This window comes from Mustelus asterias, chromosome 11 (genome assembly GCF_964213995.1).
Source record: "Mustelus asterias chromosome 11, sMusAst1.hap1.1, whole genome shotgun sequence".
NCBI classification, from domain to species: Eukaryota; Metazoa; Chordata; class Chondrichthyes; order Carcharhiniformes; family Triakidae; genus Mustelus; species Mustelus asterias.
Window position 1 is genome coordinate 80,139,682 of NC_135811.1, and position 72,089 is coordinate 80,211,770.

Consider the following 72,089-nt stretch of genomic DNA (forward strand, 5'->3'; position numbering starts at 1 on the left):
TTTTAGATATCGATAGGTGTGGTGAACCATCGTTGGTTCCCACTGGATAGTGCTGAGCCAGGGGCTGGCTAGGACTACAAGGATATACATATGTTACTGTTGGATTGTGCTATTGTTGCTGTTGGGTTAGGGTGGGGTTGTTACACCTGTGTATGATACTGTTGTGGCACATCCCAGTCGGGCTCCGCCTCCTGGGAGAGGTATAAGACTCCCTGCTCTGGCCGGGACCCCTTCAGTCTGGGATAGTGTATATAAGTTCTGATAGCTTCATTAATAGTAAATAAAAGCCTTCATTTACTGAGCTTCGAGCCTCGTGTCTAAATTGATGTGCATCAATAGGGAACTGACGGTTTTAGATATCGATAGGGAACTGACGGTTTTAGATATCGATAGGGAACTGATGATTTTAGATATCGACAGGGAATTGACGGTTTTAGATATCGATCGGGAACTGACAGTTTTAGATATCGATAGGGAACTGACAGTTTTAGATCGATAGGGAAATGACAGTTTTAGATATCGATCGGGAACTGACGGTTTTGGATATCGATAGGGAACTGAGGGTTTTAGATATCGATAGGGAACTGACGGTTTTGGATATTGACAGGGAACTGACGTTTTTAGATATCGATAGGGAACTGACGGTTTTGGATATCGATAGGGAACTGACTGTTTAAAGGTTTCTGAGGACATGCTGTATCCTGGAGTTTAAAAGCTTTAACTCACCCCTGTTAGCTCTGCTCTTTGAGAATTGAAGCTAAACTTCCAAGAGATTCCCTGGACTCTTCTGCTGCAGGGAACTGACGGTTTTAGATATCGATCGGGAACTGACGATTTTAGGTATCAATAGAAAACTGACAGTTTTAGATATCGATTGGGAACTGACGGTTTTGGATATCGATAGTGAACTGACGGTTTTAGATATCGACAGGGAACTGACGGTTTTAGATATCGACAGGGAACTGACGGCTTTAGACATCGATAGGGAACTGACGGTTTTGGATATCGATAGGGAACTGACGGTTTTGGATATCGACAGGGAACTGACAGTTTTAGATATCGACAGGGAACTGACGGCTTTAGATATCGATAGGGAACTGACGGTTTTAGATATCGATAGGGAACTGACGGTTTTAGATATCGATCGGGATCTGACAGTTTTAAATATCGATAGGGAACTGACGGTTTTAGATATCGATAGGGAACTGACGGTTTTAGATATCGATAGGGAACTGACGGTTTTGGATATCGATAGGGAACTGACGGTTTTAGATATCGACAGGGAACTGACGGTTTTAGATCGATAGGGAAATGACAGTTTTAGATATCGATCGGGAACTGACGGTTTTGGATATCGATAGGGAACTGAGGGTTTTAGATATCGATAGGGAACTGACGGTTTTGGATATTGACAGGGAACTGACGTTTTTAGATATCGATAGGGAACTGACGGTTTTGGATATCGATAGGGAACTGACTGTTTAAAGGTTTCTGAGGACATGCTGTATCCTGGAGTTTAAAAGCTTTAACTCACCCCTGTTAGCTCTGCTCTTTGAGAATTGAAGCTAAACTTCCAAGAGATTCCCTGGACTCTTCTGCTGCAGGGAACTGACGGTTTTAGATATCGATCGGGAACTGACGATTTTAGGTATCAATAGAAAACTGACAGTTTTAGATATCGATTGGGAACTGACGGTTTTGGATATCGATAGTGAACTGACGGTTTTAGATATCGACAGGGAACTGACGGTTTTAGATATCGACAGGGAACTGACGGCTTTAGACATCGATAGGGAACTGACGGTTTTGGATATCGATAGGGAACTGACGGTTTTGGATATCGACAGGGAACTGACAGTTTTAGATATCGACAGGGAACTGACGGCTTTAGATATCGATAGGGAACTGACGGTTTTGGATATCGATAGGGAACTGACGGTTTTGGATATCGACAGGGAACTGACAGTTTTAGATATCGACAGGGAACTGACGGCTTTAGATATCGATAGGGAACTGACGGTTTTAGATATCGATAGGGAACTGACGGTTTTAGATATCGATCGGGATCTGACAGTTTTAGATATCGATAGGGAACTGACGGTTTTAGATATCGATAGGGAACTGACGGTTTTAGATATCGATAGGGAACTGACGGTTTTGGATATCGATAGGGAACTAACGGTTTTAGATATCGACAGGGAACTGACGGTTTTGGATATCGATAGGGAACTGACAGTTTTAGATATCGATCGGGAATTGACGGTTTTAGATATCGATTGGGAACTGACAGTTTTAGATATCGATCGGGAACTGACGGTTTTAGATATCGACAGGGAACTGACGGTTTTAGATATCGATTGGGAACTGACGGTTTTGGATATCGACAGGGAACTGACAGTTTTAGATATCGATCGGGAACTGACGGTTTTGGATATCAATCGGGATCTGCGGGTTTTAGATATCGACAGGGAACTGACAGTTTTAGATATCGATCGGGAACTGACGGTTTTAGATATCGACAGGGAACTGACAGTTTTAGATATCGACAGGGAACTGACGGTTTTAGATATCGATTGGGAACTGACGGTTTTAGATATCGATCGGGAACTGATGGTTTTAGATATCGACAGTGAACTGACGGTTTTAGATATCGATCGGGATCTGACGGTTTTAGATATCGATCGGGATCTGACGGTTTTAGATATCGAAACGGAACTGAGGGTTTTAGATATCGACAGGGAACTGAGGGTTTTAGATATCGACAGGGAACTGACGGTTTTAGATATCGAAACGGAACTGAGGGTTTTAGATATCGATCGGGAACTGACGGTTTTAGATATCGAAACGGAACTGAGGGTTTTAGATATCGACAGGGAACTGACGGTTTTAGATATCGATCGGGAACTGACGGTTTTAGATATTGAAACGGAACTGAGGGTTTTAGATATCGACAGGGAACTGACGGTTTTAGATATTGAAACGGAACTGAGGATTTTAGATATCGATAGTGAACTGACGGTTTTAGATATCAATAGGGAACTGACGGTTTTAGATATCGATAGGGAACTGACGGTTTTAGATATCGATAGGGAACTGACGGTTTTAGATATCGATCGGGAACTGATGGTTTCTCACTGTCTGCCTGATGTTTCCATTCATTTTGAATTGATTTTAAAAACGGAAAGTTGATGATGAAAAGTGCCCTCGAACATGTAATAACCTGGGATGTGGGTTTCCTAATTCAAAAATTCTCCTTTCCCATCCTCCAATCCTATTGGCTACCATCCAATAGTTCTTCAAAGCAGGCATTTACTGTGTTCTCAATTGGCCGTCGCGATCACAATATTTCCCCATGACAGACTTGCCTGGGCTTCAAAAGTCACACAGATTTAATGATTTATTTTTAGGACCAACAACATACCAACAGGAACTAAACAGCACCATACGCACAGCCTTGTTCTACGGTGTTGCATTAGACAATCCTTTCAGTTTGCCTTGAGGTTAATCCGAGTAATTAGGGCCATTGAGCACAACCTGGGTGGCACAGTGGCTAGAATCACAGAATGATAGAATCATACAGCGCAGAAGAGGCCCTTTGGCCCTTCAGGTCTGTACCGACACATTAGAAACACCCGAACTCCCACCTAATCCCATCTGCCAGCATTTGGCCCCTAGCCCTGGATGTTATTTTTGATTTGATTTGATCTGATTTATTATTCTCACATGTATTAATATACAGCGAAAAGTATTGTTTGTTGTGCACCATTCAGACAAAGCATACCATTCATAGAGAAGGAAAGGAGAGAGCACAGAGTGTAGTGTTACAGTCATAGCTAGGGTGTAGAGAAAGATCAACTTAATGCAAGGTAAGTCCACTCAAAAGTCTGATGGCAGCAGGGAAGAAGCTGTTCTTGACTCAGTTTACGTATCCTCAGACTTTTGTATCTTTTTCCCGACGGAAGAATGTGGAAGAGAGTATGTCCGGTGTGTGTGGGATCCTATAAGGACAGGCACCATAGAAAGCATTCTTTCTGGTTGTATCCCAGCGTGGTGTGGCTCCTGCTCTGTCTAGGACTGCAAGAACTTATAAAGTGTCATGAATGTAGCCCCGTCCATCACTCAAACCAGCCTCCCATCTATTGACTCTGTCTACACTTCCCGCTGCCTTGGCAAAGCAGCCAGCATAATCAAGGATCTTGAATATTTGGCAAATACCAGCAATTATCACCTTCTGGGTTGAAGTGGTGAAATATTCTCGATAGATATAAACCTATTGTCTCATTTCATTAAGATTGAATGCGAGAGTCAGAAACTGCAGATGCTGGAAATCTGAAATAAATACAGAAAATGCTGGAAATACTCAGCAGATCAGGCAGTATCTGTGGAGAGAGAAGCAGAGTTAACGTTTCAAGTCTAGGCTCAGTGGCTTACTAACAGGAAATAGAGAGTTTTCTAAGTTTATTTATTAGTGTCACAAGTAGGCTTACATTAACGCTGCAATGAAGTTACTGTGAAAATCCCCGAGTCGCCACACTTGGGCGTCTGTTCATGTACACTGAGGGAGAATTTAACACGGCCAATGCTCTTAACTAGCACATCTTTTCGGACTGTGGGAGGAAACCGGAGCACTCGCGGAATCCCACGCGGACATGGGGAGAACTGACGGTTTTAGATATCGATAGGGCACTGATGGTAACAGTGCCCCTTCTGTGCTGTATGATTCTATTATTCTATGATTCTAATCACTGTGCCACTGTGCCAATTTACCCGGGCAGCACGGTGGCACAGTGATTAGCACCACTGCCTCACAGCAGTTTGAGGTCATGTTGCAGCTGTACAAAACTCTGGTGCGGCCGCACTTGGAGTATTGCGTACAGTTCTGGTCGCCGCATTATAGGAAGGATGTGGAAGCATTGGAAAGGGTGCAGAGGAGATTTACCAGGATGTTGCCAGGTATGGTGGGAAGGTCTGATGAGGAAAGGCTGGGGGACTTGAGGCTGTTCTCGTTAGAGAGAAGAAGGTTAAGAGGTGACTTAATAGAGGCACATAAGATGATCAGAGGATTAGATAGGGTGGACAGTGAGAGCCTTTTTCCTCGGGTGGTGATGCTAGCACGAGGGGACATAGCTTTAAATTGAGGGGTGATAGATATAGGACAGATGTCAGAGGTAGGTTCTTTACTCAGAGAGTAGTAAGGGCGTGGAATGCCCTGCCTGCAACAGTAGTGGACTCGCCAACATTAAGGGAATTTAAATAGCCATTGGATAAACATATGGATGATATTGGAATAGTGTAGGTTAGATGGGCTTTAGATTGGTTTCACAGGTCAGCGCAACATCGAGGGCCGAAGGGCCTGTACTGCGCTGTAATGTTTTATGTTCTATGTTCCACACAGACAGTGACCCAAGCCAGGAATCGAACCTGGTTCCCTGGCGCTGTGAGGCAGTGGTGCTAATCACTGTGCCACCGTGCTGCCCGGGTAAATTGGCACAGTGGCCCAGTGGTTAGAATCATAGAATAATAGAATCATACAGCACAGAAGAGGCGCTGTTACTGTCTGTGCAGAGTCTGCATGTTCGTCTTGTGTCTGCATGGGTTTCCTCCAGGTGCTCCGGTTTCCATCTGTGGACCAAATATGTGCAGATTAAGTTGATTGGCCACGGCAAATTGACCCTTAGTGTCAGGGGAATTAGCAGAGTAAATACATGGGGTTGCGGGGATAGGACCTGGGTGGGATTGCTGTTAGTGCAGACTCGATGGGCTGAATGGCCTCATCCTGCACTGTAGGGATTCTATGATTGTATTCTGTAAGAGGTTGGGAAGTGCTGGTATCCAAAGAGACTTTGGTGGCCTTGTTCATGAGTCACTAAAAGTTAGCATGCAGATGCAGCAAGTAATTAGGAAGGCAAATGATATGTTGGCCTTCATTGCAAATGAAATCGAGTACAGGAGTAAAGTTGTCTTGCTGCAGTTAGATAGAGCCTTGATGAGATCTCAGCTGGAGTATTGTGTACAGTGTTGGTCCCCTTACCTAAGGAGGGATAGACTTGCCAGAGTGAGTACAATGGAGATTCGTTAGATTAATCCCTGGGATAGCAGGATTGTTTAACGAAGAGAGCTTGGGAAAGCTGATTTTGTATTTGCGAGTTTTGAAGAATGAGGGGCCTCACTGAAACTTATAAAATTCTGACAGGGTGGATGTAGATATTTCCCCTGGCTGATGTGTCTAAAACCAGGGGACATAATCTCAGGATAAGCAGTGGGCCGTTTACACTGAGATGAGGAGGAAATTCTTCACTCAGAGCTTGGTAAATCTTTGGAATTCTCTAACCCAGAGGCTCAATCGTTGAACATGTTCCAGACAGCAATTGATAGATTTGTGGATACCAATGAGACTAAGCCATATGGAGACAGTGTGGGAAAGTGGTGTGAAGGTAGATGATCAGCCGTGATCTAATTGAATGGCAGAGCGAGCTCAACAGGCTGAATGGCCTACTCCTGTTCCTATATCCCGACGTTCCTATTCCCTGCAACACTTTAAAGATCAAGATCATCCCTACCCACAAAAAATGCTGGAAAACCTCAACAGCTCTGACAGCATCAGTGGCGAGAGAGAATGGAGCTAACATTTCGAGTCTGGATGAACCTTCAACAAAGTTGACAAAGAAGCTCTGATGAAGAGTCATCCAGACTCGAAACGTTGGCTCTATTCTGTCTCCACAGATGCTGTCAGATCTCCTGAGATTTTCCAGCATTTTGTGTGTTTGTTTCAGATTCCAGCATCCGCATTAATTTGCTTTTATCCATCCACACAGTGTCATTTTCTCTACAGTAGACATGTTTAACTCTGTAAAAATCTGCTAATACAGATTTGAGATCCTTCACATCGCTGCTCTCCGATGAATCACTGCTCTTTTGGAGGTTACACACAATATTCAAAATGTGACTCCACATGACTGCAGGATAGGTTCCAGCACTTGAATCATTATTTTAATGGATAACAACTTCAAAATGGCTAAAAGCCTGCAGTTATTGGTCAATAGAAATACCTAAATCCTTGTACATTTTCCTCTTTCATGTAATCATTTGCTTTTTTTCTACAAGAACAATCGCTAACACCTCTACTTTCTCAGAAGACTAAGGAAATTTGGCATGTCCACTATGACTCTCACCACCTTTTACAGATGCACCAGAGAAAACATTCTTTCTGGTTGTATCACAGCTTGGTCTGGCTCCTGCTCTGCCCAAGATCACAAGAAACTACAAAGGGTCATGAATGTAGCCCAGTCCATCACTCAAATCAGTCTCCCACCCATTGACATTATCTACACTTTCCGCTGCCTCGGAAAAGTTGCCAGCAGAATCAAGGACCCCACGCAACCCAGACATACTCTCTTCCACCTTCTTCTGCCAGGAAAAAGATACAAAAATCTGAGGACACATACCAACCGGCTCAAGAACAGCTTCTTCCCTGCTGTCATCAGACATTTGAATGGACCTACTTTGCACTAAGTTGATTTTTCTCTACACCCTAGCTATGACTGTAACACTACATTCTCCAATTTATCCATTCCTTCTCTATGTACGGTATGCTTTGTCTGTATAGCATGCAAGAAACAATACTTTTCACTGTATATCAAAACATGTGACATAAATCAAATCAAAATTGTGGACAGGTCAAATCTGCCATTAAAAGCTATTTTAAACTGGTCCAATAATATTAACAGTAAAGTTCAAATATAGGAATTACCTCATGGATATCTCAGCTAAAATCCGGTGGCTACATATTCCCATCTGTGTATTATGCTTTAATACCATTGATTCAGCTTAACTGGAACACAGCTGACGTAACCTGTCTACAACTGATCAAATTATTTCTGAAGCTGCAAGAACCTTGGCTTGCAAAGAATTTCTCACAACTTAATTTTAAATTCCCTCCCTACTCCCATATATAATCTAGATAAACAATACTTGGGTTTATAAAACACCTACCACGTTATAATATCTCAGCAAAAAATGCTGGAAAATCTCAACAAGTCTGACAGCATCTGTGGAGAGAAAATAGGGCCAATGTTTCGAGTCAGGATGATCCAGAATGCGGAGCTCTCCCTGTGTCTGGGTGGGTTTCCTCCGGGTGCTCTAGTTTCCTCCCGCAGTCCAAAAGACGTGCTGGTTAGGTGAATTGGCCAGGCTAAATTCTCCTTCAGTGTACCCGAACAGGCACCAGAGTGTGGCAACTAGGGGATTTTCACAGTAACTTCATTGCAGTGTTAATGTAAGCCTAATCGTGACACGAATAAATAAACTTTAAAGCTTTTATTACAATATCTCAAAATCCCTTACATTGTGAGTTACATTTGGAGTGACTTGACTGACACCTGTTACTACCCTCTGCCAACATCTCGGAAAAGGAGTGACAGGTTAGCTGATTTTTTTTGTGATAACTGGTTAAGAGAGAAGTGTTGGCCAGAGTACTAATAACAAGTCCCTTGTTCTTCTTCAGTTAGTGCCATGGGATCTTTAACCTTCACCTGAACAGCGGTGAAGAAGGTGGGAGCCCTGATTTAATGTCAATTCTGAAAGAGATCTTATAATAGCTCCAGGAGTCAGCTGTAAAGGAACAGAGCTTTATTGCACAAATTATAGTCAGGCAAAACCATAAGCCTGTGGGTGAACACAAACAGGTCCCAATCAGGACAATACATCAATGGACCCACCCAGGGACCTGTTTTATAAAGGGATTGGTATACGAGCTCCACCTGGTAAGGTAATTACCAATCACCAGATAGCTTGTATTCCACAAGTCCAACAGGGAGTTCAATCAATGATTCCTCATGCAAGTCCTGAGGGTTATCAGAGCTCTCCAATAATGCAGCACTGGAGAATCAGCCCAATATAAACCAGAGAAATTGGCGGCAAGGTATAATTTAGTGAAAACAACTCATTACATTGATTAAAGTTTATTTGTTAGTCACAAGTATTCTTACAATAACACTGTAGTGAAGTTACTGTGAAAATCCCCTAGTCTCTACACTCCGGCACCTTTTCAGATACACTGAGGGAGAATTTAGCACGGCCAACGCACCTAACCAGCACGTCTTCGGACTGTGGGAGGAAACTGGAGCACCCGGAGGAAACCCACACAGACACAGGGAGAACGTGCAGACTCTGCACAGACAGCGACCCAAGCCAGGAATCGAACCTGAGTCCCTTGCAAGTGGAAGAGAATCCATAAGCACCAAATAAGTAACTGCGGAGTTGAGGTACATGCATTCTGATTTTACTCACTCAGTGGTTTATTTCTGGTAAACCACCATTCTATTATTTATCCTCCCTGGATTAAAGCCAGGCCCTTGGGGGGTTTCTTTTACACAAGGTCCCAAATAGTTTTTCGTTTTAGATTAAATTGGTGTCATCGGGATTACACAACGTTGTGAAGGGATTAGGGCCTTGTTATCTCTTAATGTTTTTGGCACAGCTTCACAGTCTCTGTATAATGAATTTAAGCAATACAAATGTATTACGTTATGTGTGAGGTGAAATAGGATTGCATAGGGTATATAGGGTGGAATATTACAACCCTCACGTAGCCAGGATGGGGCAATAAAATGCTGCAAACCATTCCAAACTCTATTGACTTTGGTGGGAACAGAAGATCCCATTGGCAGGAGGGACCATAAAATTCCACTCTTCTAATGTTGCTGTGGAACTTATCATTTATTTGCTTGATTCAATGGTAACCTACACTTTACATTGTATGTCATTTTCTCCTCCTCAAGTGTGCTGTCAAGCCAGGCACCATACGAAGATGAAAGGTGTCTGACCTGATCCCCACCAACTTTCATCTTCAACCAGTCACTAAGTGGTTGAGAAGAGTGATGCAGAGTTGATTTGCACCGTGTTAACGCTGTGGCATGGATTGACTGAGATGGGAAAGGTGAGATGTGTGCGTGCATCATGGATCTGAGGTTTGGCAGAAAGGTTATTTGTTCTCAAGGACCGAGAGTTTAATATCCCTATGCTTTGATACAACTCAAGGGAAGTCTTAAATTCGTGTTTCAATGTGTGATGTGAACTGTTACATTATTCCATTCGTCCAATTGTTGTAAAGTGAAAGTTGGCTAAATGGTACTGTGACTAACCTTGATTAGTTTGCAATAACCCTTTTTAACTCAGGTGTGTTACGTAGTGAGAGAGACAAAGGGGACAAGAGTAGGGTGAAGGTTCGACACCACTTTATTGAACACTTTATCAAGGAAGAACAATATCCAATCTCTTCACAGGACTCTTCAGTAAACAGTCTAAATCTACAGTAGCACCTACTTCTGACAGGAGCATCTGAGGATTCACTCCACCCTATCCTCTGGTCCCTATCGCTGTATTTGAACTGTTTGTCTGAAAAGACTGGTAATAACCATTCATTAAGGCTGCGACAGGCTGTTTCTCGCTCTTTGAGGGTTGGCTGATGTTTCAGGATCTACAGTCGTCGTTTTGGGTTTCCCCTCTCGTTTAGGGCTGGTTTTGGTCTTTGGGTCGCCTCACTGGGTTTCTTCTGGGTCAGGTCAGTCTGATGATGCTCACCACGAGGTACAAGGCACTGGAGATGTTGTGGTGCTTGTCTGCCAATCAAAGGTGCTCTCTGGAGATGCTGTTGAAAGAGGTGTAAAAGCAGAGAGAGCTGGGGGTTCCACGGTGGCACAGTGGTTAGCACTGCTGCCTCACAGCGCCAGGGACCCGGGTTCAATTCCAGCCTTGGGTCACTGTCTGAGTGGAGTTTGCACGTTCTCCCTGTGACTCCGTGGGTTTCCTCCAGTTTCCTCCCACATTCCAAAGATGTGCTGGTTAGGTGGATTGGCCATGTTAAATTGCCCCTTAGTGTCCAAACATGTGTAGGATTAGCATGGTAAATACATAGGGTTATGGGAATAGGGCCTGGGTGGTCTGCTCTGTCGGAGATTCAATGTAGACTTGGTGGGCCGAATGGCCTCCTTCTGCACTGTCGGAAATTCTATGATTCTTTGATTCAGGTTGTTTCTTTTATGTTCTTTTTGAAGATTCTGTGGCCTGTGTCCAATACCAGCATCAAGTTGGGACAGGAAAACCCAATGAGGTGACGACTTCCATATTTTGGAGCTGCAGAACATGCTTAGAAGCTTCACCCACCAAGTGTTATCCTTGTCCTTGAGCGGTACTGTGACACAGTCATTAGCACTGTTGCCTCACAGTGCCAGGGACCCTTCCCTCATTGCCAATTGTTCCTCTGCCAGTCTCTTCCCCCCATCCCTCCCACCAATCAATCCCTGTATCAGTCTCCCCCACCCCTCATCTTCCACTTGCATACTCCCCCTGCTGATCAACTCCCCTGCAGAATAACCCCCCTGCAGAACTCCACCCTTGCCCCTTCCCCCCCTTGCGGACCTCCCTCCCTCCCTTGCGGAGCTCCCTCCCCTCCTTGCGGAGCTCCCTCCCACCCTTGTGGAGCTCCCTCCATCCCCCTGCAAAGCTCCTCCCTGCACTGGCAGAGCTCACCCTTGCCTCCCCCTTATCATAACTCCAGCCCCACTCAAGCTCAAACCGCATGCAGCCACACCCGCTTAGCACTGTCTCTGGCTCAGTTATAGTGTCTAGTGGCCAGTGCCAGGGTGCCCTGTGGGCTTTGCCAGGCTGACACTGCCCCATGGGCACTCTCTGACCATGCCCCCAACCACCTGAAGCCTTCAATGGCCTCCGATGCCCCCCCCCCCCCCCCCGCCACCCCCACCCCGAGCCATCATGTCTGGTCTCCGCTGGTGGAGACCAGCTGTGATTTGACTCGGTGTGAGTGCCGACTGGCATGGAGGTAAGTATAAGTGAGCCCGATGATGCCATCTGGGCCTCACTAATGACATGGTAATCATGTAGAAAGGGCGCAAAGCCAATCTCGCCGATTGCATGAGGTGAGAAACCAGGTGCGAACAAGCCTGTAAGACCTGTGCCCAAATCAAGTGTCTGGGACTGAGGTGAGTGTACGATTGCATGGCATTGTTCTGACATTGGTATTTAGTTTTCATGGATCCGCAGTTCCCTGAGGCAGCTCCGCAGAGGCTGCCCCCTCAGGGGGCACATCAGAAATGTCAGAACGTACCCACCCCTTTTCCTGTAACCTGCCCTGTCTCCGCCCTCCCTGGCAGCGCTCAGCCTTCCATGCTGATGGTCGTTGGTTGGCCAGACAGTGTGAAACTGCGCTCTGCAGCCAGGAGACTGTTTCACGTCCACTTCCAGGCCAGCCGTGAGTGCTCATCCGGCGGGCAACAAATTCAAGCCGCTGTGTCCATCAGTCAAGGTGAACATTCTAGTCAGATCATGGCATTAATTCCCTCATAATGGAGGGGCAGCACGGTAGCACAGTGGTTAGCACTGCTGCCTCACAGCACTAGGGACCCGGACTCGATTCCTGGCTTGGGTCACTGTCTGTGTGGAGTTTGCATGTTCTCCCCCGTGGGTTTCCTCCGGGTGCTCCAGTTTCCTCCCACAGTCCAAAGGTGTGTGGGTTAGGTTGATTGGCCATGCTAAATTGCCCCTTAGTGTCAGGGGGATTAGTAGGGTAATTGCATGGGGTTACATGGATAGGGCCTGGGTGGGATTGTTGTTGGTGCAGGCTCGATGGGCCGAATGGCCTCCTTCTGCACTGTAGGGATTCTATGATTCCGTGATAATCTCATTAACCCATCTTCAAGTCTTTTTTCAATATCAATTTCTGCGCAGAGGGATTCAAACAAGTGCCATGATGGTTCATGATTTATTATTGGTTTCTTTATGGTCGCGCCATGTATCCTATTCAAGATCCATTGTAACAATTGAAAGGTAAGATAAGAATGTGATTCTTGCAGCAATTGTTAGGGGAACCCTACAGCAGTCACCATCTCTGTCCTGAAAAAGTGCTGTCGCTCTCCATTGTACACTGGAGGTTGGGAGAACAATGCTATACATTTTTCCAATCAAAACATCACCCTGATTCAATTAATGTCAAGCTTAGAGCTGAATCCCAGCCAAGCCTATCATCTTTACAGAAGCATCCAGCTGTTTTATGTATGCTTCGCAGAGTGGGACATGAAGTCAGGATGCAATTTTTGTTTTATTATTATTTTCTAACTGTGAGTAAGTGCAATGTGAAGGAAATTTAGCATTGTGTGACTCTAGTCTCCTGAGAGCTACCTTGGGGCAAATCAGATTCACAGCTACGGCCATTGCAGAGAGGATTGACTCTGGGCCCAAACTTCTCGATAAACCACGGGAATTTTGACATTCGCGAACTTTCTGCCGACAATTGATGTCGTTGTTGATTGACATTTTTCCTTCTTCCCTTTGACTTGAATACAAATTCCCACCACAGATTGTTCTCTTGTATTCCTGTTGTCTCTGACTTTGGAAGACTCAAGTGGTCCCCTGCTTATGAAACAAAAGGAAAAGACTTAAAATGTGACTGGTACACGATCGTCTACAGACTGAGGAGAAAGGTGGGGTTTACTCTGGGGGCCCGGAGTGAGTGGGAGGGATTGCGGGGTAGCAAGTGAGAGTGGGGAGTGAGCAGCAAGCAAGGACTAGAACCAATCAAATAGCACAAGATCTCAGAGAGAAGGTAGAAAGAAAGGCTCAGGCGGGGTGGGGAGCTTATCTGGAATGGTCATGGATTAGGAGACATAATGGCTATGTACCAGAGAGTCTGCTGGCAAGCTTTGGATGTTAAGTTTGGACTTCTTTGTTCTTGTGGCTTTGATGAACCAATTGAGGAGGATCACATGTTCACAGCAGCTGCATTTTAAGAAAATGACTGCTTAACCAATCATAGTAAGAAGTCTCACAACACCAGGTTAAAGTCCAACAGATTTATTTGGTAGCAAATACCATAAGCTTTCGGAGCAATGCTGATATCCACTCCATCTGACGAAGGAGCATTGCTCCGAAAGCTTATGGTATTTGCTACCAAATAAATGTGTTGGACTTTAACCTGGTGTTGTGAGACTTCTTACTGTGCTTACCCCAGTCCAACGCCGGCATCTCCACATCATGACAATCAATCATAAACATAGAATTTCACAAAACCTACAGCACAGGAACAGGCCATTGTATCCAATGTGAAGATACCAGTGTTTATACTGTGCACAAGGCTCCACCCATTTCATTTCATTTTACCCAGGGGCACAGTGGCTAGCATTGCTGCCACACAGCACCAGGGACCCGGGCTGAATTCCCGACTTGGGTCACTGTCTGTGCGGAGTTTGCACGTTCTCCCCGTGTCTGCATGGGTTTCCTCCCACAGTCCGAAAGGAGGAATGAGAGACGGTTTGAATAAAACTCTAAAGGGATTCTTGGTTAGGTGAATTGGCCATGCTAAATTCTCCTTCAGTGTATCCGAACAGGCGCCAGAGTGTGGCGACTAGGGGATTTTCACAGTAAAACTTCATTGCAGTGTTAATGTAAGCCTACTTGTGACACTAATAAATAAACTTTAAAAAAATCACCATCTTGTTCTATTCCTTTTTCCCTCACAGACTTATCCAGCATCCCCTGAATTGTATTTATGCTATTCTCCTCAACCATTCCATGTGGCAGTGAACTCTACATTCCATCTGAGTAAAGAAGTTTCTCCTGAATATAAGAATATAAGAAATAGGAGAAAGAGCACTGTGATATATATAAATCTATTGTCTGTTGGGGTTTGGACTGCACTTTTAAGACTGCGGATCAGGTGAATCCTGGGTAATTAGTTCCTCCCAGTGTGGGAGCCTGTTGTCAGTCTTAGACCTGACTGTGAATCAGTGCACACCTTCAATAAACAGCTCCCAGTGTTCAGGTTATCAAGCCTATCTCGTGATTCTTTGTGCACCCTTAGTCCATATGTGCATGCATAATAAGTATCATATAGCCCTTCTATCCTATGCAGCTGTTTGATAAAATTATGGGCCGTATTCTCTGACCTCGCCCGCAGCTGGGATTCTCCAGTCCTGCTGAAGTGAACAGAGATTTGGCTGAGCACCAAATTCTTCGTTCCCGCTGGTAGTGGTGACGGGGCTTGAATGGCCGGAGAATTCTGGCCTCTAGCTCACCTTCACCTCAATCTCACAGCCCGCCCTATCCCCATATCCCTTAATTTCATCAGTACCCAAAATACCAATCAATCTCTGGTATGAATATATTTAATGATTGAGCATTCATCATTATCTGGGGTAGGCAACACTCCCAACCCTTTGAAGGAAGAAATCTTTCCTCCTCCCAGTCTTAAATGCCCAATCCCTTAATCTGAAGTGGTGTCCCCCAGGTTTAGGCTGTCCAGTCAGGGAAAATATCCTCCATTAAGAATCCCTGTAGAGTTTTATGTATTTCGTTCAAACCATCTCTCATTCCTCTAAATTAGGATCATAGAACTCCCTACAGTGCAGAAAGAAGCCATTTGGCCCATCGAGTCTGCACCGACTGCAATCCCACCCAGGTCCTATCCCCATAACCCCACATATTTACTCTAGTTTCCCTTGACACTAAGGGGCAATTTAACATAGCCAATCAATCTAACCCCCACATCTTTGGGCTGTGGGAGGAAACTGGAGCACCCGGAGGAAACCCACGCAGACACAGGGAGAACGTGCAAGCTCCATACACACAGTGACCCGAGGCCGGAATTGAACCTGGGACCCTGGTGCTGTGAGGCAGCAGTGCTAACCACTGTGCCGCCGTGCTGCCCCTATTCTAGAGAATAGGGAGCTTAGGCCCAGTCTACCTGGTTTCTCCTCATATGGAAACCTTCTCAACCAGGGGGGAACCAGTACAAGGAGCGATAGGCTACGAGTTCCCATGTCTGTGGGGGATGGTGGGGGGGGGGGGGGGGGGGGGGAGCAAGAGATCTCCCAGTACACTGGGAGATGGGGGCACCTGCACAATGGCGCCCTAAGAGCTCAGCAGCTGGCTTCACCACTGAGATTAGGCTCCACCCCCTCTACTGGCGATAATCGCATGGCAGCTCCTGTTTTGCAGAGTGCCGAAAATTCACATTCTTTACCTCACTGAAAAAGTTGGTGAGAAAGCCCACCATTTTCTCACCTGTTCGACACTTCGAATATTTGGTGGAAAATTGCACCCCAGGGGTCTCCATGCACTGGGACTGTCTGGAGTGGGTTTTAACCCCAGCACCTCTTGCATAGAAACAGGAATGCTATTGCTTGCCACAAATATCTTCATTGTCAACAGTTTGGTCAACAAGAAGGTGCGCTGTGATAGGCCAGCAATAGAGAGTGCAGTGCCTCAAATCCACTGTCCAAAAAACCATGTTATCCGGAAGCGGAATATTTTTAGAATGCACCGTGCACCAATTTTAATTGAGAAATTTTTTTAAAATCTACCTCACCAATTTGGCTAAGCATTGCATTGGTATGGCGCCAGGCTTGTTACCCCCTTCACCGCTTGCATGCTGGTCTAGTTCCACATTCCAAACAACTCTTGACTCCATCCAACCCAAACTGTCCATGGCCCAAGCTGCCCAAACCTAAATCTGGGACGGCCTCAGTTCTGAGGCAGCCAGTTTTAACGCAATGTGCCTTTGTCACTTGTGGCAGACACAAAATGATTTTGTGGGTGGGAAGGAATTAAATCCATATTCAATCTTAAAATTCCGGTTTGGAATTCTATAACTGACAGCATCATCTTCCCGGTAGTGGGGGAGGAACAGGGTGACCAACAGTCCTGTATCTTATGGAATTGCCTCTTGATTTTCTTTATTGTCCCATGTCCCCGTGCGAAGGCTTCCTGGGACACTATTTGTCCAAGGTTTCTCTGAGCAGCAACTTGAAAGGCTGTTAGGGCGTCCTCTTGCCATTGTCTATGATCTTTGATGTCTGAGCATGCACAGCCCAGAATCCACACTCAGCCCACAGGGGAGCAGGAGGACTGGCCACCACTTAGACTTGCTCACTGGCTCTGAAATTTCTTTGTCAGGTGGGTGGTTGGGGTGAGATGAGGGGTCTGGCGGCAAAGCCCAGATCAGGGAGGAGAAAGGGGCAGAGGAGCTTCTGAAATGAGCAGTGGGAAGGGGTGTTGGGGGAGTGGGAAAGGGGGCGAGGAGTTGGGCAGAGGGGCTTCTGGGTATGTTGTTGAGGGAGGGCAGTTGAGCAGATGTGTGTGTGCGTGTGTGTTGAGGAGCAGTGTTGAACAGTTGGAGGCAGCACAGAGTGCTGAGGAGGCAGTGCACAAAGTGTCGACGCGGCTGTGAAGGAAGACTGTGTGTGAAACATTTTGGGGTTGATTTTCCCAAAAAAATTCGAAGTGCTGAATTGGTGGGGAAAATGGTGTAAATCATAATTGTTTTTTTCAGTGGGAGTTCAGACTCGAATCTCCCACACTCTGCGCAATGCAGAGCTCACAATCGTGAATATCATTAAAAGCTCGGGGGGTGGAGCCTATTCACACCAAAGTCTCACAGTTCCGGAACTCTGCGCATGCGCAGTTTGTGGATTAATAGTCTAGCGATAAAACCACTAGACCATCGCCTCCCCTACAGGAGCACTAAATCAAGGCTGCCATTTCAGTGCAATACTGAGAGAGTGCTGTTCTGTCAGAAGTGCTGTATTTTGAATTAGGGATTAAACCTTGTCTGCTGATTGTATACTATTTGTATTTGAATGTATGCAGATGATGGACATTAACTGAGCCTTCACTTGTGCTCCGATACAGATAACTGTGGTTGCTGGACTCAGAATTGTATGTTTGCATCTCAGTGAATAAATGCTTATAGAACCTCTGGCGAATGCAGAGAGCTTAACAATAATTATCCTTAAGAAATCAAATGCTTAATGCTTACAAAGAATTACGGTGATGGCTTCGAGCAGCCTTCTGTTTCCCTGCACCTCTTCCAGTTGATTTTTTGTAGCATCTCTGTAAATAATGAGCTTTCGTGACACCGGGAAGAACTTCTCTGCAATTTACTCCGAGTTGGATGGTGGGGGAGAGATGGAATTCTACCAATTATTGTCAGCGAGTGTGGAGGAGCGAGTGATCCTGACAACCTGACAACGTGAGGGAGCTAAATTAATATCAACAGAGCTGTGGTTATTAACCCAGGCTGCTTCAGCAATCGTGTCATTTAAATTTTTCTGCATTTTAATTAAATCCATCACAGACTTGGGCTCAATAACAGTCACAATGCTCAGCACAGTGAGAGATTTTTTTAAATTAACATGACTAACTCCTCTAGGCCAGTTAGTCTGCCACGGCTTCAACAGAAAGATTCAAGAAAATCAACACAGTGACAGGAACAAAAAGGTCGAAGCTAACGCCACTTCCTTCTAATTGATGAATTTAAGAAATGGCAGCTTGGTGAACGATGCTTCTTCGCGGAGCGTCACATAGCTGTAGAGAGTCATTTGCATAGCTTTCAAATTGTGCTTTTTAGATACGCAATATGGCCACACTATTCTTGCCATTGCAAAAATATTGGGCAAAATTTTCCAATTGCACCCGCCCCAAGTTCGGAAATTCACACCCGAGGACGGCACAATGGTCGGCACAGCTGCCTCTCATCGCCAGGGACACGGGTTCGATTCCAGCCTTGGGTGACTGTCTGTGAGGAGTTTGCACGTTCTCCCCGTGTCTGCGTGGGTTTCCTTCGAGTGCTGCGGTTTCCTCCCACAGTCCAAAGATGTGTAGGTTAGGTGGATTGGCCATGCTAAATTGTCCCTTAGTGTCCAATGATGTGCAGGTTTGGTGAATTGGCCATGATAAATTGCCCCTTAGTGTCCAAATAATGTATAGGTTAGGTGGATTGGCCATGATAAATTGCCCCTTAGTGTCCAAATGATGTGCAGGTTAGGTGGATTAGCCATGCTAAATTTCCCCTTAGTTTCCAATGATGCATAAGTTAGGTAAATTGGCTATGGTAAATGTGTGGGGTTACAAGGATAAGACGGGGGCTGGGCCTGGGTAAGATGTCGTTCTGGAGAGTCAATGCATACTAGCTGGGCCAAATTGCCGCCTCTGCACTGTAGGAGTTCTATGGTTCTAATGGACCTTTAAATGATCCATCATTCTACAGGAATCCATCATCCATCAGTCTACAGAAACAGTGCCAGAAGACTGGAGGATAGCAAATGTTGTCCCCTTGTTCAAGAAGGGGAGTAGGGAGAACCCTGGTAATTATAGGCTGGTGAGCCTTACTTCTGTTGTGGGCAAAGTATTGGAAAGGATTAAAGAGATAGGATTTATAATCACCTAGAAAGGAATAATTTGATTAGGGATAGTCAGCACGGTTTTGTGAAGGGTAGGTCGTGCCTCACAAACCTTATTGAGTTCTTTGAGAAGGTGACCAAAGAGGTGGATGAGGGTAAAGCGGTTGATGTGGTGTATATGGATTTCAGCAAAGCGTTTGATAAGGTTCCCCATGGTAAGCTTTTGCAGAAAATACAGACACATGGGATTGAGGGTGATTTAGTGGTTTGGATCAGGAATTAGCTAGCTGTAAGAAAACAGAGGGTGGTGGTTGATGGGAAATATTCATCCTGGAGTTCAGTTACTAGTGGTGTACTGCAAGGATCTGTTTTGGGGCCACTGCTGTTTGTCATTTTTATTAATGACCTGGATGAGGGCGTAGAAGGATGGATTAGTAAATTTGCGGATGACACTAAAGTCAGTGGAGTTGTAGACAGTGCGGAGGGAAGTGGCAGGTTACAGAGGGATATAGATAAGCTGCAGAGCTGGGCTGAGAGGTGGCAAATGGAGTTTAATGCGGAAAAGTGTGAGGTGATTCACTTTGGAAGGAGTAACAGGAATACAGAGTACTGGGCTAATGGTAAGATACTTGGTAGTGTGGATGAGCAGAGAGATCTCAGTGTCCATGTGCATAGATCCCTGAAAGTTGGCACCCAGGTTGATAGGGTTGTTAAGAAGGCGTACGGTGTGTTAGATTTTATTGGTAGAGGGATTGAGTTTCGGAGCCAGGAGGTCATGCTGCAACTGTACAAAACTCTAGTGCGGCCGCACTTGGAGTATTGCGTACAGTTCTGGTCACCGCATTATAGGAAGGATGTGGAAGCATTGGAAAGGGTGCAGAGGAGATTTACCAGGATGTTGCCTGGTATGGTGGGAAGATCGTATGAGGAAAGGCTGAGGGACTTGAGGTTGTTTTCGTTAGAGAGAAGAAGGTTAAGAGATGACTTAATAGAGGCATACAAGATGATCAGAGGATTAGATAGGGTGGATAGTGAGAGCCTTTTTCCTCGGATGGTGATGGCTAACACGAGGGGACATAGCTTTAAATTGAGGGGTGAGAGATATAGGACAGATGTTAGAGGTAGGTTCTTTACTCAGAGAGTAGTAAGGGCTGCAGCAGTAGTGGACTCGTCAACATTAAGAGCATTCAAATGGTTATTGGATAAACAGATGGATAATATTGGAATAGTGTAGAGTAGGGGGGCTTTAGATTGGTTCCACTGGTCGACGCAACATCGAGGGCCGAAGGGCCTGTACTGCGCTGTAATGTTCTATGTTCTATCAGAATTTATGTCGCACCCATGACAATTGCCCTGGTGTAAAGGACTGGAAAATTTATCCCACTGAGTGGCTGGTGTATTATCTCATTGGGACATCACAGTGTAGACCTGCCACTCAGGTAGGTAACTGCCCTCTCTGCCAATTGCACACGTTGTCTGGCTTGGAACAAGCTCTCCCCTCAGCTGATCACGCTTACTGGTTATGCTAATGTGTAGCTTTCTATTTTCAGTCTTTTGGCACTGAATCACTGCAGCCGCGCAAACAATCACAGGGTCTTTAATAAACTGAGTACAGCTTTATCCTTTGCCGAACTGTTTTAAAAATAATTCTTGCCGGCAGGCTCAACATTTCAAGTTGCTCAGCTATCCCAGAAATCAGGTTGAATCCTTGGCCTTTCATTCATTAATGTAGCGAAAGTGGTTCTGTAAGTGTATAAATAAATGAATTGTTTTTAATTTGCTAATTGTGGCCTCTGGCCTGCGTTCTGAAGGGGGAGCTGGCTGTTCCTGCCATTCTGCTGCCTCTCGCGTGTTTTCAGGTGCTTCTATTAACACAGAGCCATTTCCTTTTCTGTCAAATCAATAACTTGAAAGGAGTTTCGCCTCGAGCCAACAGGAACCATAGACGTGTGGTCACATTTTCAGTCATTATTCCTGGGCTTTGTGTTGTAGCCACCAGCAGGAAATCATTAACTCTCAGGCATCTCGCAGCAGCTGCAGAACATTAACCCTTTCACGGACATAAAGTGCAGTCCGCAGAAAACAGGCACTTTTCTATGGAAAGGAGTTTCGCAATGGGGCACCTGACTCTTCACTAGTCTGCTAGGGTACACGATAACTAGACAGTCCAAAGATGTGCAGGTTAGGTGGATTGGCCATGCTAAATTGCCCCTTAGTGTCCCAAGATGTGCAGGTTAGGTGGATTGGCCATGCTAAATTGCTCCTTCATGCCCCAAGGTTTGGAGGATTAATGGGGTAAACATGTGGGTTTACAGGGATAGGGCAAGGGAGAGGGCCTGGAGAAGATGCTATGTCAGAGAGTTGGTGCAGAGTCGATGGCCATCATTTTACCGCCCCACCCACCACGGAATTGGAGCAGGCGAGGGGCGGACAATGGAAAGATCCATCGGCCTCGGGTGGGATTATATGCTTTTGGGTCTGGCGATCCGTAAAATCCCACCCGATGGGCCGAATGGCCTCTTCTGCACTGTCGGGATTCTACGATTCTATGAATATTTCCACCACGGTAAGAGATGAATCTGGGTTTTGGTCTCTGGGTGGAATTTTCCTGTCCCACCCTCCACGGGAATTGTAGCCGGCGGGGGGGAGTGGAAGGGGGTGGGGGGAGGTGGTGCGGACCATGCAAAGGTCTGTTGACCTCAGGCGGGATTTTCCAGTTTTGGGGCGAGCGCGGCCAGAAAGTCCCACCCTCTGACTTCTCTCGGCACAATGGAAAGTTTGATATAATTTACCATCTTGAAGGAAGGGAGAATTCATTGTAGGTTATTACCACAGTTGAAGTGTGTGCCTCTATGCCCCAGTTTATGTCCTGTGATAAACAGAGCATCCCCTGTTTGCCTGCTTCCATTACCACGTGCAAATTCTTCAGGGTGTTTACACTGTCCTAAATCACAAGATAGCAAAGCAAAATATTCGGACAAAATTTACAGTTAGCTCCAAAGGGAAGACTGAAGTGGGAATGCCGTTCCCTGCATTTAATCTCCAGTGTAGCAAGAAATTGATTTATAACCTTTCGATATAAGTAACTGCTCTCATGGTGTTATCCATGAACATAAATTCTCAAAGTGTAATTATAGCAGAGGAAAGAATATCTACCATGCAGCCATATATTAATAAAGAAAGAGCTTGCATTTATATAGCAACTCCCAGAATGCCAGGATATTCCAAAGTGCTTTATAGCCAATTAAGTACTTTTTGGAGTGTAGCCATTTTTTGTAATGTAGAGAAATGCTGCAGTGAATTTTGCTCACAGCAACCTCCCACAAACAGCAATGTCATTGTGGCTTTCTAAAGTGTAGATAGACAAATTGGCCAGGACTCCAGGGAGAATTCCTCTGCTCTTCTCTAAAATAGTGCCAGAAGATGTTTTTCATCCACCCAAGTGTTACATCTCATCTACAAACACCGAGTGGGATTTTATGGCCTCGCTCGTCCCAAAACCGGAAATTCCCACCCAAGGTCAAGGGACCTTTCCATGTTCCGTCCCTCGCCCGCTCCGATTCCCATGGCGGGTGGGACGGTAAAATTCCGGCCACCATTTCTGACAATGCAGCACTCTCTCATTACTGCAATGAAGTGTCAACCTAGATCCTTAGCTCAAGTATCTGGAGTTGGCCTTGAACTCACAACCATCTGACAAAGAGGTGAAAGTGCGACTTATTTGCGGAAGGATATATTGGCCTTGGAGGGAGTGCAGAGAAGGTTCACCAGGTTGATACCAGAGATGAGGGGTGTTGATTATGAGGAGAGACTGAACAGATTGGGTTTGTATTCGTTGGAATTTAGAAGGCTGAGGGGGGATCTTATAGAGACCTATAAGATAATGAAGGGGCTGGATAGGGTAGAGATGGAGAGATTCTTTCCACTTAGAAAGGAAACTAGAACTAGAGGGCACAGCCTAAAAATAAAGGGGGGTCAGTTTAGGACAGAGTTGAGGAGGAACTTCTTCTCTCAGAGGGTGGTGAATCTCTGGAATTCTCTGCCCACTGAAGTGGTGGAGGCTACCTCGTTGAATATGTTTAAATCACAGATAGATGGATTCCTGATCGGTAAGGGAATTAGGGGTTATGGGGATCAGGCGGGTAAGTGGAACTGATCCACTTCAGATCTGCCATGATCTTATTGAATGGCGGGGCAGGCTCGAGGGGCTAGATGGCCTACTCCTGCTCCTATTTCTTATGTTCTTATGTTCTTATAAGGCAAGGCTGACATTATATAAAATCAGGCATATACAGTGTAATTCTTGCAGTTAATATAATCCCTGGCCAAAGATGTGCAAGTTAGGTTGGTTGGCCAAGCTAAATTGCCCCTTGGTGTCAGGGCTTTGGAGGGTAAATACGTGGGGTTATGGGGATAGGGCCTGGGTGGGATTGTTGTTGGTGCAGGTTCAATGGGCCAAATGGCCTCCATCTGCACTGTAGGGTTCTATGAATCTATGATAGTGCACTTCCAAACACCAACAATATGAAATCTTGTTATAAAGGAACCAATGAATGAATCCCAATGTTACTGCTGAATATTAGGAAAATAATCACTTTATGCATTAGTGGAAAACATTTACAGAATGATAGCTGAGTGTGAAATTCCTCACCAGTTAATAAAGTATTTAGACAGGATACCTTAAGGCACTGACAAGATCAGCAGTAAAGAGCTAACTGAAACAAGTTAATAAGCTAACAAGAGAATAGTTTACACACATGTGAATGCAGTAAGAGAATTAAACAAGCAATTATGATTTTAAAATATCTATGGTAATATTTTTAAAGTATTTTAAGTATTGTGTGAATCATTGTTCACTTCAGTCAAAAGCAGGTTACCGCAAGGCGTGATGGTAAATGTGAATAGTTCAGAACCAATGGCCTGGGAACCCCGGTAGTTAGCGAAATTCATATCAGAAAGTTTCTTATGTGGGAACACTGATTGCAACATTAATTAATCGGAGCATTCATTGTGTAGACTTAGGATAAAGACATGCCTGGATGTGGGATCACGTGTCTATCCAGTTGGCAATGATCTGGTGGGGACGTCCACTTTGACTCCTATAGTAGGTCTAGGGTAACCAGGCAACAAGGAAGTGACTTTAGCCAAATGGTCAAATGAGATCATAGAAATCATAGAAACCCTACAGTGCAGAAGGAGGCCATTCGGCCCATCGAGTCTGCACCGACCACAATCCCACCCAGGCCCTACCCCCACATATTTACCCGCTAATCCCTCTAACCTACACATCCCAGGACTCTAAGGGGCAATTTTTAACCTAGCCAATCAACCTAACCCGCACATCTTTGGACTGTGGGAGGAAACCGGAGCACCCGGAGGAAACCCACGCAGACACGAGGAGAATGTGCAAACTCCACACAGACAGTGACCCGAGCCGGGAATCGAACCCGGGACCCTGGAGCTGTGAAGCAGCAGTGCTAACCACTGTGCTACGTATGCTGGATGGTAAAATGCAATTGACTGAGATGAGTGTCAGGGATTATTATTGATGTGCGTATATTAAATGTCATTGATTTTAAACTAATATAAGGTGGGAATGATTGATAAGGAAAACTACAATTGATCTGTTTTTGATTGTATACGTCAGATTCATCGGAGAGGTTCTGTTGCTCTATCTCAGAGCTACTTGATCCTTTTGATGATCTCCTTGCAGCTGCTTGTTAAAGTCATAGAGTCACAGAGTCATGGAGGTTTCCAGCATGGAAACAGGCCCTTCAGCCCAACTTGTCCATGCCGGCCTTTTTTTTTAACCACTGAGCTAGTCCCAATTGCTTGCATTTGACCCATATCCCTCTATACTGATCTTACCTATGTAACTGGCTAAATGTTTTTTAAAAGACAAAATTGTACCCGCCTCTATTACTGCCTCTGGCAGCTTGTTCCGGACACTCACCACCCTCTGTGTGAAAAAATTGTCCCTCTGGACCTTTTTGTATCTCTCACCTTAAACCTATGCCCTCTAGTTTCAGACTCCCCTACCTTTGGTAAAAGTAGTTGTTTTCTCTGAATAAATGTTACGTCTTTATACAGAGATATCTGCCTCATGAGTTTTGTATTGTCTAAAGTTAAAACAGCATCGGTCATCTCGATTTACTCCACAACAGATAGCTAAACCACACTTGTACCACTTGTTTTTATACATGATGAATATCCCCAGGCTCTTCACAGAGACAAAACATTTGTTCTTTATTCTTTATTGAGATGTGAGCATCGCTGGTTGGGTCAGCATTTATTGCCCATCCCTAATTGCCTTGAACTGAGTCGCTAACTAGAACATTTTAGAGGGCAGGTAAGAATCAACCACATTGCTGTGGCTCTGGAGTCACGTGTAGGCCAGACTGGGTAAGGACGGCAGATTTCCTTCCCTAAAGGAGATTAGTGAACCAGATGGGTTTTTCAAACAATCATTGATTGTTGCTGAGACTAGCTTTCGCTTCCAGGTGTTTAAAAATTAATTGACTTTAAATTCCATCCTGGTGGGATTTAAACTCACATCCCCAGAGGATTAACCTGGGCTTCTGGATTACTATCAATTGACGTTACCACGACACCACCATCTACCCCCATTGTTAGAAGCGCTCAGACAGCTGAGTGAAAACATGGGGTATAATTTTACAGCCCCTCCGCCCTAGCGGGATTTTCCAGTTCCACCGTAGTCAGTGGACTTTTGAATGCTGGCCGTCTTTTACAACTCCATCTCTACTACGACAGGGCTGTAAAATTCCACCCATGGATGAAAAGAGGAAGAATTTAATGATGGGAAAAGCAGTCGTAAGATGTTGGGAGAGAGTAGCATGGGGAGGAGCTGAGATGATTGAAAGCTCTGCCTCTGACGGATGGCGGGGGGTGGGGGCGGTGGGGGTGTTGGGGGATTGCACAGAAATTGGAAGTCAGAGGATCGACAGAGATGTATGGTTGAAGGAAAGTAGACAGCAGGGTAGGGAGGAACCATGGAGCGGCTTGTAAAAGATGAATTTTGTGCAAGTCAATAGGGAACATTGACAATTAGGGGCAGGTTAATTGTGGTGCGGTTTGGATACATTACTAATTTTGTAATTACTAATAGAAGATTTTCTGCATGGCTTTTCAGACAAAACTTACCATTCATAGAGTACATACGGGAGAAGGAAAGGAGAGAGTGCAGAATGTAGTGTTACAGTCATAGCTAGGATGTAGAGAAAGATAAACTTATTATCAGGTAGGTCCACTCAAAAGTCTGTCAGCAGCAGGGAAGAAGCTGTTCTTGAGTCAGTTGGTACGTGAGCTCAGACTTTTGTTTCTTATTTCCAACAGAAGAAAGTGGAAGAGAGAATGTCCGTGGGGTCCTTGAGTATGTTGGCTGCTTTTCCGAGGCAGCGGGAAGTGTAGACGTAGTCCATGGGTGGGCGGCTGGTTGTGTGATGGACTGGGCTATACCAGGAGCCATACCAGTTGTATGTTTTCCATTTACTAACCACAGTGCTGTGCCACAAATGGAGGAATTAGCACCTATCAATTGGGACAAGTGACATTCAGCACTGGCCAGACAGCTTTAATGTTGCAATGGCATCAGCAGCAAAGAGACAGGGATATTATTCACTTAATCCTGGAGAAGCAATCGAATCAGTGGAGGAAAGTCAAGTTCGGAGTCACATGGTGACCACACGCACCTATCAAACTGCTGTGAAAGAATAGGGCTGAGAGGGCCAATCGACACTATGGAACTGGCCCCAAGTCATATTAAACAGAACTAAGCAAGATAAGCAAAATGCCATAGATATTGGAAATCTGAAATAAAAACAGAAAATGCTGGATGGACTCAACAGGTCTGGCAGCATCTGTCGACAGAGAAAAAGAGTTAACATTTCAAGTCCATATGACCCTTCGACACTCTGTACAGGGATATATTACTAGAGGGATAAGGAGAAAGATAGATGTTGGGGACCTCCAAAGGAGGCTGAGGTGGATCATGCATTCACCACTTTTGACTGCAAATTGTTGACGATTTATGCTTAATTAACTTATTCAGCCCTATATTTGTAGGACACGATTTTCCTGGCCCGCTGCGTTGCTCAGGCAGCACTGCAGGAGCCGGGAAATGTCAGTGAGTGGCAAAAACGGGAATTGCAACCAGCGTCTGGCTGGTTCCAATCCTCGGGCCATTTTTTTCCACGTAATCAGCCTCGCGCCAGGGAACGGTGCGTGGCTGATTACAATATGGAAATGCTTATTTGAATCTCTTTAGTGAGCCCAGGATGGCATCGTCTGGGCTTGCTAATGTTTCTGGTCACACCAGTGGAGGTCCACACTAGCGGAGATCGTGTGTCGTCGCAAGAAATGGTGACCAGGCGTGATGGCCTCGCTGGTGGGGGAGTGCCCTTGGGCAGTGCCAGCCTGGAACCCTGGCATGGCACACTGGCAGTGCCCAGCAGGCACCAGGCAGTGCCAATGGGGTGGGACCAGATGAGGCAGAGCCAGACTGGGGGTGTTGGGGGGAGGTTGGAGGGGAGGTATGGGGTAGATCTGCATGGGGTTTAGGACTGGTAGTGGGTCCAGCAATGAGAGGACGGCTCTGGCCATTAGGAGGCTGGCCATCATGGGGAATTGTTCGGGGCTAGCAATCGTGGAGGGGGTTCGGGGGCAGCGATGTTGGGGAGGGCGGGAGTTGGGGCAGGGGATGTCGCAGGGGTGGGGGGGGAGCGTCTGTATACAAGGAGATTGGCGCATGTGCACTGGCTGCCTCAGCAGTCCGATGCCAGTCTCTTGGGTGACATGAGGTTCCCCCCCCCCCCCACGACCTAAACTCCCTGCCGGCCTCTGTGCTGCGCAGAGTGCCGGAAATTCGTTTTACTAAGTTCACCCAAATAACGGGCGGAAAAAACTCCCGTTTTCTGTCCGGTGGACACTTAGTTTTTTTTCAGGAAAATCGCAGTCCGTATCTCTCAACACACAGTCTCTGCTCCTCGGACACGTTTCACGTTTTCCATTCCCACCCTCTATCCTTAACAACAACTCCTTCTCCCCAATTAGGAGAATCTTTGGAATTCCATCCCAAAAGTCAGTCTGCCTCGCCAACTTCCTTTGCGCTCCACAGAGTACTTGATCTGGTAATCTCTGTACTTATGCCTTAATCATTCTGGTTTCTTTCATAACCAGTTAATCGTCCAACTTCAAACCGGACACTTGAAATTTGAAACAAATGAGAAAATTCTGGAAAAATCCAGCTCAGGCAGAGTCTGTGGAAATAATAATGGTTAATGTTTGGCTGCGGACCCTGGGTCCGTTTTTTAAAAAATTCTCTCATGAGAGGTGGAAATATTACCAAGGCAAGGACTTATTGCTTATTCCTAATTGCCCTTAGAATCCCTACAGTGCAGAAGGAGGCCATTCAGCCCATCGTGCCTGCACCGACTCTCCGACAGAGAGCATCCTACCCAGGCCCAATCCTTGTAACCCCAAATATTTACCCCACTAATCCCCCTAACCTCCACATCCTTGGACACCTGGAGAGGTGATGGTCCAGTGGTATTATTGCTGGAGATATTACTCCAGAAACTCAACTCATGTTCTGGGGACCCAGGTTCGAATTCCACTACGGCAGCTGGTGGAATTCGAATTCAGTCAAAAAAAATCTGGAATTAAGAACCTACTGATGACCATGAAACCATTGTCAATTGTTGGAAAAATCCATCCATGGTTCTCTAATGTCCTTTAGGGAAGGAAATCTGCCATCCTTACCTGGTCTGGCCTACATGTGACTCCAGAGCCACAGCAATGTTGGTTGACTCTCAACTGCCCTCCAAGGGCTACGAGAGATGAGCAAGAAATATTGGCCAGCCAGCAACGCCCATGTCCCACAAATGAATTTAAAAAAACACAAAAGGGCAATTTATCATGGCCAATCCACCTAACTTGAACATCTTTGGACTGGGGGAGGAAACCAGAGCATCCGGAGGAAACCCACGCAGACATGGGAAGATTGTGCAGACTCCACACAGACAGTCACCCAAGGCTGGAGTTGAACCTGCGTCCCCAGTGCTGTGAGGCAGCAGTGCTAACCACTGTGCCACCATGCCGCCCAACCTTGAGATGATTGTGATGAGCTGTCTTCTTGAATACAACTGAGTGCCATCCTAGGACATAGAGGGCAGGATCACCCACGTTGCTTTGAGTCTGGATTCGCATTTGGCCAGACCGGATAAGGATGACAGATTTCCTTCCCTCTCGGGCATTCGTGACTGAGATGATTTTTTTAAGGCAATCAGTAGTTTCAGCAACATAACGATTATACTATTGTACCCGGAATTTGCATTGAGTTTGAAACATTTTAACCTGCCAGTTTTCTCCATTTTGTTTCATTTTGTATGCAGTTCTACCACAATTTTAAAGCATACACATAGTTGTTTTGTTGTACAGAATTTGAGTATTGCTGAAAAAGGAGACACGCTGTCAAAGCTTTTTGTCTTGCACTCATCAGGACAGAGTGGGAAGAACACCAAATCTCAAAGGGAACAACAATTGATAATGCATGAGAAGAATGCGCTGATTGGTTGGCAAGTAGACATTGACTGGTAGAGGCATTGCCATGGAGATTGCAACAGGGAATAATTAACTGCCAAGCTTTTGTTCAAAGTCACAATGGGCAGGTTAACTCTAACTGTTGATGCATTGCCATGGGGAATGGACCAGGGAATAGCTATGCCCAGGCTTTTGTTTAGTTGAAAAGGGTGGAATGTGTGGACATGTTCGTTTGATTGTAAAGGACCGGTCCCAGTTTGTGAATACATGTAACTCTTAGCGTGCCCATGTGAGTCACTGATAATCTTAATTCGATTGTTAGTGTTGCTCTGAGCACAATTAAGATTATTTATTCAGTGTTGTCCAATTGTAGAATCACATCTAATGTTCTGAGTTTTCCAAGCACAGGCTGGTTGTGTATGGTTAGAGTCAACTTAGCAACCAACCAGCATCCTCTTCTCATACGGTATACATTTTTGTTCCCTTTGAGATTTTGGTGGGAGCGTGGCTCATTTAATGGGTGACCCCCAGAGGACCACATGATCGAGCCAGACCCTATGGAGAGGCAGCACGGGAAGCCAAGCCAATCAGGTGCAAGGGTGTGGGTACTGGGTTGGAGAGGAATCTCAGTTGGAACCAGGGGGGAATGGAGAGTTGACGTGTATTCAGTTCTGTCAGCATATTTTTATTTATTTATTTATTTATTTTATTTATTATTAGGCACAAGTAGGCTTACATTAACACTGCAATGAAGCTACTGTGAAAATCTCCTAGTCGTCACACTCCGGTGCCTGTTCGGGTACACTGAGGGAGAATTTAGCATGGCCAATGCACCTAACCAGCATGTCCTTTGGGCTGTGGGAAGAAACCAGAGCACTTGAAGGAAACCCATGCAAACACGGGGAGAACGTGCAGACTCCGCACAGACACTGGCCCAAGCCAGGAATCGAACCCGGGTCCCTAGCGCTGTGAGGCAGCAGTGCTAACCACTGTGCCACCATGCCGCCCATATATATGTGTATTTATCATTGGTAATAAACCCTTTATAACATTAAGCCACAACGAGTCACTTTTGAAGTTATTACAATTTTTTTATTCTTATGAATTTGTCCTGATGAGTGCAAGATGAAAAGCTTCGACAGCATGTCTCTTTTTTCAGCAATACTCAATTTTAAAAGGGGAATAGGAACTGAGAGATCCGGGCGAATATGTATAAAAATGCTGAAAGGTGGGAGGACAAATTGATAAGGCTAGTTAAAAAGTATGGGGCTTTTTGCTGTATAAATAAAGGCATAGAGTACAAAAGCAAGGAGATTGTGCTGAACCATTATAAATCACTGGTTATTCCAAAACTGGAGTATTGTGGCCAATTCTTGGCACCAGATGTTAGAAATGATATGGAGACTTCAGAAAGGGTGGAGAAGATTTCCTAGAATGAGCAGGGAAAGATAAGGGGAGATTTAATAGGAGTGTTCAAAATTATGAAGTGATTTGCTAACATAAATCGGAAGAAATTGTTCCCAGTTGCCGAAGCGTTATTAACCAGAGGACTAGATTAAAGGTTGGCAAACGGACAAAATGGCAGCTGAGAACTATTTTTTGTTTATGCAGTCAGTTTTTACAATCTGGAATGCAATGTCTGAAAGGACAGAAGCAGGTTTAGTAATGACCTGCAAAAAAGAATAGGGCAAATCCTCGATCGGTGGGGGAGGGGGGTGGAATTTGCAGGCGGGACAGCAGGAGAGAGGGGCTAACTGGACAGTTCTGTCAAAGAGCATGTGCAGGCACAATTGGCTGGATTCCTTTGGCGCTATGTCATTCTCAGATTCCAAATTAAGCTGCCTCGATTGCGAACTTATGAAGCATATATCATCCTGAAGTGCGAAAATTTGGATTTTCTCCAACCTTACATTACAACCGCCATTATATTTCAAAACTACTTAATTGATTCCAGAGGACATGAAAGATGCCATGTAAATGCAAATTCTTTTCCACTGACTTACTGTGTTCCTCTGATTTTTCAATATATACACATTATTTAATATATACACATTATTTAATATATATACATATATAATGGAGAGAGGGGAAAGTTTAAGGGAGATGTGCAGGGGAAGTTTTTCACCCAGAGAGTGGTGGGGTGTCTGGAAGGTGCTGCCAGAGGATGCGATGGGAGCAGGCACATTAGCAACATTTAAGAGTCATCAGGATGGGTACATGAATAGGGAGGGAATAGAGGGATACGGACCGAATAAGGGCAGATGGGTTCTTTTAGTTTAATTAGGATACCATGATTGGCTCGGGCCTGTCCCTGTGCTGTACTTTTCTTTGTCCTTTGTTCATTCTCCAGATCTGGGTACCTTTAGCAATGTTAGCTGTTACTGCCCATCCTGTACTATTCTGAGAAAGTGATGGTGAGCCATCTTCTTGAACTGCTGCCATCCATGTAGTGAAGGTATTCTCATAATGCTGTTAGGTAGGAAGTTCTAGGAATCTGAACTTGCATCCATGAAGGAACGGTTGAAATTAAATATGGACAATTTAGGGTGAATACTTAAGTGTGAACTTCCGACAGGAATTCCCCAGTGTATCATTGGGGTAGTCCCCCAAATTGGATGCTGGAGAGTAAGGAAGTTATGGCCCATCATTTCCATCAACACTCAACAGGAGACAACGAGATAAAGGCCACAATGACGCCCATATATAAACTTGCTGCCGAACATTAAGACTTATTACAGCAGGCTTTATGTCAGCCCCATTGTCCACAGATAGACTTTGGAAGATTTCCGTTAATTGGTAATTGTACTCGCTATATTTTACTGGCAAGTTCCGAGCCTCAAAGAGTTGCTGCCATTATACCGTGGGGAATTTCAAAGATGTGGAGATGCCAGCGTTGGACTGAGGTGGGCACAGTAAGAAGTCTCACAACACCAGGTTAAAGTCCAACAGGTTTATTTGGTAGCACAAGCTTTCTGAGCGTGGCTCCTTCATCAGGTGAGTGGGACTCACCTGATGAAGGAGCAGCGCTCCGAAAGCTCGTGATTCCAAATAAACCTGTTGGACTTTAACCTGGTGTTGTGAGGCTTCTTACTGGGAATTTCGAAAGGATACATTCAGTTAAAGTTACAGCCAGGATTTTCCAATCTCATCCACCCCGTCACTGCTGCCAGCGAGAACGGAGAATTTGGCACTCAGCCAAATCTCCATTCACTGCGGTGAAACCGGAGAACCCAGCCACGGGCGAGGTTGGAGGATTCCGTCCTATATTTATGGTGACAGAGATAAGTTTGTACAAAATGAATGGGACACTTTGCATGAAAGGGTGTTTCGAAGCTGTCAACTATCTTAAAGGGTCAATCATTTTAGATAAAGCTTTTAATCAAGGCTGCTGGGGATGAAATGTAGGCTGCAATATAGGCTGCTAAACAGCAGCGTCAGACAATCGCACGTGGAGATAGGGACTGAACCTTCGACTCCTGTGTGGCAGCTTCGAAACACTCTATTTGATGTCCATTTTTTTAATGTAAGGTGGGACATGAACAGAATGTTTGGCCCTTGTCCTAGGGGATTACACTGCAACTAAGGGGAGGTGATGGCCTAGTGGTATTATCGCCAGATTATTAATCCAGGAGCTCAACTAATATTCTGGGGACCTGGGTTCGAATCCCACTACGGCAGGTGGTGGAATTTGAATTCAATTTTAAAAATCAGGAATTAAGAATCAACTGATGACCATGAAAGCTTTGTCGATTGTTGGGAAAAACCCATCTGGTTCACTAATGTCCTTTAGGAAAGGAAATCTGCCACCCTTACCTGGTCTGGCCTACATGTGACTCCAGAGCCACAGCAATGTGGTTGACTCACAACTGCCCTTTGAACAAGGGCAACTAGGGATGGACAATAAATGCTGGCCAACCAGTGACGCCCATGACCCATGAATGAATAAAAAAAAACACAGCTAGAATGATGGGCTTAACGTTTACAGCACTACCCACAAGACCTGGGATACAGACAAAGGCAGCAAAGCTTAAAGAAGCTTCCAAAAGCCTAACAGAGACTGTGGCCGGAACTCTACCTCGTCCACCCAGAATTGGAGCGGGCGAGGGTCCGACAACAGAAATCTCCATTGACCTCTGGTGGAAATTTCTGGTCTTGCCCAAGCAAGGCCGTAAAATCCCGCCCTACAAATCACCAGTCACACTCCCTGAAGTACATGTGCCACAACCTGTTACTTGGCAACCTGCAGCCCATTTAATGGCAGCCCCTCCTCCTCTCATACTTCGCAAAGTTGAGCGGGGACGTTGGACAGATCATGTTTGTCGGCAGCAATGCAGCTGGTAATTCTGATCAACGTTTTGTTCCATATGTTGTCTGATACAGCAGATGATCCCTACACTGGAAGAAGACAGAGGGAAAGAATTTGAGTAGCTTCACTTGCAGCAATGATTGTTATCTCCATGGGTCGGTACGGTTGCATATGTCCTTGCAGCTGACGGAACAAGTGGCTTTGAGAGCCCGAGGATCAATTCAACAATGGCCACTGTGAAGCAGGTGTATCTGGGCCTGTAGACATGGCCGATGTATCACTGTTGGTGTGTCTAAGCTCCTGCTGGTGGCTGTTGATCTCCCTAACCTACCTTGTTTCCTCCAATTCTCATGTCGCTGAGTGCTTTCACAACAACTCCCAGTCTGACGGTAATAATGACTTGGCAAAGAACATGTACCTGCTATATTATCCATTTTGCTAGAAACATAGAAACTAGGAGCAGGAGTAGGCCATTCAGCCCTTCAAACCTGCTCTGCCATTCATTATGATCATGGCTGTTCATCAAATTCAATATCCTGATCCCGCCTTCCTCTTGATCCCTATAGGCCCAAGAGATATATCTAAATCCTTTTTGAAATCACACAACATTTTGGCCTCAACTACTTCCTGTGGTAGTGAATTCCATCCATTCTGGGTGAAGAGATTTCTCCTCACCTGAGTTCTAAAAGGTTTACCCCTTATCCTCAAACTATGAGCCCTAGTTCTGGACTCCCCCACCATCGGGAACATTCTTTCTGAATCTACCCTCTCGAACCCTGTTAGAATTTTATACATTTTTATCTGTCACTCATGGTGACACAATGGTTAGCACTGCTGCCTCACAGCACCAGGGAACCAGGTTCAATTCCGACCTTCGGTCACTGTGCGGAGTTTTCGCATTCTTCACATGTCTGCGTGGGTTTCCTCCGGGTGCTCCGGTTCCCTCCCACAATCCAAAGATGTGCAGGTTAGGTTGATTAACCATGTGTAGGGTTATGGGAATAGGGCCTGGGTGGGATTGTGGTTGGTGCAGGCTTGATGGGCTGAATGGCCTCTTTCTTCACTGTAGGGATTCTATGATTCTAAACTCCAGTGAATATAATCCCAACCTCATATGACAGACCTGCCATCCCAACTGCTTTGGTACACCCAGGTTGGCGTGAATGTTGGTGTCAAAACCAACACTCTAATGCTTTTACCTTCTTTCCTGATCCTTTTTTTAATTCATCCGTGGGACACGGGCATCGCTGGCTTTATTGCCCATCCCTATGTGCCCTTAAGAAGGTGGTGGTGAGCTGCCTTCTTGAATCGCTGCAGTCCATGTGCTGTGGTTTGACCCACGATGATGTTAGGGAGGGAATTCCAGGATTTTGACCCAGCGACTGCGAAGGAACGGCGATATATTTCCAAGTCAGGATGGTGTCGATTCTGTCGAACTGTTGGAAAGCATTTCTAAGCAGTCAGTTTCTCTGTGATATTTTTATTCTGCTCTTTTCATTACAGAAAGACTCAATAGTCTGATCCAACAAACACAGGAAAAATGCATGAAACCTTAGCCGGCACAAAGAAAACCAATTAATCATGAGCTTGCTTAATGCACGCAAAATTTAGATGGACTGCGACACTGTTCAGGTCCTTAGTGCATGATTTCCCCAGCCCCCAAATCCTGCCAAGTGTTCCCAATCCTGATGGACAGACACTCAGACAGTCTCTTCCATTTGTTATCGCCTTCTGTTTTGCATTACTAAGCAGTAATTGAATTATCTTTATGGCCACTTTGTTCTGCAGATGAAGTTTGATAGGATCCTGTAATATGCTTTTGTCAAATTTTCCCATAACAAGCGTCAGATCAGAAAACCAATGTGTGTGCCAAATGTTAGATGAAAATAAATAATTTGGAGTAAAAATATTTTGCAAATTTTTTCACTTGCCAACACAATCCTTATCACTCGTATCCAACAGTTGTATGCTTCACCTCATTCTCACACTGTGGCAAAACTCACAGCCACATTACCTAGGATTACATTGGATATACAGCATAGAGAGAGACAATTCAGCCCAGTCAGCCCATGCTGACGTTTATAGAATCATAAAATCCCTACAGTGCAGAAGGAAGCTATTCAGCCCATCGAGTCTGCACCAACCACAATCCCAGGCCCTATCCCCATAACCCCATGCACTTACCCTAGCTAGTCCCCCTGACACTAAGGGGCAATTTAGCATGACTAATCCACCCAACCTACACATCTTTGGATTGTGGGAGGGAACTGGAGCACCCGGAAGAAACCCACGCAGACACGAGGGGAACGTGCAAACTCCACACAGACAGTGACCCAAGCTGGGAATCAAACCCGGGTCCCTGGTGCTGTGAGGGAGCAGTGCTAATCGCTGTGCCACCGTGCCGCCCCACTGTTCCACCGTGCTGTTTGTGCCCAACTCGAGCCTCCTTCCATCTCTCATCTTCCAAATTGATCATCGTAACTCTCTATAATCATAGAATCCCTACAGTGCAGAAAGTGGCCATTCGGCCCATTGAGTCTGCCCCGACAACAATCCCACCCAGGCCCAATCCCTGTAACTCTGCATATTTACCCTGCTAATCCGTCTGACACTAAGAGGCCATTTAGCATGGCCAATCAACCTAACCTGCACATCTTTGGACTGTGGGAGGAAACTGGAGCACCCGGAGGAAACCCACGCAGACACGGGGAGACACACAGACAGTGGCCCAAGGCCGGAATCGAACCCGGGTCCCTGGCGCTGTGAGACAGCGGTGCTAACCACTGTGCCACCGTGCCACACCATGCCACCTCTATTCCATTCTCCCCCATTTACTTGTCTATTGTCTTCTTAAATACACCGACACCCATGTCTGCGTGGATTTCCTCCGGGTGCTCCAGTTTCCTCCCACACTCCAAAGATGTGCAGATTAGGTGGATTGGCCATGCTAAATTGCTCCTTAGTGTCAGAGGGAGGTGCAGGGTAAATAAGTGAGGTTACAGGGATGGGGCCTGAGTAGGATTGGTGTTGGTGTAAGCTCGATGGGCTGAATGGCCTCTTTCTGCACTCTAGGGATTCTATAATTCACTTCAGCCATTCACTATAGTAGTGAGTTCCACATTCTCACCACTTTTTCGGGTAAAGAGGCTGTTTCTGAATTTTTTGCTGCCCATCTTATATTCATGGCCTTCACCATTGGTGAAAACATTCTCTCCACATCTATCACGTTGAATGGCGGAGCAGACTCGATGGGCCTAATGGTCTACTTCTGCTCTTACATCTTATGGCCCACTCTGTCGAAACCTCATTTTCAAGACTGCTATTAGTTCACCCTCAGCTTGCTTATTTTTTTGCAGCTAAAAGGGGTCAAGTCCGTTTATCCTTATATATACTCACACGTGACTGCTCTTGTAACATGCTTGCTCACGCACCATCAACTATTCAACCATGATAGCCACATCACCCAAACAAATTGCATGGCATTAAAAATCTTCCTTCCCACTGACAGGAAAGGGTGGGACAAACACAGAGGCAGCAGGAACTAACGTGTCCTAATCCATGGATTAGGTGTTCCTGGCGATTACAAAATGAACTACTGCTGAAGTGATGGCCACTGCTGAGGATATTGAAGATGATGATATCCCCTTCTTCTTCTTCATCCCTCTCTTCTAACTTACAAGCTGTTGGTGGTATAAGCATGTTCTCCTTAATTTCTGTTCTCCCTTGTCATAACCCCTTTTTTATTGCAGAATTTTAACCTGCCTAGGCAGTGCTGCAAGAGCAGGAAGATGATAAAGATGAAGACACTCGATTTCATGCTCATGTAGATACTAGCACTGCGGGTAGAATCTTATCCACTCTGAAATGTTTCCGCTGAAATGATTATAATTTCATAAATTCATAAGGTATCAGAGCAGAATTAGGCCATTCAATCACAGCTGAAATGCTCCTCATTCCCATTTTCCTGTCTTCTCCCCATAACCCCTCATCCCATTACCGATTAAAAATCTGTCTAACTCCTCCTTTAAATTTACTCACCTTCCCAGCGAATTCCACAGATCCCTTTGAGGGAAGTAGTTTCTCCTCAACTCAGTTTTAAATTTGCTACCCCTTATCCTAAGACTATGACCTCTCATCCGAGAATGCCCCACAAGAAGAAGCATCCACTCCACATCTACTTTATCCACACCTTTTATCACCTTGAATACCTCAATTTGATCTCTCCTCATTCTTCTAAATTCCAGAGAGTATCGGCCTCAACTGTTCAATCTCTCTTCATACGACAAACCCCTCATCTCTGGAATCAATCCAGTGAACCTGCTCTGAACTGCCTCCAATGCCACTACATCTTTCCTCAAATAAGGGGACCAAAACTGTGCACAATACTCCAGGTGCGGTCTCACCAATGCCTTGTACAGCTGCAACAATACTTCCTTACCTTTATATTCTATTCCTTTAGCTATAAATGTCAAGTATTTACAAGCAGGTCCTGACCCTGCTGATGCAGGCTGACCACAAGGAACTGTGATCTTCTCGGGGTTGTTCAATAACAAGGCTGCCTCCTCATTAGGATCAAGTTCAGGAGGTAGGATGAACAACCAGAGAGCTAAAAGCTCTGGACAGCTAACAACCCTGCCTGGAAAGACAAGTGTGACTGAGGTCGGTTGGGGACAGTGAGGAAAGGGAGACACTCTCCGAAGTTTAATAATAAGACATAGAATCGTAGAATCATACAGTGCAGAAGAGGCCCTTCAGCCCATCGAGTCTGCACTGATACACGAGAGACACCTGACCACAACACTGGGGCCATCATCATGAAGGGGGCACTCCTCCATGGACTGCTTGTTGCCATGGCTGGGGTCTTCTCAAGCCAGTGGCTGTGTGATGAGGGAATAAAAGGAAGTCATTGGTTGTCCCTTCAACCCCGCCACATGCAGGCCACCTCCAGGTATCTGCCAGGCTCCAGTCTCGGTAGGAAGATGCCAGGAAGATCGTGACAGCAACAGCAACTTATCAACAGTTGATCCCTTAAGTGAACAAATTGGCTACCTACTGTTGCTAGCTGGGTAGCAGCCACCACTTTGATCATGTCCAAGGATATGCAGGCGAGGTGGATTGTCCATGCTGAATTGCCCTTTAGTGTCCAAAAATGTGCTGGTTAGGTGGAGTGACCATGGATGCATGGGATTATGGGAATAGGCTAGGGGTGAGGCGTGGGCCGGGGGTGGGGGGGGGGGGGGGGGGGGGGGCGTCCAGGGCGGTGGTACTGGATAGGAACATGTAAACTCCACACAGTCACCCAAGGCCGGAATCGAACCCAGGTCCCTGGCACTGTGAGTCAGCAGTGCTAACCACTGTGCTGCCGTGCATCCCTAAATAGCATTTAAGGGTTTATATTCCTGCTGCTGAATGTGGTGTTCAGGTGGGGAAGGTTGAGATAGCTTAGGTTGTAACGTGCAGCTGCAAATGGTAGAGTTGATGTTAAATCGGCATTGATCTGCCTGCTCAGTATGTGTCTGATGGGCATCACACACACGACTGCATAGAACCTTTTATAAGTTCATAAACTCATAATATATAGGAGCAGAATTAGGTCATTCGGCCAATCGAGTCCGCTCCTCCATTCAATCAATGCTGATATGCTCCTCATCCCCATTTTCCTGCCTTCTCCCCACAACCCTTCAACCCATTAACAATTAAAAATCTAACTCCTCCTTAAATTTACTCACTGTCCCATCCTCCACCGCACTTTGGGGTAGCGAATTCCACAGAATCACAATCCTTTGGGAGAAGTAGTTTCCCCTCAACTCTGTTCCCCTTATCCTAAGACTATGACCTCTCATCCTCCAATGCCGCACAAGAGGAAGCATCCGCTCCATGTCTACTTTATCCACACCTTTTGTCAGCTTGTATATCTCAATTTGATCTCCCCTCATTCTTCTAAATTCCAGAGAGTATAGGCCTCAACTGTTCCATCTCTCATATGACAAACGCCTCACCTTTGGAATCAATATCGTGAACCTTTAGCAATATGGCTTCCGATGCACTTTGCGTCTGAAATGTATGCATGCACTACAGACAAAATTTTGGAACATAGGGGCCCCTTGGCATCCAAACATAGGGCACTACTGTCTGTAGTTTTGCCTTCATACAGTGTTGTGGGGAGTGGAATGTATTCCACTGGAAGCTGTAGTCAAACTACCAAACTGCGAGGAAAGCTTAATGTATGAATAATTTAAATTTAAGGAATAAATATATTGGTCGATTTCCCTTGACACTGTGTAGCATTAATGAGGTATGGATAATGGTTTCCTCAAATACTTGTAGTGAGTTAAATGAAAGGCCTGCATTTATATAGCACCTTCCATGACAACCGCAATTCTCAAAGTGCCTTAGAGCCAAGGAAGTATGTTTTGAAATGTGGTCCTGATCGCGCTGAATGAGATACAGCGGCTAATCTGTGTCCAGCAAGAATTTGATGTAATAATGAGCAGATAATCTGTTTTTTTGTCATGTTGAGAGTGTAATAAATACTGGTCAGGGCATTGGGCAGGACTCTCCAGCTCTCCTTCAACATCATGCCATTGGATCGTTCATGTCCGCCTGAGATGGCAGCCAGGGTAAAGGAAAATGTCCCATTTGAATAATGGCAGCACTGGCAGCGCAGAACTCCCACAGTACTGTCCAGCTTGTCTTCCTACAACCACCGCTCCCAGGGCCAACTGCCACATTCCTCAGGTTGTCCTCTGATAATCTGCACCTTTGTTCTGCGATCCACACATTCCGATCTCTTAATGGACGCTCTTAACACCTTTCTCAACCTTTATCATCATCATTTACATTACCTTTGTCCATGCCTTTCCTCTCAATTACAACCCATCCTGTAGAGTCACAGGGTCATAGAGCAACTAACACATGGCGGCATGTTGGCAAAGTGGTTAGCACTGCTGCCTCACAGCACCAGGGACCCGGGTCCAATTCCGACTTTGGGTCACTGTCTGTGTGGAGTTTGCACATTCTCCCTGTGTCTGCATGGGTTTCCACCAGGTGCTCCAGTTTCCTCCCACAGTCCAAAGGTGTGCAGATTAGGTTGATTGGCTATGGTAAATTGTCCATTAGTGTCAAGGGGATTAGCAGAGCAAACACATGGAGTTACAGGAATAGGGCCTGGATGGCATTGTGGTCAGTGCAGACTCGATGGGCCGAATGGCCTCCTTCTGCACTGTAGGATTCTATGAACTCCATGAATAAAGCATGGAAACAGACCCTTTGGCCCAACCATCCATGCCGACCATGGTGCCCTCCCAGCTAGTCCCAACTGCCTGCCTTTGGCCCATATCCCTCTAATCCTTGCCCATCCATGTACTTATCCAAATGCTTTTTAAATGTTGCTATTGTACCTGCCTCAACTACTTTCTCTGGCAGCTCATTCTATATATGCACCACCCTCTATGTGAAGACGTTGCCCCTCAGGTCCCTCTCACCTTAAACCTATGCCCTCTAGTTTTCAATTCCCCTTCCCTGGGAAAGCGACTCTGGGCCTATTTTGCCATTTTGATTCTAGGTGCTGGACGGACTTGAAACTGGGAGTGTTTCAGATCCGATTTTTAGACCCGTTCTCAGTCACCCCCATATGCACTCTGCCTGAAAAAATATCAGACATTCCGAATTGCGCTGCACAAGCCTGTGGGCGGGGCTTAACGTGCCCAAAACCCTGTAGCTCCGATCGGAGCCTCCAACTGCACATGCGCAGGAAAAAAATAGAATGCTGCTCCCCTGCCACATCGTCCCCGGGCCGGATAATGCCTCCCCCTGGCCCCCACAGACATTGCCCCACCCCTTCAACATTATTGACCCACTTATTCCCCCCCCCCAACCCCTGCCACCCAGAATGAACACGGGCCCCTCCCCCCTTCCTCGCCACTGATCTCAGGCAGAGTGGCAGCGGATCCCCCTCCACTCCCTCCCCCGCTGACCACAGCCTGAGTGGCAACGGACCCCCTTCCCCCCACACTGATCACAGGCAGAGTGGCAGCGGACTCCCCCCTTCCCCCCCCGCCCCCACTGATCACAGGCAGAGTGGCACCGGATCCCCCTGCCCTCCCTCCACTGCTGACCACAGCCTGAGTGGCAACGGACCCCCTTCCCCCCGCACTGATCACAGGCAGAGTGGCAGCAGACTCCCCCCTTCCCTCCCGCCCCCACTGATCACAGGTAGAGTGGCAGCGGAACCCCCCCCTTCCCCCTCACTGGTCTCAGGCAGAGTGGCAGTGGATCCCCCTTCCCCCTCACTGGTCACAGGCAGAGAGGCAGCGGATCCCCCCTTCCCCCTCACTGATCTCAGGCAGAGTGGCAGCGGACACCCACTTACCCTTCACTGATCTTGGGCAGAGTGGCAGCGGATCCCCCCTTCCCCCTCACTGATCTCAGGCAGAGTGGCAGCAGATCCCTCCCTTCCCCTCCACCAATCTCAAGCAGGGAGTCGCTGGAGTCACTCCCACCACTGCCCCCACCCCATCTGATCTCAAGCAGAGAGGTGTCGGATGCTCGGCACCTACCTCCTCACTAACTGGAACGCCCGAACCGGACTTTTGTGGGGCATGTCTGTTTAACGCCAATTCTGGATGGGCGAACGCGGTGGTAAAGGGGGAAGTGCCGGTAAAGTTGGGCGTGCAGCCCATTAAGTCAATTTAACGCATGAAAATGCATTTAAATGGCCGTTGGGCGTGATCCCAATCACGGCCATTTTCAGCCCTTGCTAAAGGGGGAACCGGCTCGGAGGCGGGCGTGGATTGTGCTACTCACTTCACGCCCAATTTTACCAAGTTTCCACGCCAGAAAACGGGCGCAATGCAATGGTAAAATCGGGCCCTATACATGTTCATCCTATCTATGTCCCTCGTGATTTTATACACTTCAATAAGGTCACCCCTCATTCTCCTATGTTCCAAAGAATAAAGCCCTAGCCTGGCCAACCCCTCCCTATAACTCAGGCCCACTCACCCTGACAGCATCCTCATAAATCTTCTTTGCATTCTTTTCAGTTTATCAATTTAATCCAGACTCAAAACGTTGACTCTATTCTCTCTTCACAAACGCTGTCAGGCCTGCAGAGATCTTCCAGCATTTTCTGTTTTTGTTTCAGATTCCAGCATCCACAGTATTTCCTTGATTACTGTACTGAAATGTCAGTTTAAATGGTAAAAATCCCATGCACTATTCAAATGTTGGCCTTCTCTCGAAGGCCCAGTTCAACATTCACCTGTCAGCCAACCCCAGAAATAAAACTGTCTATTACTACATGACAACAATGACTACTCTTCAAAAGTACCTCCTCAGCTGTGAAATGCTTTGGAACAACCTGAGAGTACTTTTTGTGTACAGGTCTTTCTTTTTATTTATCTTATTGCCATTTGTTGCATACACTGGACAAAGTAATTGCCCTATCTGAACAGCGACAATCAAAATAATTTGTGTATGTGAAGTTCTTCTACACATTTCAGTGATAAAGTGCTGTATTTCTTTCTCACTATCACTTATAACGTAGAAGTTTATTTATTAGTCACGAGTAAGGCCTACATTGACACTGCAATGAAGTTACTGTGAAATTCCCCTAGTTGCCACACTCCGGCGCCTGTTCGGGTCAATGCACCTAACCAGCATGCCTTTCAGAATGTGGGAGGAAACCGGAGCACCCGGAGGAAACCCACGCAGACATGGCAAGAACTGCAAACTCCACACAGACAGTGACCCAAGCAGGGAATCGAACCCGGGTCTGGCACTGTGAGGCAGCAGTGCTGACCACTGTGCTACCGTGCCGCCCTCATTCTCAACATCATTAATCTTTTAGGATCATAGAATCATAGAATCTTACAGTGCAGAAGGAGGCTATTTGGCCCATCAAGTCTGCACCGACCATAATCCCACCCAGGCCCTATCCCCATAACCCCATGCATTTACCCTAGCTAGTCCCCCTGACACTAAGGGGCAATTTAGCATGGCCAATCCATCTAGCCAGCACATCTTTGGACTGTGGAAGGAAACCGGAGCACCCGGAAAAAACCCACGCAGACACGAGGAGAACGTGCAAACTCCGCACAGATAGTGACACAAGCCGGGAATCAAACCCAGGTCTCTGGCGCTGTGAGGCAGCAGTGCTAACCACTGCGCCACCTGCCACCCACAGGACGTGATGCCAGATTTAGTAGTGCATTGAAAGCCAAACCAGAGGCTGAAGGGGTGTCATCACCTCAGTCAGAAGGTCAATACTTTTAAAATGTGGCTGCATTTTATTTAAGGAGCATTAAAACTAATTTGTTCAGTTAAGGTTTGTGGTTCCTTAGTGTGTTTGATATAGCTGTGAATTGGCAGTGTTGTCACAATGTCAATCATGTCGCTGCAATTCCTGTTTTTATCGTAAATCAATTTTAAGTTTTAAGATTCAGGATGCAGGATTTTCCACATTCTCTCATTTTCCACTTGGGTCACAAAAATATCAACCACTTTTTAAGAGCTTTATAATGAGAAGCTATCTGGATATTCAGAAGTGACTACAAATATGGAACACTTCCGCTGCTTCTGGTAGTCGGTTGTAATATTGCAGTTCAAATTTCAGTCAATAAAATTGTTGTTCCTCTTTTCACACCTATCCAAAGATGTGCTGGCTAGGTGGATTGGCCATGCTAAATTGCCCCTTAGTGTCAGGGGGACTAGCTAGGATAAATGCATGGGGTTACAGGGATAGGGCCTGGGTGGGATAGTGGTCAGCTCAGACTCGATGGGCCGAATGGCCTCCTTCTGCACTGTAGGGATTCTATGATTCTATGACATAGTGGTGCACAAGACAGACTTTTATCTGTTTCCATAGATAGTTATTCCAGAACAGGTCACTAGTCTGTCACCAGGGGCTTATAGCTTGAGGGGCACCACTCCGCATTAAGCATGGCCGACCAGGAGTCTCTCCCGCTCTTACCGTCAGTCGTTGGCGTGTTTGGAAGGATTTTACAGGTTGACACTCAACCCGTTTGGCCGTGCTATGAGTGCACCTTCCTTGGACACCGAGTCCTGGGGTGGGACTCGGACCCGGAACCTCTAGCTCAGAGGCAGGGATACTATCCACTGCGCCACAAGACCTCGTTTTACCATTGAGTTAAATTTGGTTAGGGTATTTTCAACAATTTCAGGTTGTCCCGTGACATCTTTAATGGCGTGAGAGTGAAAAGAAAGAAAACATACAGCAAAAGTAATAAAAGGTAAAAAGTAACCCCCAACCCACTTATTACTAAAAACCTCAGTACAAGTTGTGTTGCGATTCAATGCATTGAGGCTGGTGAGCCACCACAGATAAATCATCCAAGCCTCTTCCTCAAGTCCAGAAAAGACCCTAGCCCTGATTTTAACTCGGAGCTTTGCAGCATGCAGGGAGGTGATAATGGGGGTGGGGTGAAACATGGGGAAGGGTGAGCAACAACTGGGCATCACAGTGTCATGTGAGCTCTGGAGAGATTTTAGTGTCCAGGCCTGCTATCCATATTCCAGGATGCACTGAACTCAGATGCCAGTAGGAAACATTAGGCGGTTGGTCGATGGTTAGGAGCCCCGGTCCCTCTCCCCTTATTCTCCAAATGCAACCTAACCCAAATGTTACTTTTTAAATTAATTTGCAGGCTTTGGGCATTACTGGCTAGCCCAGTATTTATTACCCATTCCTAATTTCCCTTGAGAAACTGGCCGTCATCTTGAACTTCTACAGTCCATGTAGTGTAGGAGCACCCACAGTGTTAGGAAGGGAGTTCCAGGGTTTTCACCAAGCAACAGTGAAGGAATAGCGATATATTTCCAATTCAGGATGGTGTGTTACTTGGAGAGAAATTTACATCTGCTGCCCTTGTCCTTCTAGGTGGTAGAGGTTGTGGGTTTGGATGGTGCTGTTGAAGGAGCCTTGGTGAGTTGCTGCTGTGCATCTTGTCGATGGTACTCACTGCTACCACTGTGCTTTGGTGGTGGAGGGAGTGAATGCTTAAGATGGTGGATGGAGTGCCATTCAAATCCGTTGCTCTGTCCTGGATGGTGTCGATCTTCTTGAGTGTTGTTGGAGATGCACTCATCCAGGCAAGTGGAAATTATAACATCACACTCTGGATTTGTGCATTGTAGATGTTTGACAGTCTCTGGGGAGTCAGAAGGTGAGTTATTCTCTGCAGGATTCCCAGTCTCTGCCCTGCTCCCCTAGCCACAGTATTTGTACCTCTGGTCCAATTTAGCTTCTGGTCAATGGTATCACCCAGAATGTTGATAGTGTGGGATTTGGCAATAGTAATGCCGAAGAATGGCAAGGGGTGATGGTTAGATTCTCACTTGTTGGAGAAGGTCATTGCCTGGCATTTGTGTGGTGTGAATCTTACTTGCCACTCTCTGCCTAAGTCTGAATATTATCCAGGTCTTGCTGCAAATGGACATGATCTGAGGAGGCATGAATGGTGTTGAACATTGTGCAATCATTTGCGAACATCCCCTAATCTGACCTTATGATGGAGGGAAACAGTTGAAGATGGTTGAGCCTGGGGCATATCCTAAAGAACCCCTCTAGCGATGTTCTGGGCTGAGATAATTGACCTTCAATAACCACAACTATTTTCTTTTTTGCCAGTTAGGATTCCAATCAGTGGAGAGTTTTCCCCCTGACACCCACTGGCTTCAATTTTGCTCAGACTCCTTGGGTGGGACTTTTTGGCCCAAAACCAGAAAATCCCGCCTGAGGTCAACGAACCTTTCCATGGTCCGCCCCTCGCCTGCTCCGATTCCCGTGGCAGACAGAGCGAAAAAACTGGCCCTTGATGTCACACTTGCTTGAATGTTGCCTTGATGACAAGGACAGTGACTCTCACCTCATCTCTGGAGTTCAACTCTTTTGGACAAAGGCGATAATGATGTCAGTTGAGTGGCCCTGGCGGAACCCAAACGGAGCGCCAGTGAACAGGTTATTGCTGAGTAAGTACTGCTCAAATAACACTGTCGACGACACCTTCCATCACTTTGCTAATGATTGAAAGTAGACTGATGAGGTGGCAATTGGATTATCCTGGCTCCTTTTTACTATAGTCACAGGACACAACTAGTTATGATTCAACTGAAAATACATTTTGCTTTAGTGTGCAACCATTTTTAAGTTTTGAAGTTTATTTATTAGTATCACAAGTAAGCTGACATTTACACTGCAATGAAGTTACTGTGAAAATCCCCTAGTTGCCACACTCCGGCACCTGTTCGGGTACACTGAGGGAGAATTTAGCATGGCCAATGCACTTAATGAGCACGTCTTTCAGACTGTGGGAGGAAACCGGAGCACCAGGAGGAAACCCACGCAGACATGGGGAGAACATGCAGGGCCCGATTTTACCATTTTCATTCAAAGTGCTGAATCTGGGCGCAATTCAGATCCGACTTGGAAATTTGTTCCCAGGCGCCCCCATACGCACTGAGCCTGAAAAAAAATCACGGGTCTGAATCGCGCTGTGGGTGGGGCTTAGAGCGCCCGAAACGATCGGAGCTCTAAACTACGCATGCGCAGTTAGAATCATAGAATCATAGAAAGCCTACAGTGCAGAAAGAGGCCATTTGGCCCATCGAGTCTGCACCGACCACAATCCCACCCAGGCCCTACCCCCATAGCCCTACATATTTACCCGCTAATCCCGCTAACCTACACATCTCAGGACACTAAGGGGCAATTTTAGCATGGCCAATCAGCCTGACCTGCACATCTTTGGACTGTGGGAGGAAACCGGAGCACCCGGAGGAAACCCACGCAGACATGAGGAGAATGTGCAAACTCCACACAGACAGCGACCCAAACCGGGAATCAAACCCGGGTCCCTGGAGCTGTGAAGAAGCAGTGCTAACCACTGTGCTACCGCGCCGCCCACAGTTAGAAAAAAAACACGCCCCTGTCACATAGCTCCCGGGCCGCAAAAAGCGGATAAAGCGGCCCAGGAGCGATGGCCCTCACAGACATCACCCCACCCCCACAACATAACTTTCCCCCTTATTCACCGCACCCCCCCCCCCCGCTACCCAGACCGATCGCGACCCCCTGCCCCCTTTCCCCCCACCAATCACCCGCAGAGTGGCAGCGGTCCCCCCCTGCCACCCCCCTACACCAGAGATCCATCTGGCCTCCCCCCCCCCCCCCCCCCCCCACCACCCACCACCCCCCCCACCCCAGCCAAACAATGATCTGGCCTCCCTCCCCCCCATCCTCACCAGAGATACATCTGGCCCGCCTCCTCCCCCCTCCCCCCCCCCCACCAGAGAGCGAACTGTTCTCCCTCCTCATCGCCCCCCCCAACCCAGAGATACATCTGACCCACCTTTTCCTCCCCCTCCCAACCAAAAAATGATCGTTCTCCCTTCTCCCGCACCCCCCTCCACCCCCCGCAACCAGAGAATGATCTGACCCGCCTCCATCCCCCCCCACCACCGATCTGAGTCAGAGAGCCGTTGGAAGCTCTGAACTTACCTCTTCAGAAGCTGAAGCGCCTGAAACAGACCTTTGCCGAGCAGGTCTGTTTCGCACCCAATCTGGACGCACGAACATGATGGTAAAGGGGGAAATGCTGATAAAGTTGGGCCGCTAGTTCATTAATTCAATTTAAATGCATGCAAATGCGGGCGCGGATCACGTTAATGGCCTCATGCCCGACTTTACCCCGTTTTCGCGCCTGTAAACGGGCGTGACGCAATGGTAAAATCGGGCCTGCAGTCTCCGCACAGACAATGACCCAAACTAGGAATCAAACCTGGGTCCCTGGCGCTGTGAGGCAGCAGTGCTAACCACTGTGACACCGTGCTGCCACCCCACCCCCTCCCACTGCATTGTGGGATAATGTCCATTCTTTTGAAATAGGTGAAACAGATTCCTGTGGGGAGACAATGCTAACCTCTCAGGTAAGGAGTCCTTTGAAGACAGTATAGAAAGGCACAGCTTCTGAATTGTAAAGGTTGGCATCCGCTGATATGAATCACCGTTATTCATGGAGTGGCACGGTGGCACAGTGGTTAACACTGCTGCCTCACATCTCCAGGGACCCAGGTTCGATTCCTGGCTCGGGTCATTGTCTGTGTGGAGTCTGCACATTTTCCCCATGTCTGCGTGGGTTTCCTCCAGGTGCTCCGGTTTCCTCCCATAGTCCAAAGATGTGCCGGTTAGGTGGAATGGCCATGCTAAATTGCCCCTTAGTGTCAGGGGGACTCACTAGGGTAAATGCATGGGGTTACGGGGATAGGGCCTGGGTGGGATTGTGGTCGGTGCAGACTTGATGGGCCAAATGGCCTCCTTCTGCACGATAGCATTCTATTCTATGATTCTATGAAAAACACAGTAAGAGTTTGAACAACACCAGGTTAAAGTCCAACAGGTTTATTTGGTAGCAAATACCATTAGCTTTCGGAGCGCTGCTCCTTCGTCAGATGGAGTGGAAATCTGCTCTCAAACAGGGCACAGAGACACAAAATCAAGTTACAGAATACTGATTAGAATGCGAATCTCTACAGCCAACCAGGTCTTAAAGATACAGACAATGTGAGTGGAGGGAGCATTAAGCACAGGTTAAAGAGATGTGTATTGTCTCCAGACAGGACAGCCAGTGAGATTCTGCAAGTCCAGAAGGCAAGCTGTGGGGGTTACTGATAGTGTGTCATAAACCCAACATCCCAGTTTAGGCCGTCCTCATGTATGCGGAACTTGGCTATCAGTTTCTGCTCAGCGACTCTGTGCTGTCGTGTGTCGTGAAGGCCGCCTTGGAGAACGCTTACCCGAAGATCAGAGGCTGAATGCCCATGAAAAACAGGCAGTTTTAAAAATCCCAAATTGTAACCGTGACACAGACGATGTTTTACAGATGCATTAAAGAGACGGCATTTACTTCAGCACTATCACTGATTCATCCCAGACTCAAACATGGTTCAAATTAAATCCATTAAAGCGGACTTTCAACAACAGCTGGAGCAGGACATTATCACACAGCAATTATGCAGTGAATAGCAGAGAAATCACACAAATCGAAAACATTTTTTAATGTCCCATTATGAAGCAAAAACAAACGATATGGATTCTTCAAAGATTGGCTGGTTTTTGTTTATTTTTGCAGTCACTTAAATTAAGCAGTAAAAGAGTCTCCGTCTCACTCAAAAGAATTGGACTGATTGAAAGATTAGTACAGTTATAATTCTGCATCTTCCAAGTTACTTATCTGTCCAACCTCTTCCTGGCCCCCATATAAGCCTGAGGTGGGGAGTGCAACAGCTATCTTGTCTCCCTATCTGGTGCTGGTGACTAGCTGTGGATGGCTGTGGCAATTGGAGTCTCCTGCTCAAATTAAGCCTCTCATCCCTCTGCATGTACCTGGAGGGGAACTTGAAGCCACTTCCTGCTTTCTTTCTCTCTGTACAGCTAAGAACAGGATCCCACCTGTGCTTTTCATTAACATCCAAAGGCCGACCATTGCTTTCCATTTCGGGTCAGCCACGTCTCAATGAGCAGTGCCGACTCGAAAGCTTTTCCTCTATTCATTCATGGGATGTTGGCCTCACTCATTTGTTGCCCATCCCTAATTGCCCGTGAACTGAGTGGCTTGCTAGGCCAATTCAAAGGATATTTAAGAGTTAACCACATTGCGGCACGGTGACACAGTGGTTAGCACTGCTGCCTCACAGCGCCAGGGGCACGGGTTCGATTCTGACCTTGGGTGACTGTCTTTGTGGCGTTTTCATGTTCTCTCCGTGTCTGTGTGGGTTTCCTTCGGGTGCTCTCCAAAGATGTGCAGGTTAGGTTGATTGACAATGCTAAATTGCTCCTTAGTGTCAGGGGAATTCTCAGGGTAAATACGGGGGTTGACGGGGATAGGGTGGAATTGTTGTCAGTGTAGGCTCAATGGGTCGGATGGCCTCCTTCTTCCCTGTAGGGATTCTATGATTGCTTTATGTCTGGAATCACATGTAGGCCAGACCAGGTAAGGACGGCAGATTTCCTTCCCTAAAGGACACTACCGGCAATGATTTCATGGTCATCACTAGGCTTCTAATTCAAATTTCACCATCTGCCATGGTAGGATTCGAAGCCGGGTCCTTGGGGTCTCTGGATTAGTATTCCACTGCACCACTGCCTCCCCAAATCAAATCCATCCCCCCTCCAGATCTCAAGCACAGAATCTAGACTGACTTCTCCAGTACAGAGGGTGGTGCTGAGTTATCGTAAGTGCCGACTTTCCAAAGAGATCCGCGGTTTCTCACAGCGCCTGATCTTTTTTCCGTTGAAGTTCGCAGACCGATCGTTCAAACTTTTTATTGGAGGCTGGCTTTCTCATCTCATTGTTGGTTTTACTAGTTTGAATATAAAGGTTTTGGGAATATTTTCAGAGTCAATAAATTATGGCAGTCTACAGCAGACTACAATGTGCTGCAAATTTGATCTATTCTGCTGGTGTAGGCCAGTTTCGAACTGAGGTCCTGTCTGCCCTCTCAGGTGGAAATAAAAGATAATGCCTTCCTCAAAGAACGCTCCTCTCTGGTCCGTATCACACTATTAAAAGTTGTCCTCAATGTGCACAAACTGGCTGCGGGTTACACAAGTGAATGCACTTCAGAAATCCTTCATTCACTGTAAAGCACTTTGGGATGCTTTTTAAAGATACATCGTTCTTTGCTGTCTCACCATCCGAAGAACCCCCATCAACAATGCCTGGACCGCAGTCATTTCACATTCGAATGAGCATCACTTAGCTGTAGGCAGGATTTCAGCCCTCAGGGCGAAGTCCCACCTTAATCAGATTGAAAAGTTCAAGTTTATGTATTCGTGTCACAAGTAGGCTTACATTAACATTGCAATGAAGTTACTGTGAAAATCCCCTACTTGCCACACTCCGGCGCCTGTTCGTGTACACTGAGGGAGAATTTAGCACGGCTAGTGCACCTAATCAGCACATCTTTGGACTCTGGGAGGGAACCAGAGCACCCGGAGGAAACCCATGCAGACACAGGGAGAATGTTCAAACTCCACACAGACAGTGACCCAAGCTGGGAATCGAACCTGTGTCCCTGGCGCTGTGAGGCAGCAGTGCTAACCACTGTGCCACCGTGCCATCCCATTGATCTCTCTCATCCCTGGAGCAACTGAAGCTGCAGTGGACTTCACAAAGGTAACAGAACTAAAATACTGGGACTGGATGGAAAGGTCCGTTTTCACGGTCTCGGGGTAAGGGAGGCAAGGTAGGCCTGGGGAAGGGAGTGGATAGCAGGAAATTGGGCATCAGGGGAGAGGCTGGGGGTGTGGGGGTCTAACAGTCACCAGATATTAAATGGGAGGTGCTCAAAGTTAGGGGGGACTTCTGATTGGGGTGCTGCATGTCCCTTTCTGTCTGAGCCCGAAACACATCATTTTCGAGCTGCCCTCACAGCTGGGAAATCTCCCTGCCAGCCTGGAAATTGAGGCTGGGTGAGAAACAGCCCTTAATTCGCCAGTAATTGAGGCTGAGACCTCACCCACCCCAGCGTAAAACCCAGCAGGAAGTCCCTTCATCCAATTTCACTCCCCCTTCCCTCCCGCTTGTCTAAAAACCTGCCAGTGGGGGAGTGTGAAATTCAGTCTGCATTGGTTCGAACAACTGTAGGCCAACATCCTGTGAATGACAACTACCCACAACATGGCGGCCTACTGGCGATTGAACTGAAACCAGCAGCCAAGAGGCTGTGAGTTGAGATAACATCGTGGCAACTGGGAAAAATATCTGTAAGCAAATTCGATCATTTGTGATCTGGCAGCAGAGAATATCCAGAGTCAGCCGTAAAACCAAACTGATTCACCTATAACTGTGTGGCCAAATTCCCCTCCTACTCAATTCTGAAGTTTGCTGATGACACCACCGTAGTGGGTCAGATCTCAAGCAACCATGAGACTGAGTACAGAAAAGAGATAGAGAATCTGGTGAACTGGTGCAATGACAATAATCTCTTCCTCAATGTTAACAAAATGAAGGAGATTGTCATCGACTTCAGGAAGCGTAGTGGAAGACATGCCCCTGTTGACATCACTGGGGATGAAGTAGAAATGGTTGAGAGCTTCAAGTTTTTAGGTGTCCAAACCACCAACAACCTGTCCTAGTCCTTCCATGCGGACACTATAGTTAAGAAAGCCCACCAAAGCCTCTGCTTTCTCAGGAGACTAAGGAAATTTGCCATGTCCACTACAACTCTCACCAACCTCTATAGATGCACCATAGAAAGCATTATTTCCGGTTGTATCACAGCTTGGTATGGCTCCTGCTCTGCCCAAGACCACAAGGAACTACAAAGGGTCGTGAATGAAGCCCAGTCCATCACTCAAACCAGCCTCCCATCCATCAACACTGTCCATACTTCCCGCTACCTCAGAAAAGCAGCTAGCATAATTAAGGACTCCACACACCCGGGACATACTCTCTTCCACCTTCTTCCATTTGGAAAAAGATACAGAAGTCTGAGATCACGTACCAACTGACTCAAGAACAGCTTCTTCCCTGCTGCCATCAGATATTTGAATGGACCTACCTCGCATTAAGTTGATCTTTCTCTACACTCCAGCTATGACTGTAACACTAAATTCTGCACTCGTTCCTTTCCTTCTCTATGAACGGTATGCTTTGTCTGTATAGCATGCAAGAAACAATACATGTCACTGTATACTAATACATGTGACAATAATAAATCAAATCAAATCAAATCAAAGAAGGAACATCCTAACCTTGCCCAGCCCTGCAACGACTCAAGTTCCATGCCACATCTTCAGGGCAGTGATAAGGGGCACCTATTGCCATTTTGGTGGCGTTGCCCACAAATCGACAGAAACATAACAACAAAAAATTGTCTGAAATTCTCTTTCTTTAACCCTTTGGCTACTTACTGTGCAGATTTTTTTTTAAACTCTGCCAATTGAGTTTTTTGGGGTGGGTTTCTTAAAACTGCAACTAAAAGAATTTCATTCTGTTGTGTCAAAATAAACACCTGGATTACAACCATTCTACTATTCCAGTCGATGGAATTTTTTTTGTGACTTATTTTCGTCATTTTTTCGAATGAGCTTCTCGGTTGCTGCCATTGAACATTTAGGTGGAAAATGGCAATGGATTCAACCTGTCACTAAAGCGGTAACTCCTTAGAACTGGGAATAAAAGGAGAGTTTTTTTAAAAATGCCCAATTGATACAGGCAGTATAAAATCCATTTGAAATCCTGCTTCGCTGAGGACAGAGGTCCCCCCATGTGCAAATGTCACCCTAGCAACATGCTGGGCCATTCTCTAGTTACTCTCATTGATAGGACCAGGTCAAGACCCAAGGATTGAAATCCACTGATGTCACCACTGTGGGAGGCTGAAATAAACTAGCACTGAATTCTGCTGTACTGAACGCAGCACTGACATTATTTATGGGCATCAATCACATTCCAGTCCGCAGTGTGAAAAGTCTATCCAGCATCCGAGTGTCGGATTCTCAATCAGGAAGCCACGAGGTCTGAATTCAAGTCAAAGCGACAGATCTCAGTCACACAAGAATTAGCCCAAGAGTAACTTGGCGTCGCTCCGTCAGGTGACCTGAGCGACTGAGGAAAAAGCCCTGCCAGATTGAGAGGGGAGGGACTTATCTACACTTCCCTGAGCAGCTTAATGAATGTATAGCAGGCAGGCTGAATTGGCTGGGCTAGTCTGACCTCTCTTGATTGAAGAGGCCAACAGTGTGGTAATTATGGTCGATGACATTCAAGCGTGTGTGGAATTTCGGTCTGCCAGAACATCATCACCACGTGAAATCTGCCGCTCCTCACCAAAAAAACTGTCAAAAATAAGTAATGTGGAGCCATTTCTGTGTTATTGTGTACTTTGAGCTTTTGATTTAATTTGATTTGATTTATTATTGTCACATGTATTAGGATACAATGAAAAGTATTGGTTCTTGCGCGCTATACAGACAAAGCATACTGTTTTTAGAGTACATAGGGGAAATGGAAAGGAGAGCGTGCAGAATACAGGGCTGCAGACACAGATAGGGTGTAGAGAAAGATCAGCATAATGTAAGGTAGGTCCATTCAAAAGTCTGATGGCAACAGGGAAGAAGCTGTCCTTGAGTCGGTTGGTGAACTCAGACTTTTGGGTCTTTTTCTCGACGGAAGAAAGTGGAAGAGAGGACGTCCAGGATGCATGGGGTCCTTGACTATGCTGGCTGCTTTTCCGAGGCAGCGGGAAGTGCAGACAGAGTCAATGGACGGGAGGCTGTTTTGCGTGATGGACTGGGTTACGTTCACAACCCTTTGAAGTTCCTTGCGGTCTTGATCAGAGCAGGAGCCATACCAAGCTGTGAGACAACCAGAAAAAATGCTTTCTATGTTGCATCTGTAAAAGTTGGTGAGGGTCGTAGCTGACATGCTGAATTTCCTGAGAAAGCTTCCTGAGAAAGTGGAGGCGTTGGTGGGCTTTCTTAACTGTAGCGTCAGCGCAGAGGGACCAGGACAGATTGTTGGTGATCTGGACACCTAGAAACTTGAAGCTCTCGACCATTTCCATTTCATCCCCGTTGATGTAGACAGGGGCATGTCCTCCACTACGCTTCCTGAAGTTGATGACAATCTCTTTTGGTTTACTGACATTGAGGGAGAGATTATTGTTGTCGCACCAGTTCTGTCTCTTTCCTTTATTGTCAGAAGGATCGGAGACTGAAGTGCTGCAGCACTGATCTATGCACCTGTCTTCTCCATGTCTCTGCTCAGCAATTTTCTTCAGCTTCCCTCTGTGTTGTGCCGATGTGTGGTTCCCTCAGGAAGATTCAACCACTGCCTGGTCACGTTTTGCCTTCCAGGTTCCATTCCCCACTTGGATCACTGTCTGTCCAGAGTCTGCACGGTCTCTACGTGTCTGCGTGGGTTTCCTGGCGACACCACCGTAGTGGGTCGGGTCTCAAACAATGACGAGACAGAGTACAGGAATGAGATAGAGAATCTGGTGAACTGGTGCGGCAACAATAATCTCTCCCTCAATGTCAACAAAACGAAGGAGATTGTCATCGACTTCAGGAAGCGTAGAGGAGAACATGCCCCTGTTTACAGGGGTGGCTTTTGGCAATGGGGATGAAGTAGAAAGGGTCGAGAGCTTCAAGTTTTTAGGTGTCCAGATCATCAACAACCTGTCCTGATCCCCCCATGCCGACACCATAGTTAAGAAAGCCAACCAATGCCTCTACTTTCTCAGTAGACTAAGAAAATTTGGCATGTCAGCTATGACACTCACCAACTTTTACAGATGCACCATAGAAAGCATTCTTTCTGGTTGTGTCACAGCTTGGTATGGCTCCTGCTCTGCCCAAGACCGCAAGAAACTACAAAAGGTCGTGAATGTAGCCCAATCCATCACGCGAACCAGCCTCCCATCCATTGACTTTGTCTATACTTCCCGCTGCCTCGGCAAAGCAGCCAGCATAATTAAGGATCCCATGCACCCCAGACATTCTCTTTTCCACCTTCTTCCTTTGGGAAAAAGATACAGAAGTCTGAGGTCACGTACCAACCAACTCAAGAACAGTTTCTTCCCTGCTGCTGTCAGACTTTTGAATGGACTTACCTCGCACTAAGTTGATCTTTCTCTACACCCTAGCTATGACTGTAACACTACATTCTGCACTGTCTCGTTTCCTTCTTTATGAATGGTATGTTTTGTCTGTATAGCGTGCAAGAAACAATACTTTTCACTGTATGTTAATACATGTGACAATAATAAATCAAATCAAATCAAATCAAAATCCTTTGGGTGCTTCGGTTTTCTCCCAAAGATATGCAGGTTAGGTGCATTGGCCGTGCTAAATTTTCCCTCAGTGTACCCAAACAGGTGCTGGAGTGTGGCGACTAGGGGATTTTCACAGTAACTTCATTACAGTGTTAATGTAAGCCTACTTGTGACACTAATAAATAAACTTAAACTTCTGTTTACTGGATGGTGTGGACAGGTTTTCCCAGCCAAAATAATCTGTAGAGAAACATATTTCCCTCAGAATGCCCTGTAATATGCTGAACCCACTAAGAGATCAACAAAGAGTCACCCACATTGAGGGCTTTTGAGGATACCAGGGAAACGTGTCATTTAGGAAAGATAGGCTGGCATTGTCAAATGTCTCAAAATAATGCCCTGTTTGTTAGAAAAACACTGACATTTCTGGCAAATCACATTACAGAGATATGGATCTTATTTGATTAAAATCAGACTGTGGAGTCCAACAGAGGGAAAAAAATACCCTAGTATCTCTTCGATTGATTGGGACAATCTGGCACAGTTGTTCTTGCTGGAAAGCTGTAGCAGGAGATCAGAACGAGAGATGACTATCGGCCACGGGTGTGGGAAGATTTGTGGTTTACTAACAGACTGCTGCAGATGAGGCTGTGTGACTCAATGCGGGCCCTTGATGTTGCGAGCATTTAACATTTTTCAGTGATTTGGGGCAGTGCTTCATGGTAAAGTATAAAAATCTGTGCCTAGCCGCAGAAGAGTGCCTTTAATATGTCCCGTTAACTTAAAGAGAATGCTGTAAATTTCATGGTGTACTGGTAAAAAACACTGGAAGCTTTTCTTTGTCTGTTTAAACAGAATAACAGCATTAAAGTATTTGTTTAATATTACCGGTTTCACTCTCACCCACGTATATAGTTATTTTCCAATTTGCTTTCTTTTCCCCCTCTGGTTTCCAGAATATACACAGGCTGTTCGGGGTAGTTCCAGAGAGAATGATGGAAACCTGGGAATGATTTCAAGGCCAATAACTTCAATCCAGAAGTTCAACAGAGAGAAAGAAAAAAACCCACCAGAGTGAAGCACAAGCAGTGGCCAACTTACTGTCTGAACACGAAGATGGTTATTATAGCTGTAGAACTTTTTCAGAGTATTTATTATTTCTCTTTGCACTTGGCGAGATTGTTCTCATTCCTTTTGTTTGTCTTGGTGCTGAGCTCAGCCTTGAGTGTGCATGCTGACATTCCCTGTTGCTGGATCAGTGGCACAGCGGTTAGCACTGCTGCCTCACAGGGCCAGGGACTTGTGTTCGATTCCAGGCTTGGGTCACTGTCTGTGTGGAGTCTGCACGTTCTCCCCATGTCTGCATGAGTTTCCTCCGAGTGCTCCGGTTTCCTCCCACAATCCAAATGACATGCTGGTTGGGTGCATTGACCGTGCTAAATTCCCCCTCAGTGTACCCGAAAAGGCGCGGGCGTGGCGACTCGGGGATTTTCGCAGTAACTTCATTGCAGTGTTAATGTAAGCCTACTTATAACATGAATAAACTAAGGATAACACGGTAATAACTGCAGTACATCAAGAGGTAAGTAAGAAGTCTCACAACACCAGGTTAAAGCCCAATAGGTTTATTTGGAATGACGAGCTTTCGGAGCGCTGCTCCTTCATCAGGTGAGTGGAGGTAGGTTCAAAAACACGGCATGTATAGGCAAAGACACAACTGCAAGATAATTACAGATGGAATGTGAAGAATGGTTGGAATGTGAGTCTTTACAGGTACAAACATTGTGAGTGTCTCACCTGATGAAGGAGCAGCGCTCCGAAAGCTTGTGATTCCAAATAAACCTGTTGGACTTTAACCTGGTGTTGTGAGACTTCTTACTGTGCCCACCCCAGTCCAACGCCGGCTCAAGAAGTATGTGGGAGCAAATAACTGAAAGGCTGTGAATCACAGTCTAATATTGCAGTTGGGTTGGAATGTGTAATGAAGGGTGTAATGTTAAACTGCACTGGGGATGAAGCCTGAATAGTTAATGAACGTCGCCTGATCTCCGGGATTGTACAACACTTCAGAGCTCATTCCAACGCAGCTACTATCTAATCTTCTAATGGTTGGGTTTCTTACCATGTATCAGTGCGATGGCTAAACATCTTCCGGGGCCTGTGTTCCTTCTTCACAATGACAGTCTGCTGAAGTACTAGTGATTGGGTCTATCGCGTGACACATAGAGGTGGCATCTAGGTTTATTATAACTGACCTCAGATATAAAACACCAGGCTAAAGAAGGACTTGATAATAAAGGAGCCAAAGGTTTTGTCATTCAACCAACTTCGCCCTCTTCATAGCCAAAAATTTATTGATCGCAGTCTTAAAATTTCCAATTTTCCCCCAACATCCATTGCCTTTTGGGCGGGAATATCTGGCTTTCTACTACCTTTCATTGCACATTCATACAAAGGGAGGTTAGGCATTATTTTACTGGAGGGTATAGCACACTGTAAGCATAGAAAATTGTGCTAATGAAGCAGGATGTGTACCTAAAACTGTCACGCTGATTTATCCTGGATTGAAATCATAGAATCCCTGGTGTAGAAGGAGGCCATTCAGCCCATCAAGCCTGCACCGACAATAATCCCATCCTATCCCCATAACATCCACGTATTTATCCTCCTAGTCACCTTGACACAAAAGGGCCATTTTCCATGGCCAATCAACATTTCCTCCCACAGTCCGAAAGACTTGCTGGTTAGATGCATTGGCTGTGCTAAATTCTCCCTCAGTGTACCCGAACAGGCACCAGAATGTGGCGACTAAGGGATTTTCACAGTAAGTTCATTGCAGTGTTAATGTAAGCCTACTTGGAGTGTGGGAAGAAACGAGAGCACCCGGAGGAAACCCACGCAGACACGGGGAGAACGTGCAAACTGCACACAGACAGTGACCCAAGGCCGGAATGGAACCCAGCTACCCGTCGCAGTGAGGCAGCAGTGCTAACCACTGTGCCACCGTGCCATCCAAATCATGTTCTGTGACGTCAGTAACGATTAATGAAATTCCTCTGTCCATTATTTCAGTGAAGATTTGAAATAGGCATTGGTTAATGATATCATGCAGCGCATTTTCAGCCATTAAAGCTTCATCCAGCTGGCCACAGGTAAAACCACAGCAACAGGCAGAGTGGAGAGATTGTTGTGAAGATTGGGAAAGAGGACAGGTGAGCTCGAATGGAAAGCTATTACTCCCAGTTAAGTCGGTGGTACAGTAGTTAGCACTGCTGCCTCTCAGCGCCGGGGACCCGGGTTCGATTCCCAGCTTGTCTGTGCGGAATCTGCACCTTCTCCCCATGTCTGCGTGGGCTTCCTCCCACAGAACGAAAGACGTGCTGGTTAGGTGCACTGGCCATGCTAAATTCTCCCTCAGGTGCCGGAGTGTGGCGACTCGGGGATTTTCACACTAACTCCATTGCAGTGTTAACGTAAGCCTACTTGTGACACTGAACATTAACATTGGCAATGGCTACACTTGAGAATTAGAAGCTTTAACCAGTTGAACTGTGAGACAAAAACATGAGGGCCGTCCTTACTATATGGCTTGCACTTGGCAGATATTCCGAAGTAGAATCACAATGTTGGCTGTTCAGTCACCAGCAGCACTGTCTAAGGCCCACTGTTCCTTTAATGTGAGGCAGATGGCTATTTTCACTCAGACTGACTTGTGTTTATTCAACCTGTCACTGGCAGTTGTAACACTCTGTCGGAGATGTAAGCTGCCCCAGCCAGAGTCCATTTTATCGATCAACATCAGGGACAATTCAATTCTGAAGTTGGTGCCGTCTTAGAGACCATTTTATAATTAGCATCAGTTTGTTCAGCCCCACTCTCTCCTGAAGGAACATCCTGTTGTGTCTACAAGCAACACAATATCTAAAATTACTTTCATATATATATAGCAACATGTTTCATTTCCTTGTAAACAGATTCTATCTGCTTTGTCCCACATTTCTTGAAACATACAGTAAATCTGGTCGAAAGGAAAAGGCAAGTATTGAACAACTCTTGGTGGGCAGGGTAAATTTTTTAACTGCGTTAAAAAATTTATTTTCTCCTCAACTTTTCAGGTTATGCCCACACGTTCCTTAAAAGAATGCCGGCCAATCCCTGGTCAGCCGCCCAAAAATAGACAAACGCGGGCCACCCGCTTTGATTCCTGTTGTGAGAAGTGTCTGGTTCTCTGCTCTGGCACTTTCATGGAAATGCAGCCGAGAAACAGGCCCTTCAGGCTAAGTGACACCAATGTTTATGCTCCACACAATAAGCCTCCTCCCGCTTTATTTATTTCACCTCATCCCATCGACAAAGCCTTCTCTTCCTTCCTCTTGTGTCCCCCTATCGAGCTCCCCTTGACTGCATTAGTGTTAGTCATCTCCACCATTCCATGCGGTAGTGAGTTTCCCCCTTGAGAATGAGATGTGCCAGCACATCTGAACATGAACAGGTTACAAAACCTGAGGGCAGCAAAAATTTTAGGGCCCTAGATTTGTAACAGAGAACTGCAGTATTTATCATGGTATCTGTTGCTGTTGGGATGTATCATAGGTTTTGCTTGTTCCACACTGTATTACACACTTACAGTCGATCCTGAATATATTTTCGATACGAGGAACGGTTGAGGACTCTGGGTCTGTACTTGTTGGAGTTTAGAAGGATAAGGGGGGATCTTACTGAAATTACAGGATACTGCGAGGCCTGGATAGAGTGGATATGGAGAGGATGTTTCCACTAGTAGGAAAAACTAGAACCAGAGAGCACAACCTCAGGCTAAAGGGACGATCCTTTAAAACAGAGATGAGGAAGAATTTCTTCAACCAAAGAGTGGTGAATCTGTGGAACATTTTGCCACAGAAGGCCGTGGAGGTCAGGTCATTGAGTGTCTTTAAGACAGAGATAGATAGGTTCTTGATTAATAAGGGGATCAAGGGTTATGGGGAGAAGGCAGGAGAATGGGGATGAGAATCATATCAACCATGATTGAATGGCGATGCAAACTTGATGGGCCGAATGGCCTAATTCTGCTCCTATGTCTTATGGTCTTGTGGACTTTTGGACTCTAAGGGAATTAAATGATGTCAGGTGGGAAAGTGACATTATGGTCATTGAGTGTATTTAAAACAGAGATAGGTTCTTGATCAATAAGGGGATCAAGGGTTATGGGGAGAAGGCAGGAGAATGGGGATGAGAATCATGTCAGCCATGATTGAATGGCAGGGCAGACTTGATGGGCCGAATGGCCTAATTCTGCTCCTATATCTTATGGTCTTATTGAATGGTAGAACAGGCTCAACGGGCCTAAAAGGCTACTCATGCTCCTATTTCTTATGTTCTCGAGCATAGTTAACAACTGTACATCACAATCTGGAGTTTTCACTCAACTGAATTTTCTTGGCACATTTTATTCAACATTGGTGTGACCAGCAGCACGAGAGATCAATATGTCAAGACTACATACCAAGGGACATTTCTTAAAACATGTTTTTAATATTACATTTGAAAATGCTGCTCAGTTGTGCTGGGTTCACAAGAAATCATGTTTCCATCAAAATGTAAATCAGTTTGAGTCGAATCTTAGGGATTAAAGAACAGTTTTCAAAATGGCGCCATTTTGGGCACAATTTATTCCAGCATTGTGGGGCTATGCCCAAAGTGGAAACTCTACCCCAGCAGATTCCCCTCAGTGAGGAGGAGTTTTCTAGAATCATAGAATCCTAGAATCTTAGAATCTCTACAGTGCAGAAGGAGGCCATTCGGCCCATTGAGCCTGTACTGTCAACAACCCCTCCCAGGCCCTATCTCCGTAATCCCACATTTTTACCCTGCTAATCCCCCTGAAACTAAGGGGCAATTTAGCATGGCCAATCCACTTAACAGGCACATTTTTGGACTGTGGGAGGAAACCGGAACACTCGGAGGAAACCTACGCCTGAAATCTCTCAAACCCACACGGGCAGTTGAGGAAATTCAAGCCTAAGTTACAATAAGTTACAAATTGAATTTTCATGATCTTTGATTTGGGTTAAAAATACATTGCATTGGAAGCCAGCCACCATCCACTCACCCCCACACAAACCTAGTCATGTTCCCATGTCAAGATTATGTTTACTGCGCCCATTTGCAGCCCTTCAAGAAGCTCTTAAAATCACATTTTCTTTAAGGCACAAGTAGACACCTTTGAAAAGTTTATAATAAAAGAGTCATTGAGTCATAGAGATTTGAAAAGATTAAATTTATTAAGAAATTGACTAATGCATGCTGTTATAAAGCCATGCTTGATATCAAAATCACTCTTTTTATATTGGACTGCTTGAGTTTTGAAGGACTGAACAACAGCAAAGTTTTAAAGTTTATTCGTCACAAGTAAGGCTTACATTAACACTGCAATGAAGTAACTGTGAAATTCCCCTAGTTGCCACAGTCCGGCGCCTGTTCAGGTCAATGCACCTAACCAGCACGTCTTTCAGAATATGGGAGGAAACCAGAGCATCCGGAGGACACCCACGTAAACATGGGGAGAACGTGCAAACTCCTCACAGACAGTGACCCAAGTCGGGATTCGAACCCGGGTCCCGTGGCGCTGTGAAACATTTCAGTGACTTAAAGCAGCAGCTTCTAAGATGGCCAAACATTTACTATATCTTTCAAATTCCAAAGCCACTAAGATGGAGTCAGGCTGTGTAGAAAAGCCCATTAGAGACAATCACCTTAGAGGAATGTGAATGATCTCTTCTGAACCACTCAGAAAACAGCCAGGCCTTTGTATTCAACTGGACATGGAATAATCCATTCGATGGACAACAGACTGAGAAGGGAACTAATTTGGTCATAATCTAATCATGTCTAAACCAGGGACCTGGAACCAATTTGTTATGCCCACATTTGGGTAACTGTTAAGTTGATGAGAGGGGATCATGTGATGAGCCAACTAACTCTGTTTGTGTTTTAAGAAACTGCTTTTCTCCAGGCCAGCCCAGGCAGAAGAAGATCCCTGAGGGCACTCTCTCTCTTCATCCATCCTGCAATCTTGAACCTGCCTGTTGTTTGATCAAAGAGCAAAGAACAAAGAAAAGTACAGCACAGGAACAGGCTCTTTGGCCCTCCAAGCCTGCACCGATCATGATGCCTGCCTAAACTAAAACCATGTGCACTCACAGAGTCCGTATGCTTCCATTCCCATCCTATTCATGTATCCGTCTAGTTGCCCCTTAAATGGTGCTATCGTACCTGCTCCTGCCATCTCCGCGGGCAGCGTGTTCCAGACATTCACCGCCCTCTGTGTAAAAAAGCTTGCCTCGCACATCTCCTCTAAACTTTTCCCCACGCACCTTAAACCTATGTCCCCTAGTACTTGACTTTTCTACCCTAGGAAAGAGCTACCCACCAATCCACCAATATCTGACCAGCTATCTAATGCGGGCAATGTCTAAAATCCAGCCCAACAGCTGCTGGCTGCAGGAGACCAAATAGAAATCATCCATTAACATCTTTAAATTGTCCCCTTGTGGAGTTCAGAAAGACCCTTGAGCCCAGCCTGGAACTCCCCAAGACAGAATCTGTATATGATGGTGTTTCTGAACTTTTAAACGACTTAATCTAAACCTCAAATGTTGTAACTTACTTGTGAACTCTTGAATGCATATAGGTACGTGAGAATCAAAGCATTTTAAATTTTTTTTATTTCAATCAGACATTAAGTACGATTCCATTCTCTTTTCTTTTGAAAAAGGCAGACAAGGGAAGCTGTCTGGGTGTGTCTCTTACACTGTTACACGTTCACTGAACTGGCAAACACATTCTTTCTGGGGGAAAAATAAGTGTTGCAGCCAAGCAACAAGTGGAAAAAAAGAGAGAGAAACGAAAATCTGTGGAGAGAGAGTAGAGCTAACCAGCGGGATTTTCCGGCCACATTCACCCCGAAACCAGAAAATCCTACCCGAGATCAACAGACCTTTCCATGGTCCTCCTCTCGCCCGCTACGATTCCCATGACGGGTGGAATGGGAAAATTCGCCCCAACGTTTCTTATCAATTCTCCCTCCACAGATGCTGTCAGACCCGCTGAGATTTTCCAGCATTTTCTGAGATACTGGGATAGCTGCTTTGGGTGCAGTACGGGTGCATTGGCTTTCTTAAGTGAAGATTCGATTCAAAATTCTGCTGATATTCATTTGCATAATCGTAAAAGTAACATTTTCAGTGAACGAGTGCATTCAGGCAGTTCTTTGGAAAGTTTATATATTTCCCCCTCATGTTGAAAATATTCCTTGACGTATTTTAGAATGCTAACCTGGTGCAGTTTTATTAATGCACCTGAAATGCAGATTCCAGCACCCGCAGCATTTAGCTTTTATCCCAGTATCTGTACTTCTCTAAAGCCGATACCACCTAAAAACCTGCCAGGATGGTAAAGACTGTCGTCTTTTCTCTGGCTGAGCATTCAACATGCATGCACACGCACACACACACACGCACGCGTGCACTCACACACATGCACGCACACATGCATGCACACACACATGCATGTGCACACACACACGCGCACGCACAAATGTACACACACGCACGCACACATACATGCACACATGCACGCCACACACGCATGTGCACACATGCATGCACACACACACACGCACATGCACGTACACACACACATGCATGCACACACATGCACACGCATGCGCACACACACACACGCATGCACACACACACACACACAAATGCGAATGCACACATGCGCAAGCACACACGCGCTTACACTCACACACATACACACACCCCAGCAACATGATCTATGATGTTTCAGGCCCTGAAATGTCTTCCTTAGCCATTGTCAAAGTCCTACGGCCAAAAATTAATATCACAACTTGTGACTTTCTGCTACATGTGAGAGTGTTCCTCTGGTGTTGTGGAATTTTTCCCAGCACTGTGAATGGATTGTCTGTATGGCTGCGCACTCCAGCTCCAAATGGTTCAGTCCAGTAATGTGGTTGCAAGTCATTCCCCGCCTTCCTATCATGAGAATTTCCTCCCCCACCCCATTCCGACTATCTGTTTAAATTAATTATCTCTGCTACAAATAACAACGCCGCATTTATATACACTGTCCCTCACACAGTTCCTGTGCTTATCATCGCAGAGTGTTCAAGGAGTTTCACAGGAAATGCTAACTACTCAATCCAGCGCTGGCTAATTGTAATGCTAGGCCTGTGGACTACAAATAAATTGCGATTATAAGAGTGCACCGTCTTTCTGCAGGCTGTGCTGCACTTTTCAAAAAGGGGGATTTTTTATGAGACTTCCATGAGATTTCTGAAACTCCAGCTACTTGTCTGCTATTAAAATATGTCGATATAAAGAGCGCAGCAACTGAAAGCTGACACTGGTTCATGTATCCCACCCTCTTGAGTCACGCATGAAAAATACACAGTGCGTTTAGACGGTGTATATGAGTCACTGAGACAGATGCCTTATCCATACAGCAAAATCATTAAATTATGGAAGTCTGTAAGATTATTTATGCGCGCTATTTTCATCTGGGCTCACTGTTAACTCATTGTCCAGCTTTCTTCTCCAAGCCAGGAACATCTATTAAATCTTTCTAAAGTTATATTGCGAAGAGCAATAATATATCGGAATGCGTTCTGGCACCAGCTCACCTCAGGGTTCAGACGAGTGTTCATAAAGCACACAAGCTCACTTTGTAATGGAGCTGAACTCCTGAGATTTTGTTTAGGGCTTGTGGCACACACCCCACTCCTTCTTTATCTCTTCAGGTGCTTATCCAATTTCCTTCTGAAGGCCACGGTTGAATCTCTCAGGCAACGTTTTCTAGATTCTACCCACCTGCTGCATGAAACGATATGTCCACATGTCACCCTTAGTTGTTGGCTACAGTCAGCAACCTCTGGTTCTCCCCCAGACCAAACAACCTCTCTCTATCGTCTCCATCTCGACCCCTCTTGATTTTAAACACATCTGTCGAATCTATTCTCGATGTGGAGATGCCGGCGTTGGACTGGGGTAAATACAGTAAGAGTTTTAACAACACCAGGTTAAAGTCCAACAGGTTTATTTGGTAGCAAATGCCATTAGCTTTCGGAGCGCTGCTCCTTCGCACGAAGGACCAGCGCTCCGAAAGCTAATGGCATTTGCGACCAAATAAACCTGTTAATCTATTCTCAACATAATGCAAGTGATCCCAACTTCTCAAATCGGTCCGTATTGCTGAGGTTTCTTCTCCCTGGAACCATTCTCGAGAATCTTTTCTGCATCTTCTCTAAAGCTTTCACAAGCTTTCTAAATTGAAGTGCTAAATTGTCCCTTAGTGTTCCAAGATGTGTAGGTTGGGGGGATTAGTGGGGTAAATATGTGGGGTGGAATTCTCCAAAAAAAAAATCTAAGTGTCAAATTCATGTAAAAACTAGAGTAACTCCCGCTCTTCTTTACAGCGGGATTTTCAAAATGAATCTCCCACCCTCTGTACATCACAGAGAGCCCTAGCGTGAATCACGCTGAAAATCAGTGGACGGGGCCTATTCCTACTGGAGAGGCTGGAAGAAAAGCGCTGAGTGGGCCACTGCGCATGCGCCGCTCTGTCAGCACCCGTGTGCACTGGCCCCGTACTGCCAGCCTCCCGATCACTGGCCAGTTCAATCGCTGGCAGCCCCGCGACCCCCGCATCGCTGCCCCTCTAACCCCCCCACTCCCCTATGACTGGCCTCCCGGATGTGTGGAGGCCCGACCACCCCCATCCCCCCGGCCTGCCTTGACCTCCCTCCAAACCCCGCGGCAGTCCCGATCTCACCGAATCCCCCTCCCCCCGCAGTCTCAACCATCCCCCCGCAGCCCCGACCCCCCAGCCCACCTTGATCTACCCCCCACCCCCGATCTCCCTGACCACCCCACAGTCCTGACCTCCCCCTCAAACAGTCCCAACGGCCCCCGGTGGCCCCGATCACTGGCCTCCCTCCCTCTGTCACTGATCGAAAGTGCAAGGTGGCAGCATGACCCCCCCACCCTCACCAATCTTCCTCACCCTCCCCCACCTCCCCAGAGGTCCTGCCACTAGAGGACGTACCTCCTTCTGACCCTGCCCCCTTGGCACTGCCTGATGCCCGGTGAGCAGTGCCAGGGTGCCCCCTGGGCATTGCCGCTTTGCCTCCTGGGCAGTGCTGGGGGTCAGGCTGGCACTGCCAAGCTGGCAATGCCCAGGGGCAGCCACCTTACTCCCAACCACTTGGGGGCCTTAATGGTCCTTCCTTATCTCCAGCAGGATCTGGCTGCCAGCTCCCCACTACTGGGAAACTGTGGTAAACTCCACTGGAGTGAAACACTCCTGGCGGAGGAGGGGGGTTGGTGGGGGTGGGGGGGTTTGCGGGTACAGATGGTGGGGGCGGGGTGGAGAGAGAGGCTAGCGGGCCCGGAGACTTCTGTCCCAGGCCTGCTAATCAGATTTAAAATCAGCATTTCAACAACTTATTCAGCCCCTCACCGATTTCTGGCACGGAGCTGATGACGCCGGAAATCCGGCGGCTAGAGACACGTGGAGGGCATGGCGCCCAGCGAGTAGCCCGCAACACAGCCTCCACTCATGTCTCCCGGCCCGCTAGCAGCTCACCAGGCTGGGAGATCGCCCCCCCGGGGTTACAGGGATAGGGCAGAGGGATGGGCCTGGGTAAAATATAATGTTGGGAACTCAGTACAGACTCAATGGGCTGAATGGCCTTCTTCTGCATTGCAGGGATTCTATGAAAAGTCATGCCTCCAGAGCAAATCCATTTGTTACATCCTGTCAATCTGATCGCTTCTCCTTTCGTCCCACTCTCCTATCTACCTATCAATTTTCCAAAATAGATCAAAACTCTAACTTTACCAATCATCTCTCATGCGGAACTTTTAAAAATGCTTTCCATAAAACACATCCACAACATTTGTGGACTCTCTCTTATCTAGCTTGTTCATGGCCAACTAGATCAATCAGACATGACTTACCCCTAACAAGACAGGCTGGCTCTTCAACCAGGTCCTATTTGTTCAAGTGTGGAGGCAGTCTCTCCCTAATAAAAGATTCTGCCTGCTCCTCCACACCTGATGTTAAACTGACAGGCCTGTAGCTACCTGGCTTTCTGCTCTCACCCTTCTTAACTAATGAGCTGGCATTGGGCAAGTTTTTCAGTTCTTTAAGTCTTTTTAAGTCTTCTAATTTTCAAGTCTTTCAGATTTATGTGTCCCAAGTCCCATTATTTTCACCATTCCTCTCCGAAACTAATATTGGATGCAGTGAGTTCCTCCATTAAATTATTTTTAGTTTCCTTTCTTTCACTGGTATTTTCCCTTGATTGTATTTATCTTTCTCTGTAATCACTGTGCATCTCAGTATCTGTGGCTATCGCAGTTTTGTGCGTGTGCATGCGTGTATACAAATGCCTTTTCGCTGATCCAGCAGTTTATTTCTCCCTCTGTGTGCGTCTCCGTATCTTCTTCCAGAGTGAAAATGAGTAGAAAGTACTGGTTTAATGAATCTGCCATTAGCTTGTTATAATCTGTCATAATCTTGCAACTGGCAGACGAAATGCCATCATAATAACCAATGTCTTCCATAAGTTATTAATAAGCAATCATCAATCATGCAAATTAGACTTTTGCTTGTAAAACCAGTTTTTGTTTTTGAGGTGGGGAGAGGGGGCCACAATACATAAAACAAAACATGATAGCACCTCGATTGGTCATTATCGACACTGTGGCACCCAGGCCACAGACATGGTACAACAAAGAGTATAAATGGATGATTAGACACTGACCTTCGCAATGAGTTATATCTGCAATTATCTACTCTCATTGAGAGATATCAGTCATTAAACTGATTTTATTTCTGGCACACATACGAAGTAATGTGATTAACATTTTCATCAGTTATTCACTCGGTGCAGTTGTAGACTGACTGAAAATCTGAGGTTTGTTTTTAATTAAAGTTTTCCTAAATATCTTTGATGTATTTTTTTTTCCCTTTTGGGTCAGAATTTTCATTAAAAGCAGAACTCTTTTTCCATCTTCATTTCTTTGAAGTGTGTGTGCAATCAAAAAATGTGATGTCGCTCCATAAAACACAGACCACAAGCCACACACGCACACGCACAGATACAGAGACACACACAGTTGGAGAGACACATACAGAGAAAAACAGAGGGAGAAATGCACTGCTAAAGCAGAGAAGGGCGTATACACACACACACACACGTACACACACACACACATGCACACGCACACACACACACGCACACACAGCAACAGAGAGACACATACAGTTGGAGAGATACATACAGAGAAAACACGGTGGCACGCTGGCACAGTGGTTAGCACTGCTGCCTCACAGCGCCAGGGACCCGGGTTCAATTCCCGCCTTGGATGACTGCCTGTGTGGAGTTTGCACGTTCTCCCCGTGTCTGCGTGCGTTTTCTCCGGGTGCTCTGGTTTCCTCCCATAGTCCAAAGGTGTGCAGGTTAGGTGGATTGGCCATGCTAAATTGCCCCTTAGTGTCAGGGGGACTAGCTAGGGTAAATGCATGGGGTTATGGGGATAGGGCCTGGGTGGGATTGTTGTCGGTGCAGACTCGATGGGCCGAATGGCCTCCTGCACTGTAGGATTCTATGATTCTATGAAAACAAAGGGAGAAATATACTGCTAAAGCAGAGAAGGGCGTATACACACACACACACACACACACACACACGTGTGCACACACGCACACACACAGCAACAGAGAGACACATACAGTTAGAGACACACATACAGAGAAAAACAGAGGGAGAATTACACTGCTAAAGCAGAGAAGGGCATATACACACACACACACACACAAAACCACTACAACCACAGTACTGAGGTGCTCAGTGATGTAGAGAAAGATAAACATGCCAATCAGAGGGATGCACACACGCACACTCACATTTCGTGTCACATTTCTCTGTGCTAAGCTTTCACAAAGCTACAATTGGAAGGTTGATGAGAAAAGACAGATGCAAAAAAAACCACGTCAGCAGGTGTTTGCAACAAAGACATGGATGTATAGCATAAACATGCACACATATGATTAGCAGTCAGGAATCAGGTGTAAAATGCATACGTGTTAAAATGCACTCATGTGTCAACCGATACGATTATCGCTCGTTGTAGCATTTTTCAAGATAAGAGTTTCATTAAGAGTGGCATAGTGGTTAGCATTGCTGCCTCACAGCGCCAGGGACCCAGGTTCAATTCCGGCCTCAGGTGACTGTCTGTGTGGAGTTTGCACGTTCTCCCCGTGTCTCCGTGGGTTTCCTCCGGGTGCTCCGGTTTCCTCCCACACTCCAAAAATGTGCAGGTTTGGTGGATTGGTCATGCTAAATTTCCCCTTAGTATCCCAAGATGTGTGGGTTAGGTGGATTGGCCCTGCTAAATACCCCTTAGTGTCAGGGGGACTAGCAGGGTAAATACATGGGGTTACGGGGATATGGCCTGGGGGGGAGGGGGGATTGTTGTTGGTGCAGGCTCGATGGACAAAATGGCCTTCTACACTGTAGAATTCTATGATTCTATAATATCCTGACAGTTGAAACAAATTACGACTAACTGAATATTCTTTTCCTGTCTCACCATTTTAAATATTTTTTTAGCGGTAACAATCTTTCTGGCTAAGAAGAGTTACTGAGGAAGACATTGAAATAGCCAATAGTCGGCCACCACCTTTGATAGATCCTCACAATGAGTTCATTTCTCCCACCAAAGAAATTTCCACTTGAAGAGATTTTTTTGGTAACCAGGATACTTTAAGAGACCTTGCCAAGGTTGATGTGTCGCCAGGGAAACTGATGCGTTAGTCATTGATTGACAAGACTCTTAACCAAGAACAGGATTTGAGCTCTCATATTAACAGTTCTACGGATACTTACTGCACTCACCCTCTTCTATTATGTTAGCTTAATCCCCTCTTCTTTGCTCTTTGATCCCAACGTGCTTTCCCCGATACCAACATTCATATAATTCTTTTCAACAAAAACATCCAGACTAAACATTACAAAGAAAGTACAAGGCGTTCATCTCTCATTGCAGCTTGTGTCAATACTCCCTGGTTTTCATAGTTTCATAGAATCCCTACAGTGCAGGAGGAGGCCATTCAGCCCATCAAGTCTGTACCAACCACAATTCCACTCA